Here is a 72,089-nt window from a genome sequence, read left to right as displayed (position 1 = left end):
CGCTTTACTTGCACAGGTCGGTCGACACTCAGGCTTGCCTCGCATCTCGTATTACGATTTTTTATAAGTCGTAACTAAAATACCCCATATGAAGAAAACTGGAACTCTAGCTGAGAAACTGAAAATAATTCAAGACGTCGAAAAAATCCAGGAGAAAAACGAGTTGTTTTTTTTTTTAATTGTATATCCTGCATTTATCGTTTTCCTCATTTATAGTTTTTTTTCTAGGGTCCCTTGAAAATCGTAGAATCTGGGTTTCACTGTACTTGCAAATGATCATTTTAAAATTCCTGTATCTTGAATATAACAAATTAATTTGTTATTGTGCCTTGTCAACTAAATTATATGGATAAAGTTATATTGCGTTGAGTTTATTATAAGATGTGCGAGCTCACTTACACGCTGAGGTATAAATACTTATTACCTGGCTGTTAGGTTTAAGAATGTATTTTGTATTAGCCTGATTGGATTATTTAGATTAGGTTAGTTAGTTCTAGCAACATAATAATATGTATATACGTAGAGTTACACTCACTAGATATATTATGTACGTGACAAGATAAGGCACGTACCTTCTACCTACTGAGACTGACGTATCTAATTTAGTCTTAACGTTGATTAGGTGTCACAGTGTTATTAACTTTGAAATTCTGTAAGTTACACAATCTACTTCCTTCTTCATGTCTGATGCCCTGGTTTGTCGAGTTGCCTCTAAACAGAAATAGGATATAATTTAAAATTTTAAGCCACACAGTGGGAAAAAAGTTTCTCAGCTCTAACAAGATTGTGTTATTGTAATACTATATTTGCTTAACTCGAAAATCTTTTCAAAAACGTCAAATGTCCCCTGATTTTTGTAGATAAGAACAACCTCGGTAATTTTTTTTTAAAGAGGAGGAGAGAAGGGAGTGCCTAGTAAACAATGGATTTTTTCTCATAGAAGACGATACAATACGACAGATGTTCGTAGTCAAATCACGGAAAAAATATTATATATATAATAAAACAAATTAATCTCATAGATTGTTAATGCTTCTATTCATCGAGTTTACGAGAACTGTATTTTTTGCGCCATGGCCCCCACAAAGGGGAGCTGACAGGGCTATAGCCTGGGTCCCGAGCTCAGAGGGGGCCCAGCGTGGCGGGTTGAGCAGTGAGATAAACACACAAATTTGATCTAATAGTCAAAAAATATAATATATTACGGCGCTATTATACTTAAAAAATAATAAAATTTCAAAATATGTGGCTATGCGATGCAATTTGACATAATAATATTATGATTAATATAGGTGCCTAAAAGAAGTGTAGAATTTTATTTTAGAACTATTTATGATGTATTTCCTGACTAATATAAATGGCTATGTATAGATACAATAAGGCAAAGGGTCACATGTTAGGTACTTAGCTACCACACAAGGGGGTAGCGGTCAATACAAATATAATATGATAACGAGTGCCGACATGCCAATAATTCAAGTGGATTTATTTAAAAATACAACCTACTACCCTTAATTTCATCTCACGGAATTCTAGGGTTCCGCCGAATACCACTTGCGTAACACTACTGTAGAGCATCACATTGCCTTTGATATTAGGGATAGGTTGGGGATCCGCCAAACATTTTGACCTGGGAGCCCGCTTCAGGATGTGGGGGCCATGCTGCACATCTTCAGATGATTCGATTATATTATTATCACGAAACAGACGTATTTCACTGTTAGAGGTATGAAGGTTGTACATTAAAATTAATGAGAATTACATGGTTAATTATTAGAAATCGGTATGTCCAATGTCCAATGAGTTGTATGATATGATTCGGCAGTTGTATGATAAAATAAATTATGAAAAGGCGATTTATGTAGCTTTAGCATGAGATGCCGTCATCATGGCTTACCTTCCTTCACTCTATATCAATATTAAAAAAGCGATGTAAATAGGTACTTGATACATGTTTCACGTGGTGGAAGGTGTAGGACGTGGAACCTAGTCTGGCTATTTTAAATCTTGTTCTTTCAATACTTGTCTAAAACTGGCCAAGATCTACATTTTCTACAAGACAATACACAACAAATACAGTAGTTTATATATACCACTTTTTTATATACCACGTTTTTAAATTTTCTGTTAAATCATATGAATTTGGCAATTCTATTTATTAATAAATACTTTTTTTTGTACTTGATAGAAATACTGAATAAATAAAGAATACTGAGGTGTCATTTTGACATTTCATATTGATTTCCATAGTAATGCACGTATATATTAATAATTTAGTTACTAGGACCCCTTTAGCAACCAATAATAATGTTTTACTTTTAACGAATTTTTCCGAAAAAATTCCGAGAAAATGAATTCAATTCTGCTTAAAGATGGCCAAAAGTATTAAAAAGAATGCATTGTCGTCGTGTTCTGATGTATTCTAAAAGTTTCAAATGTCTAGCTAGTCGGGAATTTAGTTGAAATTCTTCAATCATCCAATACAAATCTTGGACAAATAAGAAAACACTGGACACACAAGAAAAAATCTGTAGCGGACAAACAAGAATACGAGCTAATAAAAACGTGGTAAAATCGAACCTGCCTTTCTCGGGTATCGCACCCACGCACATATACCACTTTGATAAAGAAGTCATACTCAATTGCGACAAATTTTAACTTTTGACTTTTAATACTTACTGAGTGCTTTCCAAATTGAGCCACTATTGGCGATCGGCCTTTGTATTTTAAATCAAAGTAGGTATTAATTTAGTTACTACGTCACGGATTACTCCAAGATTTTTTATTGCAACTTACTTGAACTTGCTAATAATTTTTAATTAACTATTTTTTTTTACTCAACGAATAATTCACTTCACAAAAGATTTATTCTTCAATTTATTCAAGAACATTCTTAAATCTTGTGAATTATTCATTGAATAAAAAAATAGTTAATTAAATATTCGTTTATAAAAAATATTACTTTCAACCTTACTTGATGGAACTCAAATTTAAATTGTAATTGATTTCAATTTTGAACTATTCCACTTGAGTGAGTATGCATTTACTATTAATTAGTTAGTGCGTATAGTGTCTGAAGATGCTGAAAGGTGAAATCCGGGTCGCAAAAATGACTCAAAGCGAATAGTACAAAACTGAAATTAATTATAATTTAAATTCGTTCATATTTGTCGATACACTATTTGATACAATTTTATAAGATTTATATTTTAAGTAATTGGAAAGTCCACTTTCATACGTCGACTAAATTTTGCCATTTAGATAAATTTAGATATTAATGTTAAATCATTTCATCTCTGATCGTCAATGACGTAATTGTAATCATTTTAATATTATTTGATTAATTTTTTGTTTATATTAATGAAACACAATTTTATAGTACTTATTCCACTTTTGCAGTTCCAACATGAATTGACAGTTAATAATATAAAAGAAATCGTTTTAATAATTAATTACTTTTATATTTTACGAGCAAACATATTTTATACGACATTTTTTTAACTGACCTACAACTGACGTCCACTTCTGTAGCAAGTTTTTTAAACTAGTTTTAATATAATTAAAATTTAAAATTTAAAAACTTAAAAATGGCCTACGTCATGCGTATAATTTAAGTAAGGTGTATTTCACTAGGTAGGGTATTTCTTGTGCCATGTTATTCATCGAACAAAAGTTTTATTAAAATTTATTATTCATTATTGAGATATATTGTTCAATAATAATCATTTCATAATATAATACGATCGATATTTACACATAATCATGAGATTACAATTTTTTTTAACCTACCTCACTTCACCTTTCGGTTTCAGATATTTGATATCAGGTAAATGTACAAAGATTATATTAAAAACAAAACAATACTATACTATGTACAAAACCACTTTACAGCAAATACACAGCACAAAATCCAATAAGCTTTTCTAAGGATTTCAAGATGTGTACAATATAAATAAGCTAGTAGTTCTCTATATTATGGTATCTGAGTTATTTAGATGTTCCAGTGATTTAAAGCACGGCCTTAAATTTCTATTATCATTGTTTTAGTGTTTATATGAAATAATTTAATCTAGGAATCTATTGTTTGAAAGGAATAATATCATCTTTTATCTGTAGGTATAAATCAAATACCCATTTATTATGTGGGCACTGATAAGATTAATTACTTATCTAATATTAATTATTTACAAAATAATTTCCCAAATAATCGTGCTATTTTGATAAACTCCGCAAACATAATTATTGTTAATAAATCTTATTATTTGAAATACGTGTAAAATTCATTTTTTTTAAATTAACCAGATAGTTTTATGATCTAAATCAGATCATTTAGTTCAGTTTGTAAATTGTTAACTTTACGTAGATATTAGATTTGAGATGAATAGTTTGTATTGAAATACTTAAATGGGTATATTCCAACAAGAATATTGTATTAAAATAAAAATCGATAGCGAATTTTGGTCTTAAAATGTAGCGTATAGACAAAATCACCAACCACAGATAACTATTAATTATATCTATAAGTATTGATAGAGCCATCAAGAAAATATCTGGTGGCGCTTTTTAGTGAATTCTAGTAAGGAAAGGATAATTCTAGGGGAGGTTAAAGAGAGATTCAAGGCACTAACCTTTAATGTTGATAAAGCTAGCGCGCTGGGCTGGTACCTTGTTCCCGCACGCCTCACTAGTACTATCAATCTCGCGCGGAAACTTCTTGTTGACTCAATCTGTAGTTTATTAAATAGATGGTTGGGTAATTAATTTATGATTGTTTATGAATTATATTGATTGATGCAGCACTGAAGAAACCGTAATTCGTAATTGAATTACTTTTTTTATGATGCTGAGGTCAAACTAAGGCACGTCTTGCCGCGTTTATAGTATCGAGGTAACATAATTGTTTATAGCATGCTTGAATGCACTACGATCGTTGAGTGGGTGGTTAAGAATTTTGTCTGGGTTTACCGCTACCATAGTTATTGGGGCAAATAGTTAATTCTTTGATACGTTGGCATCAATAGTTTTCGTCCGATACTATTATAGAATACCCGGTATCCATATTTTTTTTGAGAGTACCGGAAAATTCGATAATTTCATTAGTTGGAATGTTGATTATCGATTACAATGCTTGGGCAAGGTCTGGGGTTATCGACCCTCATCGAAGTATGTCACCTTGCAGAATTTTCTGGCCGTAGACGAGGTGATGTGGGATACTTGTGTAACTCACTGATTATGGCGTTGTTGTAATTGCGGAGCATTTGCTGATACGGTCTGAAGTTATTGACCCCCACAAAATTTGAGAATTTAATATTAAATATACACAATTTCACAACATCGTATGAACTGTAAAAAATATATTTAGTTTTAAAAAAAAGTTAAATATTCCTGAGACATGATCTATCTATTTTGTTATGTAAGGTGACAGAAAGAACAATACACAATGCGTTCTGTTCGCGGACGTATATTTCCATGTCTCTTATTTTTAATATTTCTTCATTATATTATATTACCTATACCCTCAGATATACATACAATATTGTAGTTGAATCTACTAAAATGAATGTTTTATAAAGAGTAAAATTTGTTCAATCGTATGTAAATAGTAATATGATTTCTTTCCATTGATTACTTTCTTTTATTTATTTTAGTCAACAAAAATAAACGAAATAATAATATGATAATTCAAATGTCGAAACAGTAGGGAAAGGTATTCGAAAAAAACAATATAACTATCCGGTGACCCGTAAATGGGTCACCTATAGGGTTATCCGTCTCGATCATTTTTATATACGCTATACTTTAAGGAAGAGCTTCTCAAACTAAATGCCGTGAATGATTAGTAAGTTTGCCAGACATTTTATTTCGTGCAGTAAAATGAAATTATCTATTTAACTCCATTATTTCTTATATTAAGCTTGAAAAGCCAATTCAATACTAGGTTTTCTTTTGAGGCTATCGATAATTTTCAAAAAACCTTCTTTCCAAAATATGTCTTTAACACTTCTGCGATCGTAACTCGAATACCGCAGTTCAGTATAGAACCTTCACTAACACTATTCATGTAAACACATGTTTTAAATTATCCATATTTCAGCACATACTTTAATATTAATGAGTTATCCAATTATTGTTTCCAAATGGAATATTTCAAAATGGAATCTTTGAAAACACAGTGTACTATTTCTGACCCTTTTTTATTCTTACAACTTTCAATAACTCTCCAATAATAAATTATTATATTCATTACAGTTGTACCTAATATTTTTTAACTAATTTAATTTGATTTATTATGCTTTTTGTGTCCGCTTATTAATGGGACCACCACATATTACTTTTTTTTCTTAATACTTATCCTATATGATTGATTCTGTTGGGTAATATCACTTCCCTCCATTTTGGTAAGAGAATATTTCAACTGTCACTTTTATTTTTAGTTTCTGGTTTATCGTCTGCGTTTTAGGATTTGGAGGTAGATAATTGATACACCGGAATTATGATGGAAAGCGGCGAGTTTATTTACGTTAATATACTATATGGTTACATTTTTTAATAATTTTATTCTACGGAGGGCGAAATGTACTCGTTCGCGATTTTGCTGCTTGTCGCGATCTGCGCGCCATCTTGAAAAATCATTCCCAACGGTTTTTTTTTCTTGGGCGACGTTGCATATCTCCAACAGTCAAAGACAATGTTGCCGGCTCGGCTCTGTTATTATTATTTATTTTCGTAATCAGCGCTTTATTATTTGCTGGCTTCGATACCGATTCGGGCGTCTCCAGATACACAAAGACATCCCCAAATGGGGACCATACGGGGGTGTCACAAGCGCACCTCTCCGGAAAGGCCCGAATGGGGATCGGGCCAACTAAGGGCTGATTACGATAGCGTGTGTAACTGGACAGTGCGGCGGCTTAATAAGAGGGGGTTTGCATTTCTAGACGTTGAAGGATCGAAGCCCTCCCGGTACGTTGGCGGCTGGAGAGACTCGGATGCAGCACTGTAGCATAGTGGTTCGCGGTTCCCAGGCCTACCGTAAAGCTGCTGAGAGAGGAGGGCGTCGCGCCCAGCCCTCTCAACACCCTCGGACCGTCGGCAACCGGAGAGTTTCGGATGCAGCACTACGCCGCTTTGTGGGCGTAGTGGTTCGCGGCTCCCCATGTCTACCGTACGGGCGGATGCTGAGAGAGGACGTCGCACCCAGCCTTCCCAACAGCGACCGTCCGAAAATCAGTCGATCCCTCGCGAAAATGCATACCGGCGCATTACTCGACCCCCTTTTTTGCTCGCTTGCCCTGCCGCGGCTATCGAATTACACGCACTGCACTGATGTTATACTAATATAATATGCAGAAAACTTAATTTTATACTTAAAATGGCTTTAAAGTTCATAAAAATAATTTAAAAAATATATCAGGGCCCGAAATGGACCGGAATGCCATTCTGCCTCATACAACCGCTCCGGGTTGTAAAATTTTCCACTTCGAGCACTGAAATAACTTATTATACATCGCTTCCAAACACAAAACACTTTAAACTAACTAATCTATGATGCTAATGGCTGAGGATGCTGCTTGGCTGCTATCCGCTGATGGAGGCTGCTTTGCTCAGCTGGAGAAGGCCGCTTTGTAGCTCTCTTCATCCTGGTGCATCTGGGTCAGGGTTGATTGCAAGGCTCACAGACACACTGCTGTTGACGAAGAGGGCTTAAGCGGCTGATGATGCAGGGCATTTGACGCCGTTTTCCCTCGTTGGAGCCAGGGTCTTGCCCAATACACTCGTCCGTGGGCCAAGTTCGCTGGCGGATGCAGTTGGTCGGGAGTACCTACATCGGGAGCCCTGACTTCGCAATCCGGGTGTTTCTGCTCTTTTCTTCACTGGCTTGGCTTTGGCAGCATCCTCTTTCTACTGCTTTTTATTATACTTTGTTGAGCGCCACCAGAGGCAAGCCTCTGGATGTTTCTTCCTCGCCGTTTCCTATTCCGGTGTTTGGATCTCAGGGTGTGTGTCCGGGTGAAAGAAATTTCACCTGCTTCTTGATTCCAGACGATTAAAATCAAGAAGCGTAGTCCCACGTTGACTGGGGCCACTTATCACTTCCCTCCATTTTGGTGAGAGTATTTCAACTGTCACTTTTATTTTTAGTTTCTGGTTTATCGTCTGCGTTTTAGGATTTGGAGGTAGATAATTGATACACCGGAATTATGATGGAAAGCGGCGAGTTTATTTACGTTAATATACTATATGGTTACATTTTTTAATAATTTTATTCTACGGAGGGCGAAATGTATGCGTTCGCGATTTTGCTGCTTGTCGCGATCTGCGCGCCATCTTGAAAAATCATTCCCAACGGATTTTTTTTCTTGGGCGACGTTGCATATCTCCAACAGTCAAAGACAATGTTGCCGGCTCGGCTCTGTTATTATTATTTATTTTCGTAATCAGCGCTTTATTATTTGCTGGCTTCGATACCGATTCGGGCGTCTCCAGATACACAAAGACATCCCCAAATGAGGACCATACGGGGGTGTCACAGTAACCTAAATAATTAAAATACCGTAATATAAAAAAATAACCTATCAGATTCCCCACAATTTAATTCTGTCCAACATAAATTTAATGAAACCGGAAGTCAACATTCGCCCTCAGATTATCTCACTTTTATACATTCATACATTATATAAAACAAATCTAGGTAACAATTGTCCGGTAGATCGACTCTTAGACTCAATCAGACCTTGAATACTCACAGTGATCGAATGGATCCGTTTTGATCCCTTGCCTCTTTCAAATTGAGTTGCTCTAAAACCTACGACTTATTTATTGTATCTGGACGACTGCTTTTTATTGTATTTTTTTAATTGCATTTTTCTTTTCATATAATTTATTACCTATCTACATAAGTAAATACATCTTTTTTTGATTTTCTATTTTTTCCCTCCATGTTTCTTATGATTACTATTTAATATTTTTTTTATTTATTATTTTTTTCTTCAATCTTATTTAACTTGATTTATTATGTTTTTTTAAGTCCGTCTGTTATTGGAATCATCACATATTATTTTATTCTATATAATAATTATACTTATTCTCTGTGATTGATTCTGTTGGTTGACCTAAATAAATAAATAACTAAAAAAATAACATAACAATAATTAAAAACTGCATATTAGAAGTAAAAAATTGGGTGTTGGAAATTTTTACTTAGTTTTATAATAGTTAACACGTATATCTACACATCGATAAAAAATAGATGATAGGCATAATATATTAAAAATGAAAAGGTTCATTATATTATATTATAGAATCGGATGGCTTAATTTTAAAATAAACTTCTTTAGATTTAGCTATTAAACTTATTAAATATGTGGTTATAATGTCAATGGAATCAAATCATAAGTTTTTTTTTAAAAAACGTTGGTCATATTTTGTTTTTGTTAATTTGAAATTCCATCTACATACTAGTATGGCACTAGTATATTAATTATTCCGAAAAAATACTATTTTGGCAATATATAGGTACGAGTACATTGATTATTTTATATTTTTATAAGTTTGAGAGAATTCGAAATTCTTCTACAACAATATTGCAAAGTATTTCAAAATTATATTTATAATAATTACTTAGGAATCATTGCATTTGAAATGATATTATATTTTAGAAATATAATCAAAATCAAGTCATCACATTTTTTTAAACTAATTCTTGATCAGGAATCAAGAGAAGCTCTTTCATGCATCGTCCCAGATGTAAAAAAATGTATTGTTAACAAGCGGTGTTATATTATCATTAAAATACGTACCTACGTAGTTGACATCTTAATATGAGTTTTAAAAAGGCATAATTATGTGCGTAAGTATTTTTTGGTATTCTATATTTTTTTGTGATTTGTATAGTGTGCTGAAATGTGAAAAAGATTGAGAGTTACTGACTTAAGGGATATAATATATCAAGAAACCTTTTTCACTGGATCGTATTGTCTCTTTTTTAAATCTCACAGTATGGGTTGAAAGAACCCAACTTTTTTACCGTAGGTATATTTTTTCTATTTTAACCTACTGTCCGATAAATTTTACTAATTTTTTCCACTTATCTCTGTCCTTTCCGCTTTCATCCGACTTATATCTAACAAAAGACTTCCGTTCACGTAGGACTCAGTTTAGGAGGGAATTGTTTTATATTCGTTTTACTGTTAAGGATTTTGATTCCTTTAACGTTGTACGAGGGTGGGTCAATAAGTCCTTAGAAAAGCCGACAGGTGGCGCGACTAGTACTGCAAGCGGTTTGTTTTCATGCAGCGGCACTACCGATTCAGTATGCTGCGAAGTTTCAATCAGATTGGTCGGGTTGTTGTGTGTTTCTCGTACATTTAAAAAAAAATTTGCTTGTGGAAAATGGAAAAATGGAAAATGGAGAAAATTGAGTTTAGAGTTGTTATTAAACATTTTAATATAAAAGGGTTAACATCAAAGGAAATAAAAAATGAGTTGGATTTAGTTCACGGCATATCTGCTCCTTCACTTGCAACTATTTATAACTGGTTAAATGAATTTAAACGTGGTCGTACATCAACAAAGGATGAACCACGCTCAGGACGTCCTGTAGAGGTGACTACACCATAAATGATCAATAAAATCCACGATATGGTGGTTAGTGACCGAAGATTAAAGTTGAGTGAGATAAATGAGGTTACAGGGATCTCAAAAGGTAGCGTCATTTCTATTTTACATGACAAATTGGGCATGAAAAATATTTTTGCAAGATGGGTGCCGCGTTTGCTCACAGTCGACAATAAACGCAATAGGGTGGTGGCCTCTAAAGCCTTGTTGTCGCTCATGCAACGCAATCCGGATGAATTTTTTCGTCGCTTTGTGACTGTAGATGAAACATGGATACACCACTATACTCCCGAGACGAAAGAACAGTCAAAGCAGTGGATTGCGAAGGCAAACCATGTCCAAAGAAGGCGAAAACCGTCAAATCAGCTGGTAAGGTTATGGCTACTGTATTTTGGGATGCACGTGAAATTATTTTCGTTGACTATTTGGAAAAAGGAAAAACAATAACAGGGGATTATTATGCATCTTTATTGGACCAGCTAAAAAACAAAATTGAAGAAAAACGGCCTCATTTAAACAGGAAAAAAATCCTCTTTCATCAGCACAATGCCCGTGTTCACACATGTTTACGATCAATGGCTAAAATTGAAGAATTAAAGTTCGAATTGGTCGACCACCCACCGTATTCGCCAGATTTAGCCTCCAGTGACTTTTTCCTTTTCCCAAACTTAAAAAAATGGCAAAGTGGACAACGTTTTTTTCAAATGAAGAAGTCATCGATCGGACAAATGCTTATTTTGAGGACCTTCCGAAAACTTATTTTTCTGACGGTTTAAAAAAAATTGAGAAACGTCTAACCAAGTGTATTGAGCTCCAAGGAGATTATGTTGAGAAATAAAAAAAAAATACAAAAATAAAACCTGTTTTAATGCTTTTTTCTAAGGAATTATTGACCCACCCTCGTATTTAAATATCTCTAGAGATACTTCCACTTCGCCGTCCATAAAGTTAAAGGAATTCGAAAAGCCGTAATGTTCTTAATTTAGTCAGACCATCCAGTATTCGACCATATAATTTTGCGTTGACTTTCGATTGACTATCACTGAAAGTATTGTATTCAATCATATCGACCATAGAAAGGAAGAAGGGCGTAACCCACAGTTTTTTCAAAATAGGTTTTATTGGATAGTAACGTTGCACACAACTAAATTTAAAACACATTGTGTCCAGAGAATGTAAGCAGCAAATTCCGATTTATGATCTATATTAAACTAACAATTAAAAAAAGAGGAATAAGATGACTTTGTAAAAATTACTTAACCATCACTTTTGTTGGTTTTGTTTAAAATGGACTCGGTAGTTAATATCAGATTAGGAATATAAAAACCAAATTATCAATTATTATCGTGCACGCTGTTTGACCGAAAATCACAACAAAAACGTTTTTGTGCCTCCTGTAAAATTTGGTGTGTGAGAATGACGTCATTTTTTCTTCTTCCCAGCTTCGATATTATACTTGCCGGCTTCAGTCTTGGATATTTACTCATGAGATTCTCATAAAAATTACTGATGCTTCACTTGCAAATTTTAAGTAACATGATACAATTAATAAAGTTATTCCATTCTAAAACTTGCCTGAAGATGAATCTTTTTAATCCGATGCATTTAGTGTAGTTTTATTTAAAATATAATTATATAACTTATTATACCGGCATGCTTATGAACTTTTGGTTTAAAAGTAGAGACCTCATATTATATCTTGTTCAATAATGTATTATTATTAAGTTATTTTCTAGATACTTTCTACATTTATTTTGTAAACTATCCATTTATGACCCATTTGCCTTAATATTGAGTATGTGGTACCATGCACTTGCTCTCTTACGTGCATAACTCACTGCCTGGCGGAAAATTTAACGTTTTTACGAGCACATTTCGAGAAACGGTGAAGCAAGAATAATATCCATAGCAGTAAATTTATATTAACTGCCGTCAGAGCTGTGAAAATCATTTTTGGAACAAGATATGGAAAATATAGTGTCGGAAATATTGTTTTCTGGGACAATAAATTCATACGATAGCATTAAGGACCACCATAATATGATTACATATTTACATGTGCATATCAATTTTCAGTTGAATATCACTCGTTTTGAATGAACATAAATACAAAAACTGGACAAGAATTTATATAAAAATCCTAGATTTAAAATTAGAACTAATTGGGATTCAAACACACATCTTTCGCTTACTTGACATATTGTGGCTTAACCAACTACCGATTGAATTAACCATATTATAAAATACTAACTAATAAATACATTTTCATATGTTTTTAATGCCACATGCAATAATTTTATAATTCAATATTTTAATAATATATCCTAGCATTAGGTTAAACTTAATTTTAAAGTTTTTAAAATTGATTGACGGGAGGGCCTAAACCCGAATACTACAGATTCTCACTCATTAAAGTAGAAGAAACATTAAGACTAGGGTTGTCATTTATCCTAGTTTAAAGTCATTGTAAAATTTTCCTGTTACAGTTTACCCGAGATGAAATAATATTTTAAACAATTTTCAGAAATTTTTGCAAATTCTCATTTTTCGTGAAATCATTACTGAGTTTCGCAGATCAGCCGATAAAACACGATTTAAATCTCTCGGTGATATTTTTTGGTCAATATGGCAAAAAATTACGGAAAATATCCTAAAAAAATGTTGGCAACCCTAGATATGACAGTGAGTTGCATTGCTTGTATTTATTCATAGGGAGTATCAGGGCCAATTATTATTAGATGTTAGTTTTGATGTCCTTGCATTAGCAATATTATTTGTATTTAATATTTACCTTAGGTATTATATACAATATTTATTGAGAAAACGTAATTTTCTCCGTTAAAACCTTAGATTTGAATACATAACTTGGAGAAACCTCAGAAATATTGATTTTAATTTTAGTAAAATTCAATATCTACGTATGTACTGATACCGAGAAGAATGGGTGGAGAACTCACATGTACGCTGGCAGCATTCTTCACGAGTATCACCTTGATTGAGGGTTGTGTGGACACCAGGACATATAATTCAAGATAAAACCCGTCTTTGATTTGACAATTTCCCTGCACAGGGACGTTTAATTACATTAAATTTTCAAACATTGGTTGGATTACATTATTAATTACACTTACAGGAGTCTTAGATTTAGCTATCGCACTGTCACTATGTGTGAGCACGTGTTTGAATACATTAGCCAAACTGGCGCGAAGGCGTTTTATCGAGGACGAGACGCGTGGTTTTGAGGTGGTTATAGGGATTATTATTAACACAATAACGGGGAAAGAGATTCACTAATTTATCATATTGAGACAAGCGTGGCCAGGCCAAGCCAAGCGCGTGGTCCTAGACACCTACCACTCTCCCAGGAGAATTAGTACTGCCCGCAATTATCTCCGACGGATATATGGGTGATGAGACAGGAGGGAGGGGCAAAGGGATGAAACAAAATTACGGTAAATTTTTGTTTGTCTCTCGGCAAGTTACCATTTCCTAGTAGCTGGGCTTAGGTACTCGCCCTTTTTGCCGCTGTTGAAATGTACCGTGATGATGTTATTTCGTAAATCAGGGGTGGTGAACCCTAATTAGAAGGCGTTTGATTAGGGTGCGGATTTGTGATTTGAAACTGCGGGCCAGGGGTTTTTTCGTCTGGTGACAGTACATAATTCAACAGTGATCGAAATCAGTTTCGTCTACCTCAATATGAAATTCCAACTATTTACTAATACAATTTTACAGTTATCTGTTTTACTAACAAATTTAAAGACTGTTATTTATTATATTAAAGGAATTAATACATAATACCAACATAATATTATTATTAAAAATTAAATAAAATTGGGAATAGGAAAATCGCCCACAATGGTCAAATGGTTATTACTTCGGCTTGTAGTGTCGTGGATGTTGGATTTAAATCCCAGGTCTCTAATATTCACATATCATTTTCAATCTGTGTTTGGATCAAAATATTGACCTTAGGTATAAATAGGTTAAGCAAGCGGCCAACATTGATTTATCGTAAAAACAAAAATCTATTATTACAACCTTCACTTTGTGAATTAAAAATGATAAGAAAAAATTGAAACACGTTTCTAGCCGCTTTTAATTAATTGAGGCGGCCCTCGACTTTCATCTGCAATTGGTTCGTGAAATAATCTGTACGAATGTTGATTTGTTGAATTTACGAAAGTAGAACAATGTAAAAAATATCATATATTGAATATATCTATTTATCCATGGGTATTATAGTAAAGTTGAGAGACGTAATAGCAATGAGATTTTGTCTTTACAAACTTAAAAAAAAATAGTAGAATACCACCCTTATTCATTTATTTATGTGTGAGAAGAGAAGGTGACGGGGAGCAGAGGGGAGAGGAACGACAGCATGGATACGCACAGTTTTTGCACTATCAACAAAAATCTTTATCACAATTTATTATTATATAAATTTATTATTATTAAAAAATCATTAGATTTCCTATTTAAGTTCAAGGTATTTAGGTAAGGTATTTTTTACTTTTTTGTGAATTGCTAAAGAACTACTGTATTCTAAGATTTCTGCATTATCCAAATGTGGGACTTATTCATTTTAAATATTCTATAATCGAAATAATATTATAAACTTTCACCTTTGTGACTATGTACTTGAGAAAACAAAAAAGCTATTTTTCTCCTATTCATCCATTATAGACTTGGCTGATTTTGAAATTTAGCGACACAAATATACGAAATAGCAAATTGTACGAAAGTCGAGTACGCCTGTAATTAGTTACTGATTGAAATTCTCCGGTCTGTTTTTTATGTGTGTATTTGGATCCATTATTGTCATAATACACTAAGGAATATGTTAGATAATGACATAATAAATACTATAATCTCAGAAGAAAGCCAAGATCCACGACGACTTGTAGACATAATGAAAAAAAATCGTATTATTTTTGTCACACATTTTTCTAATCTAACTGTATTCTTGCATTATTATTTCCGTGTTCATTTCCAAAACCTTATTAAAAGTTTATTGTGAAATAATAACAGTGTGTTTGTGGAAAAAATTACATGTTACATTAGTAAACAGGTAAGTGGGTATGGTATTTGAATGGATATCCAATTTCGCCATCGATTATTTTTTCGAAGTTTCAATTAGCCCTTACCTGTATTGATTGACCCGATTCCACATAAGCTGCGTAGTCTATTCAGTCCAGGTTTTATTGTGATACTAACAACGTTATATTTTAAAAATATGCCAAAATATTATATACCTATTTATAATAATAATGTTAATATCTTATTTTTCCTCAAAATTGTGGGTTATTTCTCAATAGGTACGGGCTGCATCCAAGTTATTATTTTGCTACGAATCTCTAAGTAATGTTCTATGCATTCACACGTTTTGATTTTTATTTTTAGAAAATGACCAATTGTTGGCTCCTCTATCTATTTCATCAATGTAAAAGTATGCCATAGTCAGAAATCACCAACTATTTCATATTGTTTACTTTTATGAAGTGCACTATTTTTTTAAGTTAACTAGCTAGCTCCACGTGCTTACATATAAGATAAATTTATCATCATCATGATTTATTTTGATTTTTGGAACGGCACAGGTTTGAGGTTATGTTCATTATTACATTGCCAGGTTGATAAGTTTATATTGCTCGATTAATAATAATACACAGGAACCAGTTATACTTAGTTAAACAGTCATTCTCAAGAAAAACGACCATTTAATACTTCTATAAGAAAAGATTTTTGAAAAACACCCAGAATCTAGGTATTTAGCTTCCAAAAAAGACTAATAGAGAAGGCCAAGAGTGATGTAAATAGGCTCAGAATTACCATAATTAATTAAATTGCTTCGGATATTGATAAATTCCACTTGTGTTAATGTGAATTTAGGTGGACGTTGTTTTATATGTTTTTAAGATAGGGTTTATCAACCTCGTTTACTCTGTGTGCTTCCATCTACTTTTATTTTTCTTATTTTATTTTTGTATTATTTACTCACATAACCCTGTTTTTTATTTGAAAACTATTAAAACTTACTTTATGTGATGTTGTAAACGCTTTGAATTTATAATTTATCATGTTAATTATAAATAAATTTAAAATTTGAACTAGAGAGAAATAACTCAGGTCAGAAATATAATAATATGAAGGATGGTTGCGTAGTTGGCCGAGGGTTTGAATAAATTGACAAAAATGATAGCTCCAACGAGTTTTGCAGCACTTTGACTAAGTAGCCAAATAGAAAAATCATACTATGGAGAGGCTGGACATCAACAGTAGTATAGAGCAGAGATCGGCAACGCGGCGCCCTCGGAGATTATTTGATGCGCCCTCAAAATACTATAGATATAGATGTTGAAAATTTGAAACTTTGTTTATTGTTTAACTTATTTAGTATTTGTATTTTTTTATTTTAAAGGTTGAAATATATTAGTTAATTTTTTGTGATTGCTATTGATTCTAGTCGATTTATGTCGATATGTAATATGTATCTTCGCTTAAATAAATATGAATTGATTGATTAACATTGTGTTTAATGTATAGAACTCCATATTATTAATAATGCACATTTCTGTGATTTTCAGGGTTATATCAAGATTTTTTATTGGGATTTTTTACAGTTATTAGCTTTAAAAAAAGTATATAAGTATATATTATATGTATATATTATGCGCCCCCGGCTGAGTTCAATAGTTGTATTGCGCCTTTCGTGGCAACAAAGTTGCCGACCCCTGGCATAGAGGATAGATCCGGAAAAAAGATTTCACTTTGACGATGGTCTTACAAAGTGTAGGAATTCAATGGTCTCTCAATACCCTCAAAACGCACTGATATTGGAGAAACATAATAAGAAAAATTTAAATGAGTCACAGTTTTTAACCACGAGGAACACAAGAAATTATGTCTATTTTTTTGGAAATTATTGAAGATATCTCAACGTAGGTAATTCTTCACCATTAATTTATTATGACTACAGAAACCATATAATAAACCATAGAATAATTAGGTATTCAAGTAATTCATTATATATTTGATAAGGGTTCTAAAAAGTATTTTTCCTGGAAGATTACCTTCAAATCTTAATTAAGGTTATCGTGTTTAGACGTAATAGATCTTTATACGGCTAAAATCAGTTAACAACAATTAATTGAACTTGGCTCTGAACAAAACTTGAAATACGTTTATTTAACATTTTTCTTGTTCAATATTATTTAAAACTTTATTATTTTTTCTTTTAAGAAAAACCATATTAAATTAATTTCACTTGAATTCAGCATTATATATATTTATATTAATATAATGCCTGCGTTTAACTTCACAATGACTTTTTTAGCTACTTTCCGTTTACCTAACGACATGAAATTTGGTACAAAAATGCCAATGTAGTACAAAAATATTATTTAAATTTGGCGAATAATTTAAAAACTACCACAAAAATACATATTATTTTTACTATTTCAAACAAAATATGACGTATAAATAATTTTAATTTGTAATCATGCCATTCAGTGGCAAGGGCTGAAGGTAGGATGTTATTATTCAACATAAATAGTGCACAGTAAACTTTGTCAGTCGTACTAATTATTTGTTTTCATTTAACTAAGAATATAATTAACAGAAGATGCTGGTTAGTTTTTAAAATTCAGTCAATTAAATTAAACCTAGTTTAAACCAAACCATTATAGTTTAGGTATAATATATAGGTGAGCCGACACAATTAGCCGACACAATTAAGAATACATAATATTTTATTACGTACATAGTGTTGGTAATTTTTTTAAATTCATTAAGCCCTGCCTTACTAAACCGTAATCAATTAAAAATATTCTTCTGTACATAAAATATCTAAAATTATGTATGGCTTAATGGCATAATTTTAAATATTTTTTTTTTATTTTTTTTTATATACTATACACTACATATAATATATTTTTATATACTACATAATATAATATATTTTTATTTAAGCCTTTGCTGACGATGTGTTAATATTGATAGCAGCAAAAGACACCGACGAACTGGAATTAAAAACCAATAGCGTGCTTCAAAAAGTAAACTCGTGGGGTGAAGACGTAAAACTAACCATCTCAGATATTAAGACAAATATAATGTTTATCAACAAAAGGAAAATACGAACACCAGAAATCCAGTGGAAAGAAAAACTGAAAGAGTAGGTCGATTTCTTTAAAATTCTTGGCATAATACTAGACAGGCACATCAATTGGGCGAAACACGTCGACTACATATGTAAGAAAGCAGCTCAAATGGGAAAATTCTTTTTAAAAACAGCAAGAACCACTTAGGGGGCAAGTTTTAAAAATTATATATCATGGAGCTGTGGCTGTGGTCTGGAATAAAGCAACTCACAGAAAGTCGATCCAAAAAAAAACTGAATTCCGCGCAAAGACCTTTCGCAATATCAATTTGCAAGGGGTATCGCACAATATCGCTAACGTCAGCACAAGTCCTGGCAGGAATAGCGCCAATGGATATAAAAATACAAGAACTTACAGGAATATACCAAGTTAAAACAAGTCACATACTTCCCCGACACTTACCTAAGACAGAACATACGGAAACAAAATACACTACACACAACTTCCACATCCTGGTAACAGACATCTAGAAAATATAGAACACATAGGAACAGTTGACAAAGACACTAAAACGAAATACCACATCACAGGATTGGAGATCTACACAGATGGCAGTCTAATCGATAACAAAGTAGGGGCAGCTTTTGTAGCCTACGAAAATGGAACATTAATAACCCCCCGAAAATTTAAGCTCGAAAGCTAATGCACTGTTTTTCAAGCAGAAATATTTGCTATCAGAGAATCTCTCGAGTGGACACTCAAAAGATTATAGTTCCACAGACACGACTATGTAAACATATTCTCAGATAGCCAATCCAGTCTGGTAGCTCTCCAAAACCCATCATCGACACACTCACTTGTAAGAGACACTGTCAACAAAGCTTCGAATGATAGGAACAAGCCCCAGATACTTCTGGATAAGAAAACACACAGGGATAGCCGAAAACGAGGAATCTGATAAATACGCTAAACAAGCCACAACAGACAAAAGACCTTTAACCTATACACACTTCCCACTCGCAAAACAAAAACTAAACGAAGATACCATAGAGCTATGGAACCACAGATACACAACATTCGCCACAGGATCAATAACGCAGAAATTTATTCCAAACATAAATTGTGGCATCACTCTTGCCAGGAACTTAAAAATATTACACGAACTCACACAGATACTAACAGGCCACGGAGCGGTGCGAGCTTATCTAAAAAGATTTAAATTGAGGGATGACGACTGTTGTCCATGTGACGGCAACACATCTCAAACTGTGTGGCATGTCATCAATGACTGCCCTATACTAAAAAGGGAGCGATGGACTCTCAGGACTCGATATAGACAACATAATCACGAAATGGACCTCCAAAAGCCTCACGAAGCACTAAGCAATAGAAAAACACAAGAACACTACACAACATATTTAATCCTGGCCATAAAGAAAATTTAAGATATAAATGGAGGCACCTAATTAGCCCCACATCAATGCAACTAACCCACCCAACCACCTTGTACGAAAAAGCAAGGGTATGGTTATTATTAAAAACTATATATATATATATATTTTATAGATATACGAATATTTTCAATTATTATATTCTACTCCAGGTTGGATTATTCAGGGTTTATTGAATTTTAAAAACTAACAAACATTCTCTACACATTGTAGTCTTCGTTCAATGAAAACAAATATGTTTAACTGACAAAGTTTAGTATGTACTATTTATGTTAGATCTTAACAGCCTATCTCCATCTTTCGTCATTGATGACATTCACCTAAGACCTTCAGCAATGGATTCATTTTACTTAGTACATAGTAGTAAAAAAACGAGTATTCAAATCACATTTAAACTACAAAATTATTTATACGATTAATTTAATATGTATATTACAAAGTTTTTCCAACTTATATATTATATATTTTTAACCAGGATTGCTACAATATATTATTTTATAATGGTTAATTTTGAATGATAAATAATTAATTAAATTCAGAATAATATATATATATTTTTATTTAAAATACGTATTTATTTGTTACTTATTTCAATATCAAATTAGAAAAAACAATATTGGTTTGTACTGTTGCCATGAATCTAAATAGTCTGCTTTTTTATTCAACTTAAATAAATAACAAAAACTATGTTTATTTAAAAAAAAACTACGATTCGTTACGTTTTCAATATGATTTGAAGTAAAATCGATGGCAAAATAACACAGTGCTTTTTACGTGCCTACATACATGCTTTTTCATAAACGTATTTTTAGAATGAGAAAGTAATTACAGTGTCTAAGTAAAGTTAAGTCAAAACGTAAAAATCAATATTATTTCTCAAACAACTTACCATTTCATATTTGTCGGTTTGTATCAATATTTCATATCACTATTGAGTTTAAATTTCCTCGGCTTTCGTAGTATTCGTTGTATGAAATTCCTAGCTGAATTTTTCATTATAATTACCGAACTCTTTTTCAATTTATTGTGTCGAAAGTTGAGCTAAATATATCCTCTAATAATTACGCAATTAATAGTAAAAGCTGGCATATCCATAACCCTATCGCACTCAAATTCTCGATAATCAACATAATATTATATATTAATTAAAAAATAATGAGTTATTTTTTAAACTAGTCAATTCCAAACTCAATTTCTCGAGGAGTCTTTTGTATATTTTTCTTATTATTTTTTAGCCATATCCACCTATTGTTGAAGTACATATATAGACGCCACGAGGCACCTCCAAGAATCCATGCCGCTTGCCAGTCTTCTTGCATTGTTCCGGGTCATACCAGCATCCTGTAGCTTTATTTATTTATTTAAGAATACAAAACATTGTGGACATAACAAATCTAAATTCAAGACGTACACAACATGAGATTTACATTATAAGTCAAATAAAACCCTCACAATAGAGAAGAAGAGAATATAGAAAAAAATATAATAACAATAATAATAAAAAAAAACATACTTAAGTACAATTTAATACAGAAAAATATAATTTTTGAAAATAAAATAACATACAATTTTATACAGAAATATACAGTTTCAAAAGCAAAATGCAAAGTACATCATTGAAAATATCTATGTCTTTAGGGAGCGCATTAACTAACCTTGCAACCCTCGCTAATGGTGCCTGATTGGCTTGATACGAGGAAACGGTTCCAATCCAGAATAAATCATGGCTGCGACCACGTAGAATTGATAGGCGCATGTAAATTCAAATTCATTAGGACACCAGAATTAGAAACCATCCCTCGCGATAACAGGCAAAAGTGTTTCAAGAGCAGAAGAGACCGACGAGATTCAAGAGAGTGAAAAGTAAGCATGCCTTGTAGAAAGGCAGTCGGAAAATAATTATCTGACGAATTATCGAAAGTAAAATAGTTTAATCTCTAAAAATAAAGACATCGAAGAAATTTCTTCTGGACGCGTTCTAAAATAATCTTATAGGAAATTTCTTATAGGAAAAAGCTTTGCCGTATACATTCGCTAGATAGTATTTAACGATCTTCTAGGACGCCGGAATCCAGTTGGCTTGAGAATAGACAAACCAGCTTGAGGTTTTCTTTTGGCATCCGCAACACATGGCTAAGCCAGGTCCAACGTCGCCTCTTCACTCTCAGCGTGATAAAAGTTAGCTTCGCACGTTATCTTATCTTCTCGTTACACCTACTATTCATCGCAAACATCTGTTTATGAAGTTCGGTATACGGTATCTATAAACTTTTTACGGCATCGCAAAAATACTAATAATTAGTGTAATGGAAGCGCCCGTCCATTTCTACTCAATTATTCAAATAGGTATAGGATGCAGTTACTTCCAGTGACATACAAGTGTCACTCTTTAGAATACATCATAAGTGCCCTTCAAAACGTATATATCATTAAAGCCACATACGAAAAATGGTCAGCTACACAGATTCTACTAGACAATCTTATTATTTTTGTACACCTTCTTTATATTTCTTGGCGCCACGCAAAACATGACATCATAACCATAATATGAGACATCAACAAAAATACCTTAATATTATATTATAATCAATCTCTTTGTAGACAGTTCTTACCAATGTTTTTCTTGCTAGATCTAGAATTTTGGAATAAGCATCTAGCCTTTGAAAATTGTATCTGGCATTCAGCACTTTAAGTTAAAATTTGTCATAATTAGTATGTCACCTTGTAGCATAGTGGACAATGCGCACAGGGCGTAAACTCAAGGGATGCAGGTTCGGTTTCTGCCGGATGCCTTCCTTTTTTTTAAAGATTTTTTCTATTGATTATAATATATTTTCTCAGTGTTTTTCAAAATTATGTATGTTCCATATTATTTTATATTATCATGATCAACAAGTCATGTTAAAATATCTGAAACTTATTTTTTTACTATCCACGTGACCGCGTTGTACGGTTTGAATATGAATATATTATAAATACGGTAATCCAGTTTAAATTAATTTAAAAAAAAATATTGACATTCATAATTTTAGTGCTATTACTAACTTGCCGTAAATAAAAAAGTAGATTTCTAAATAGTAATTGCTTATTACAAATATGTTTTATTGTATTGTTTTCTTTTTAGTAACTATTATAATATTTCGATCAATTAATTGTCACACAAAAATCTAACAAAGACTTAATAAGTGACTCAACTAAAATAATAAAATACACTAAAATCTATCCGTTACTATTTATTTGATCACACTTCAATAATTCCGCCGCATAGAATATTGATATTATAACAGGTTCACTGCGTACTGTATCCACTAAGAAAATCTAAAAAAAACTCTCTCTGGTAAATCGTATTTATAGAAAAAGGAAGATGTACGTACCGTAATTTGGACAGCATCCTTCTATAGAAGGTGATACCCCAGGAATAATAAGTGACGTTGTGCCCGGTATCCACTTGTTTCAAATCCGCAGATCGTAACATCATTGCGATGCAGTCTGACCTAAAAACCCAAATATGTTGCTAGGCAAAGTATGAAACTATTAAGATAGGTAAGTAAATGCGTTCAAACAAGCATTTCGTCAGCTTTCTATCGTATCTATTCAGGGTATTTTACGTCATAATATAATAATTATTGTAATAGTTATCAAATGGATGACCCAATACTCTCCTAAGTTAATGTGGACGATCAGAAATTATTATCAGCAAGCGTTTCACAATAATAAATTATAATATATTTGTCACAAATTTATCTATATATTATATTATGTTGCTCTGCCTGTAACGCATACGATGTCTCTATATATTATGATGTACGCATGCGTCTTTGTACGCGATCGCATAATTTTATTAGAACAAACACATTGCTTCCTATCATGCGCGATGCACACGTCATGTTATACGTATTTCGCTCACATGCGTTCGTATTCAAATCGATGCTTTCTTTAGCAATCGATATTGTTACCCTATATTAATTTTCTTATAATATGAAAAATTAAATTATTGTTAGCTTAATAGCCCGTTTACGCGTGCATGTATTTACTGCTGACAGTTCGTATTATCGCGGCCATAACAAGAAAATGCACGTGTAAACACGTGTAGTATCGTACATGTTGCAAGATTGCATGCATGAAACAAAAACGTTCAGCGGCTTCTGAATTTCCACATGACAGTTGTAACTTGAGCGATATCTGCACCTGCGCAGTAGAACGAGAATAACAAGCCTGCCGGAAAAAATGCGACATACACTGAGTAGAGCATTTTGATATTTAGCAATTTTCACAACCTATCAAATTTAATAGTTTACGCTTCAAGAATGACATTGGCGAGACAGTTAGCACTTTGGGTGTAAACAGTTATTATCGTGATAGTTTAATTTACATACCGTGCTAGTAAATCTATGTACAGGCGTTATAATAGGATTATTGAACGGATTAATAAGAATTTTGACAGGTGGCACTACCTCCTGGTATGTTTATCTAATTGTCACTGCAAAAAATATCACAATAATATTATATGTATTATTATATTCAACAACTTCTATTAATCTATTGTCTCTGTTTTGCTATACATAATATTATATAAGTAGGTAGTAATAGATCAAAACACATGATCCCATTACACCGTATCATATCACTGAATGATACGATACACGTATATTCAACAAGTGTATACTTGCCTTTATAACTTTACTCGTATACTCTCGTTCAATAATAATCAACTAAACCAAGGTGGCATAATATTATAAAAGTCGAAAAACGTATCAGCCGTAAACTATCAAAAACGTCCTAAGTAGAGCCAATCGATACACATGATAATTATTTATAAACATAGTGTAAGCAGTGACAGTTATGGCATGTATTTCTTTATTTATGACTGGTGTATATCGGTCAATTTACATGTCGATAGGAATTAACGACGGCAATATCGCATGTTGTGTCTTTCAATCGATTGCTTTAGTTTAGATAGAGCATTTGCACGACACCTACGTACAGTTTATTTTATCACCGTATTTTGTATCGTGGAATAAATTTTCTCTCCTATTTTCATTAACTATTTTAGTACCAGGTCAAAATTTGATGGCTGTTAGTCGTAAATCAGTCAAAACAAAAGACATTATTTTAAAATACAAATTATAAACAACATTTTTGATACTTTTTAATTATGGGTAATGAGAATGGAAACGAAAAAATATACTTAGTATATTACTTTTGTACATTTAAAAAAATAATAATATCTATAACAGACAAAAAGGTCAGATGACAGTAGTGTAAGTAATTAGTAATATAAGTGAACTGTAGGTTTGAGGAAATCACATATTATTATGAGCTCACTGGGATGAAAGGCTAGTATCTTCTTATATACTGCACCACGGGTACACTAACTAAATTTTAGATTTGAGCATCAGGACTGGTTTCTAACACTCTCTTATCCGTGAATTAGCTATATTATAGTTATTCATGTTAAAATTTATGATTATGATTATCAAACTAAGCTGTAAGATTGCAACAAAAATTGAACACTGAAGTCTTAGTTCTATGAAAACAAATACGTTTGACTGAGAAAGTTTAGTGTGCACTATTTATATCGGGTCTTAACAGTCTAACTTAAACTTTTGCCACTGGTGTAAACAATTAGTAATATAAGTGAATTCAAGGTTTGAGGAAATCACCTACCATTATGACCTTACCAGGTATCAAACCCGGAGCCCCCGGATGAAAGACTAGCGTCTTAACCACTGAACTACGAAGATACTAAATATTAGATCTGATCATCAGAACCTGCTGCTAACACTCTTTTACTCATAGATTAGCTTAAATATAGTCTATTATGTTAAAACTTATGTTTACGTATTTCAAACTAAGCAATAATATAATAACAAACATTTTACCTGAAGTGCTACTTGGCCAAATTCCGAGTAGACAAGTTGTAGGTATATAGTCGTGCTACCATATGGTGTACCTAGAACAGCGAATAATCATCAATCGGACTTCGTAATTTCCTTTGGTGGGTCCCTTGAGTCTCTTGGGAGTTGTGACTCTTAAAGATTTTCATTGATACTATAACTAAATTATTGTTTTACGCAGTAATTCTATTTATCAAATAATAATACTTATCTAATTAAAATTTAAAAATCAATATTTTGTTTGTAGTTTATAAAATAACGTAATTATCTCGAACCGTTGAGATCTCAGGTGCTTATGTACATAAAATGGCTGCCGGAATGCAGTTATCGATGTCAATTTTCTCCCACCCGACACGATGATCTTAAGAGTCTGAGCGGTAAAAACCTGATATCTGGCGTACTCTGCTGTTACTACTTCTAGTAACTTACTGTTTTGCAATGTTTATTTTTTCAGACATTAAAATCGATTTCCTATAACACATTTTGGATACAAGAAACGAGCTCTACGTCAAAAAATGTCCATAAATGCGTCAATTAGAGTTATTATAAAAACTATAAGGAATTTGAAAAGTACCTTAAGTAGATTTTAACTGAGACGCAAGAAATAAAATTATTCTGGCCGTCCTTCAAGTCGTGAATAAATAGGTCGCTGGGTACCCACCATATTTATTCAAGACTTGTTAGTACGCTCTTGTGGTTTGGATAAGTAAGTTCTAGTGGTCTTATTCACAGCCCACTGACTAGTGGATTCGTCTACCCTACCTATAAGCAAGATATACGTTAGGTCGACTTAGTAGTCACAATATTTTAATCTTGTTATTCAATGTCTGTTCATGACATATTATGAAATTGATTTATAATGTGTGATTTCATTACTGTTAACTTTGATAACTACGTTTATGGAAAGTCCATGATAGGTTTTGTAAATTTATATTGTAACACTATTATATAATAAGTACTTCCATGATATGTGACCCTTATATACCATAGTTAATAATGAATATATTATTTTTTATAAATAAAATGAGAAACCTATATCAATAAGAGTGGATAGTTATTAACTCATTAGTGGCACAGGTGTCCATATGGACACAGAAATTTTGTAGTCGGTGTGACATGAATTTTTATTTGTTTTAAAAATTATTTCTTTACATTTTTTGTGTATCAGTAATATAACAGGATATTAATACTAAAAATAAAATGTGCAAATTATTGCCAAGTTCTGAGAAAACAGCCGTGTCCATATGGACACGCGTGACACTTATGTTATCATATTTTTTTTGATTCTATGGTTTATTAGTAGAATTATTATAAAGTATGATAGTTTTCAATACACATTACACACAAGCTAATATTGCATTTTCTTCACTGCGTTCTGATTTCAGATGTTTCTTTTTCTTTTAAAAAAATCGGTCACAGCGTCGATTTTTTATATTTTTTTGAATAAAATAATTTAAACAATTAAATCGTATATCTGCTAGAACCATTGATTTTGATGTACATAGTTTTGAATATCCATCCTATCAAGATCCATCAGCGTTCTTGTTTTCCACATTTTTCCCGTAAAATTGATATTTTGTGCAGCTAGGTGTAATTGCGTGTAGAATCTCCAGTTGCAGTATAAAATATCTAAAATAAATAAATATTGGTCAATCTATGTTCTTGCATTCCTAGATTTCACTTGTGTATCTGCTTTTAATCGTCTATGATGTAAATTATCGATTGTTCCACCACCATCCTCATCTACAGGATTTGGTCGGTGTTGAGATATATAATAATATTATATTCGTCGACATTATCATCATCATTAGCTTCATAAAGTGCATCCAATGCATTGTTTATCAGCATTTCTCTTTCTTCAATCTTGGACATATCCCAGAAACTAAATAATTTGACAAAATGAGAATAATATATTTTATAAAAAATATAGTGATAACAAATCATAATTTATATTTGTAGTGTTAAGTGGCACGCGTGTCCATATGGACACGAATTAATTGATTATGCAATAACACCACATAAACAAAATTAGTTCCATTTCTAATTACATATAATGAAACTGCACACGTTTATAATGCATTCAATGACAGAAATATTATTCTTTGAAACAATATAATCAGAAAACCACGGTTACCTTTAACATAAGTCCATCTTTTTGTGATTGTAAAATAAATGGCCACTTTGACACTTGATATTTATTTTATTATGTCAGCCAGATTATTCAAATGACGAACAATTGAAGCAGTGTACTTATTTCAACTGACTAACGTTTATAAACCAAATTGTTATTTTAAAATAACAATTAGGCAAAGTAAACTGTACTACAATAATTGCGTGTCTATATGGACACGGGTGACACTAACGTGAGCAATTGGGTCTGGCACTAAAGAGTTAACATTGTAATATTTTAGTCGAGTCATTTAGAATTAAAATTTATACCATGCAATATTTTTTGGTATTGATGTTATAACTATTTATAGTGAAACAACTTAAAACTTAGAAATTGCGCAGATTGCGATTTTTTCTACTGCGCATGAGTTACAGAGGGTAAATTTAAATATTGTTACTATTATTATTTTTGACTGCTCTTACATGAAGTTTATTGCATCGTTTTCTCTTGCACGACATTGCTTTAACTACGTCATATTTTCGGTCAAAGGTACGGAACTTCACGCTTATGAGGTATATTTAAAACTGAAATATAAATTGTTTTTAGTAATATTTTTAACAGTATATTTTATCTAAATTTCGCATTTATTGGTAAACTTTATTTATGTCAAAAACATTTTTTATCAATCTCTTCTTCTTAATTGTTGCCTCGTGGATCGTGACCACTTGAAAGTTCGTCATCTTCTAAGCAACCGGGACTTTCTACTCCTCTCAATACCCTGCTTCTCCCAGGGTAGAGGATTGAGACTCTTATCAATATTAATCACTTAATCTTAAAAGATTCAATTTTCATTGATATATCTAAAATATTTATCGATAGTTTTACATTTATTGTACACAACTTATGTAGTAAGTACGCTTGAAATTAATTATTTAATTCTAGTCTTTGAAAATACGTAATAATATATACGCTTAATATCGAATATAATATAAAATGTTATTGACTTTTGTTAGGTTCATTTTAATTGTATTGAACTACCGACCTAAGCCATAAAGCTGGAGCTTTCAAAATGTCGTATCTTTCAAAAATTGTACCACAATTGAACAGGTACTCAAAACCTTCTGAATGATTGCTTTCCGGTATTCCTTCAACATAACAACCAGTTTTACACAAGATTGATCTCATTCTTTGAGGGAATTGAGTGATTGTAATACCAAAAAGCGTTTTCTCTCAGGGAATTTGTCTTTGAAAAGTACCTACTGTAAGATAAAAGAAAACCGTTTGAAGTTATTTCAATATTGTACAAATAAAAATATTGCCGATTATTGATTTTGTGGCAATCTTCATTGTCTTTCGTATAATAATACTGTACAAAATGGAATTATTAGGTTTAATACTTTATTTTAGTATTTTTAACTGTGATTAATTTACTTTTATTTAAAACTTAGTGCAAATAAAAAATAATATCATTGTTATGGAAGTTACGCGACTAAAAATTGATTATTTTAAATTATAAATAAATACCTAAAAACACTCAAAAGGAAAATATTTTATATTAAAAGTCGTAATAAAATTAACAATTTAGTATAAAATAAATGTTAAAATATGAGATTTTGTTATCTCGTCTAATTATTACGTATTATAATTATATGGTCATGTTTACTCAATTTTAATTTTAGTTTTCTCCAGTATATTGAATAGATTCTTGACTTATTCATAGTTTGAATGTTTTTATATTTAATTAAAAAAAAAATCGACTCTTATGATAATTATAAATTATGTAAATTGTAAATCCTATTTATTTATATCAGATTTTAGGCATGCTTGCAATTAACCAGATGACAGAGTATTCATTTTTAAGACCACAGTGTCTGAAATATTTAAGTTTATTTTATACAGAAAACTCGTCACTTAATATTATAATTATTATATAAGGAAAATTATTTCTTGTAATGTCATCTTCTTTAACTTGTTTCATTTTATATCGGAAGTTACATACTATCACCCTGATAATAAATCTATCGTTTTTATTCTAAATATTTCTATGGAACTGCACTCATTCCAAATGGTGCTTTCGTTTCGTACGTATAAATACCGTTGATATATCCTTTAAAATGGGGAATTCCACAAATATTGTGTTTTCATTAATGTGGGTATAGTATTATATCTATCTAATTATGATGCTAAGAAGAATTTATATAATATGACTCCATTAGTTTGAGGATATTTATCACCCTATCAGTACTCGGAGTTTTGAGAATACATCTACACAAAAAACTAGGTGTGTAGTTTGAGTCCATCTTAATGTCATATTAATTTATCAATTGCCCTAAATTTTTGCATTTCCATAATTTGACACTGCCATATATTTAATTATATTGTCGTATGTTTGAAATTAATATTAAACTAAGAAATTTAATAGTACTATACTATTAAGTAAGCAATACAGTTATGGGCTGTTTCAGTAAAGAAACTCATTTTCATGTATAATCACGTTTGAAGGTATAATCACGCTAACTACTGTTCAATTATCATACTGAATATTATAATATAGTTTATTATTGACAGTTTCACGTTATAAATAACTTTACTATCACAGCAGTCGTTCTCCAGCTTTTTATGTCGTGGAATTCTTTATTTACATTCGAATTATTACGTCCCATTATATAAAACATTAGATACCGGTGAATAGAAACGTTTTCTGATTTAAAAGCTAAATTTACTTACAAATTTTGTGTTTGCAATAAATTCAGCAGTATGATTTGGTGAACGAAAATACTCATTATTCACTTGCCATTATTTTTTTTCCAAAATTATCGTCTGTTTCTATTTACCAGTGAAACGGGGTTAATAGGAACTGGAAAGGAAAACTACAAATTTTAATATGATTAACGCTTTCGCTGCTGAATAGATAATGAGATTTTAATTGCCCCCTTTAAAATGCACGTTAATTACATCGATCGGCCGCCTGGTCATTACGCACCGTGTGCGTCTTCCGCGTCCAAAGTATTAAATAAATAATTATTAATTATTTAGAAAATACAAACTGTATTATTTCGTTAATAAGTGGATTAGCTGGATCCAAATTAGTTACCTATTTATTTGCGTTGAGTTCATTCATGGCCTAGACATAATATTAGACAAAGTTTTATCAGATATGCAAAACATGCGAATCGCAAAAAACTTTTTCTCTACTGATGAATAACAAACGGTCAAATTTCCTGTCCTATTGGAGTTTCCATAAGGCAGAAAAATAGATTATCTGCCAAATAACGTACATAATGGAATGCAAAGAGTAGCATTTTGGCAATTGTAATAACATGTACTCTGAATCTTTTCCCCGGGAACTGTTCCTATTCACTACGTTATTCCTATTCACTCTCTTTAACGGTGCATCCTTCTATCGCAGTATTTTATTATTTTTACCGGATACCTACACATAAAAATTTGATTAATTTTGATATATGCATAAATACACAATATACTTATACATTAAGCGCCGCCGCCAAAAAAGTGGTCAATTTGACGGTAAAAGTTGTGTTATTATTTATAACATCTGATTAATACAAAAGACGTCACTGCAGCTTACATCGTGAGGTTATATTGGAGGTCAAAAAGCGATGCAATGAGAGACTGAGTATCACTGTGATCACGCGTCAGTATTATTCATCGAATTGAAATTGTTTGGAATTATTATTCAAATTTTCAAACTTCTTATGGCTCCTCTGGGTATTGGTCATGACGCACAGTTGCCACTGTATCACATACTTTATTTTTATTATCATATGACCAGTTTTTTCAACAACACAAAAGGCTGTTTGTCACCCCACAGTTAAGAGCAGATGTAATCCCAATACAGTCGTGACATTTAATTTATCTGCAGCTACCTGTTACAACATAGTCGTTGATATATTGTCGCGTAGCCTATTTGCTACTGAACTATCTTGATAGTAAACCTGGTAGGTACTTACCTGTTCCCTAAAGATTATACCTGAATGGCCTATTGAAAACTGAATGAAGTAATTTATTAGGTCAGTAGTAGTAAAGGCATATGGTTTTCTTCACATCTCAAATATATATAACTACCTAAGTCAAATATAATATTAAATACAATTGTCAAAGCACATAATAATAATATTACATTTATATTTATAAAACAATAAATTTAAAATATAATAGAAAACAGGTACAATAATAGAGCACTTAAAATTATGAAATAAAGTTGAATAGGAAGACACTAAAAAAGCCTTTGTTTGAAATACTATTAGAAAATGAATTCTTGGTATGTAAGTATAATTATTAGAGAAGTTAGCTGAAACGTATATCGTTTTCTTTTAAAAAAGATGGAGGCTAATAATAGTATATTTTATTAGTATTAAAGTGAAGGTAACAACTGATTATTAAAACATTCTTTCCTTTAAAATTCGAAATGTGAATACTTCATAGCGTTTTTTTGCAAGCCATTTTTTAAATGAAAAAACATGGCTTGTTTTGCATTTTTCTAAACTAGTTTTTGATATTATAAAACGGGTTTTACATGACCGTCCATTCTATCATATTATAGCGTAATATACTGTGATTTGTAAAAACATGTTTTTCAGATTTTGAAGGCGCAACGAAGATTAGCATTAAAAAGCAAAAATAAGTTATTTAAAGAAAAGTATAAAGTAAATTTTCCATTTTTTTATTCATTTGTAGTAAAATAAGATCATTTTACAATAATTGAAATATTCATCGCTCTGGATTTTAGTGAAGGTGAAAGATAAAAACTAGAATATATTTTATGTTCAAAGGATGAATAATAATAGTTACAAAAGTGGCGTCGACTAAAATGGTCAGTCTCGGGACAAGGTTAATAAGTTTAGATTCAAAAAGCATGGCATTATAATCATATTTTATAAGAAATGAAAAAATCTAAATATCATCGGAGAATGGAGAACCATGTTTGTAGGTACTCATCTGTTGTTCTCCAAATAGTGAATCTATCTGAATACTTTAACTATAATAAGTAGGATTTTAGTATTAATACTGTTTTCAAAATTGTCGATTCAAAATATAACTTCCTATAATAAATATTATTATGTGATTAAAATAGAAGAATAAATTAATTATTCTTTTGTATTTATTTTAAATGTCGAATACAATAAAATGTAAAACAACAACGCTAAATAAGATTTAATTGGTTTTCAACTACAGACTTTATCTTTTCACGTAAAATATATTATGTTTGAACTTTTCTATTACAATTTTTTTTCAAGTTATCAAAATTTTACTCAATCTGAATGACTATTATTTACTCCTTATTGAAGCTAAAAGTACTTACTATTAAATTATGCCTACTGAATCGATTAAAATTAATTATTTTATTTAATTAGTTATATTATTTACCTGTAATATTATATACTGAGAGTAGTTTTTCATTTAACTGGCGTTATAAGTTCAGGTAAAAAACAATAGTAAAATCAATATAAATAATAATATATACACAAAATATGATAATAGTAGGATAATGAAATTTTGACCAAGCGGAGATTATATTTTGATATTTGGATCTTTTCTGCTTGTTCCATAAAATATTATATTTGAGTAAAATCTCGTAACTTATGAAAGTCATTAATTATTAATTATGTATTTAATCTAAGGGTTAATTATTATTGGTTTGTATTTTATACTTGTTATAGTCAAAAATGTAATACCTATATACCAAAAGATGAAAACCCTCTGTGCATTTCTGTTTTAGTTTTGTTAAATAGCTATTAATGTAACCCTTGGCTAGATAACTTTGAACGCCCTAAAAAAATATTGGATCATAATATTATAATATAATTCGAACACAAAACTGTGCTTGCCGGAGAGAACTCTTATAAATAAAATACATGGTTTCAAAGTTGTTAAGTATTTATCATATTATAACATCATCTAAAGAAAAGAATACCCAATAATATATCTATTTAGCTATTTTTAAAACCCCTAGAGTTTAAAAGACGCCATACCCGTAGGTAAAGGTTAAAGGTGATTGACCTCGTAAAATTATTTTTAAAAATGTGACCAAAATTACAAATTTAAATTTAATTTTTATATCCAAATATTCTATAGTTAATGTTAAAATTACACGATTATTTAGAGTGTGAGGTAAATGTCGTTATCTGATTTGGAATGAATATATTATTAAAAATAATATCATCATTAAATCTATAGCAGAGATAAAGTAGGGTAAGTCCAAATTTGGTAAAAATGAGTTTTTGCCATGTTAAATTGCATGTTTTGTCATGTCTAATAGGTATTAGAATAAATAACAGTTGGTCAGATTTAAATCCTGGGTCTGGAAAGTACACATATTGTTTTTTAAATTTGTGTATGAGTCGTATGGAGCTAATAGATTGATCAAGTGGCTGCAATTCATTTCTCATAAAAACAAAATCTATTAATACAAACCTTCACTCTATGGAGGCCCATATGAACTTTTTAGGATCGGACATGGCCGAAAAAAAAAAATTATCATACTACTGACAAATTCCAAAAGTAATGCCGGTCTAGTCGATGGTGTCTAAAGTAAGGCTTATTGTAAATCACTGTATTTTATAATGGTTGATAGATACTCATTTCCTGAGTAAACTTGTCCTGATAACTATCTGAGAAGTTGAGAACACCAGTGGTGTGATATTCCAAAGTGAAGAACAAACCAATAACATTGTTTAGTCGAATCGCTTTGGTTTTATTGCTTTATATTCCGCTTGAATTGGTACATGTAAAGATCTTGTTTAGATGGTTGTTTTATAAATTATAAACTTGTGTACTAGACACTTAATATAATACTAGATGTACTTCCTTGTATTAATAGATAATTTAAATATGTATTTTTATTTATTTATTAAATTATGAAGTCTCAACCGAGGCTTATCTATTTTAGCTGTATATTTATTTATACACCGTTTTTACATTTAAACAAGATTAATGATTATAAAAAAAATGAAAACATAGGTAACTTACCTATTATTCATAATTTATAGTGCATGCAATTATTCATTTATTTATAAAAAAACGCATTGCGCACATAAATATATTAATTCAAGATGTTCATAAAAATATGACATTTCGAATAAAAAGTACAGGTAAATCAATTTAGTTAGAGTAAAAAACAAAGCAAAATAGAATTTTAAAAACAAAATCGCTAAAAATGTCAACATATCTAAAGCTTAGCTTTATATAATTTATAATTTTAGGTGACATCATGTTCTTTTAAATTTGAAGATACAAAAAGGTAATGATGTTTGGCTGAGCTATAAACTTAAAATATACGTCTGTGACCATCACAAAGCAAATATTGACAAAGAACATAGTTTATAATATTATAATATATTTGTTGCTACCGCATTATCTTTGACATTTTGTATTATTTTTGATGGAAAAGAAATGGAAAAATCTCACCTCTCACAGAAAGACAAATCTCCCAAGAGTTATTGAAATTCCCAAAGACCGACCAACTTAATCGATGAGACAATCAAGTTTAACGGGCCTAGAATAGTGGTGTGTTCACCTAGCAGTTCTCATCTAGACGAACTGAAATCTCCATTATAGCTGATATATTATTTCACAATTTTTATTGAATTAGGGACGTTATTTTCTTTATAAAAAGTTTTATTACGTTTACTAAATTATTATGAACATTTAAAATCTGTTTTTTGTTAATAATATTATCTTTACTCGTGTTTATTAATAGAATAAATTTTGAATAAAATTAGTGTACTTAAATCTAACTTGGATCTAAGATCCAAATTATCTTAGATCTAATAAAATTAAAGTACCTACGTACATAATATATCATCATCATCATCAGCCTGAATATTACCACTGCTGGATGAAGGCCTCTTCAAGCTGCTTCCACTTCTCTCAGTCCTGTGGATTGCGCTGCCACGTATTTCCGCAGAACTTTATCATTTCATCAATCCAGCGGCCTCTAAGTCTACCTTGCGGACGTTTTGTACTTCTTGAATACCACTGGATGACTAGATTTGTCCAACGATTATCTCTTCATCGAGCTATGTGTCCAGCCTATCTCCATTTAAGGCTTTTAATAAACTCTATTACATCGCAAACCTTTGTCTGCTTCCTTATCCACTCATTCCTCTTCTTGTCCTTTCGAGTTATGCTCAGCATGCACCTCTCCATACCACGTTGTAACACAGTTTCTGGATCTCTCTTTTACTAAGGGTCCATGCTTCACACGCATATGTGATCACAGGAAGCACACACAGGTTGAACACTTTGCGCTTTAGGCACAGTGGAAGGTCACTTTTGAAGACATTATTCAGGCGGCCAAAAGCACTCCAGCCTAGCTTTACTCTGCGAACAATTTCATCAAATATACATCCATCTATAGACACTTGCTGTCCCAGATGGATGTAGCTTTTCACCTGTTCGAGCTGAGTGCCATTGACGAGGATCTCTTTTTGGCCCGCAAAGCAGTTGAACATGACTTTCGTCTTTGTTACATTTATTTTCAAACCTACTTTGTACATAATATACACCTAAATTTTATTTTCTAATAATTAGTAAAAAGAAAATTACATAATTAAGTCACCTCACTGTAAAAATAAATTAGTTCAAATTAATATGTGTTTTTTTGTGTTGTACATTTTAAAATTATGTGCATTATCATGTTGAAACCACGTACATAATATTTTCTATTCCAATTTTGTCAATTTTGAAAACAAAATGTTTTGAGTGATATTTCTTTAGAATATAGCATTCACTACAGGATTTTTGTTTTTACAAAAATACGTGCCAAACACCTTTATTGCGTTAATGGCGTCGTCAAATTATATCTTAGGCTTTCATTCTATCAATATAGGCTGTTTTGTTAACTTACATATTGTACTTAACACCAAGATAAAAAAAAAACAAATTTCCCAAGATATTATTTTATACTATGTATATTTACTCGTTGAATTGTTAGGTATGATTATGAAGCTAAAATAAGGCAAAAGTTAAATATAAATTTAGGTTGATAGTCAAATTTGGTTTAAAAAATATAACATATTAAATATGTGGTAAATATCAAGGGAATGAACTAATGTTTTAAAATATTTAACAAAAAATGTAGTGAATTTATATTACTTCATTCAATTAGAATTTATTCTGGCTAATGCAAACGTTTATTTTACATTCATACATAAGTAACAGTATTGTTAGGAAAACTTCATTTTGCTTCAAGAATAAATCAATAAGCTTTTACATTTTATGAATCAGAAACAAAAGTTCTTGATTGAATTTGCTTTCACTCTAAAATCTGCCAAAGTTTTAACGACGACGATGGGATCAAAGGTTTAAATAATTGATAGGAAATACTAATAATAATTATAAAATCAGATTTCGAAATAATTTGGTTCGTTTAAAACAATATTTTAATATTGTGGCGCGTGTAATATTATCGTTGTATAATTAAATATAACAATTAAAATGTTATGAACATCTTGGGGATAGTATTACTAGGTAATTGGTAAGGATAATTATTACTGGGGAAATTTAAATGATGGGGTATATTATTATTATCATGCGATATGCTATTTATTACAAATTTATTAATACGTATAAGGATTTACAATCTCACTCAATTTGCTTATTTCAAAGTCCTGATATTCTGGTATTTTTAATTGAAGTAGCTTCCAAATTCATCTTTTTATGCTGGAATGAAATGCCCAATCAAAATGGCATATTTCAAAAAAATACTACCTTATTCTTAGGTCAAGAATTATCATAAAAAATCATTATTCGTAGGTTGTTTTACCACATTTGAATGGTCAAAGACATAGCTTATAATAAAAATCTTTAAAAATATCTTTAAATGTGTTACTCATGCCCATTTTTTGAATAATAAAATGCCTAATTCTTGTCAAATTTGGTATCACAGAGATTATAAATGTAATTTGTTATCGTAAATATTTCACTTTATTATAATGTTAACATAAATTTTACTAATGGTTTTATAAATGTGTTTAAAAATTAATAAATCTAAAAAATCTTATCACCACTGCACATGGATGTACTGAAATATGACTAAATTCTAAAACTTTAGATCTAGAGGTTTAAAAGAATACTATTTTATGCAACAAGAATACTTTATGCACTCATAAAATGATTAAAATAAATATAAAGGATAATATAGCTTCAAAATTATATAAATAGATTATCTACAACGTTTAAGGAGTGTCCAGGCCTATGCTCTGAAAATACCATAACATTTCCATTTTGACCTACGTGGAGCATGTAAGCTTTTTTTGCGTAACGGTAATGTGATGTACATATTATCTTATTCATTATTGTATACCACTTAAATTTATTATTTGTCATGTTAAGTAAAAAATTTAAGTAGGAATCATGTTTGCTCATAAATGAACCATAATAACAATGTCACTCCACATTATGTTATTATCATCCACGCTTAAAAAACGAACGTTATTTTGATCCAATACAAGAAACTAATATTGTGACCTTAAATTAAGTCGATCTTTTGAGCTTCGTATCTGCTGAAGTACGACTTTATGGCAAATCGAGTTAAAAATAAATTTAAACGCGTATTTTTTTGACCGTGGTGTAAATAAAAATTCTGCCATTCTCGGTAGTATTGACCTATGTGTCCGTAAACATCGTAACAAGTAAAATCAAAGTAATCGGGAGCATCAATTTTTTGTTCTTATAAGGTGCAGAAATAATCTGCTATTGATCATGCTAATTGAGAGGGCAATAACTTTGTTGGATAAAATCGGTTCTGGTATTAATTTATTCCGCCTATTTGAGGATAAGTATTTATAGATGTGCGTTGTCTGATAAATTCTTAGAATAGGGTCAACTCCGCTCATTCGGCGTACTTCCATATACTAATACCGGGAAGAAGAAGAGGGCTCACATATATGTCGGTGGTAGAACCTCCTCCAGTATCATATCGGTTAGAGGGATGTGTGTGACGTCATTACTGACGGGGTGAATTATAACACAGAAACTTTTTGATCCAATAGCCCTGCGCAGGCTCGGTTTATTTACACTAAATTATACAGGTTAGGAATACAAGGGTTTAGCATGACTGAGATAAAGTAACATTTAAATAACAGGGACCACGCGGAGTATGTCGGTAGCCAGCGGGCACGCGGCGTTCGAATAGACAACACTTCACTTTGCATTCTTTTTCACATGGACGCGTTTGCACATTATTTAATTTCGCGGGCACTTTGATATTCATCACAATGTCTATTGATAATTAAAAATTGGTTTGGTAATTGGCTAGAAGCATGGTTGATCACGCCATTGCACGGCTGATACCGCCGCCGGCGTGACGCTGGTTTTATGTCATCACTTCGTTGTAGGTAGATTCGAACTGTCCTTATTTCAAAAATCATCTTTTAATTTTTGGCGGGGTCCATCCTACGGAGGGGAAGAGAAAGGGCAGGTCACTGACTAACGGGACAAACATTTCGGACGGGCCGCTACGGGCCGCTTCTACCCTCGAGCCGGGTAATAAAAATGCATCTTTGTGAATGACCGTTTACGAAATGTTATTTGTAATATTTTCGTGTAAGCCAGAGGTTCTAAACATTCTACAGGGAAGTCGGATATATTTTTTTGTTAAATTGCTGATCTAGAATTTGAAACTGTCGCGCCGGGGTCTTTTCTTTTTTTTTCTGGTGACAATACCTATTTATTTATTTATTGTAAATTTTCGTATGTACTATAATAATTATTCTTTATATATTTTTTAACTGTTTTTATATTGCGTCGTCGATTTATTTTAAATAATTGTATTTCCATGTCATTTATATTTTAAACCTTCTAAAGTTGTAACAAGCCTTGATGCGATCGTTGTCGTAAGTAACTCAAAGTTCTTCAATCACAGTTGATTGATCCCGTAACTAAGTTGCGCCTGGACTTGTGACAATAACTTTGGATTATAGGTAGGAAGGAAATATTGGGATGAGGGCGACCGCAATTGGCCAAACTAGTTTTATATGTAAATAAATAAATTTAAATTATATTAGGTACATATTAGTCGTACACATTTTTTCTATATTATGTATGCGATATAAATAAATTTGATAATGAAATTCCATTTTCCTGGTAGCTAATAAAAAAATATTTTTAAAAACAACTGACTAGTTTTTCAATTTTCATTATAAAAATGAATGAAAAATTCTTACGTCACAGATATACAATCGTTTTCGCATTATTTATGAGGAAATTATACTCACTTATTCATATTGTTCCCTTTCATTATAATTTAATAGTGATGAGTGATGACAGTTGAAAAAAGGTTCAAAAATAGATCATTGTTTTTAGATTTTCATTTGATATTAAATTTTACATGATGTTCAGGATTGAAAAAAATACTAAAGGTGAAATATTTACACGGATATTTTTAGGTAAATTTCATTATATATTTTTAAAGTTCTGGAATCATACTATTGAGATTCGTTTATTAGCCATGTGTTCTACGATCCTATATATTATTATGTTATCTCCCTACACCTATGAATCGTGTATTTTTGTAGTTCTCTTTGTCTGATGTGTTATTTTGTGTTATTTTGGTCAAAAGTAATAAGTAATACAAGTATGAGGTACTGTAACCCTGAGGCAGGGGGTGGAAGTTGACTGTTAATATTCTACATCAGTGCTCCGCAACCAGTGAGCCGTGAGACGATGCTAAGTGTGCCGCGGCGCGTTGCTTAAAAAAACACAAATAATTTTGTAAATTACACAATACTTACGTAATAGCCAAATTTGCGTACATAGCTGGTAATATATTTGAGCACCTGTATGAACTTAAAAAAACAATGAAAGGTCAGAATGAAAATATATTGACTTGCTCTGATAAATTAGAAGGATTAAAATTTAAGCTCGAACTTTGGCAGAAGTAGTTTAGACAAGGATCTCTACAAAATGTACTAAAGGACCTACCAGACCACCATTACACTGCAATTAGTTTTGGATCCGTCTCAAAAACATTAAACTTTGCTGCAAAGGAAATTTCATCATTACTTTCATACAATCAACACGACTGGATTCGAAACTCTTTTGCAACCAATGCTGAAAATTCTGCAGAAGCGCTTTTCCTATAAATTCGAGAGGAATTTGTTGAATTGATAAAAAATGGGCGGCTAAAACTGAACTTCGCCGATGTTCCATTGGCTATTTTCTGGATTTCGATTAATAAAGAATATTCTCGGATTTTTAACAAGGCTACCGCAGTTCAGCTCCCATTTTCTACAACGTTCTTAGTGAGCAAAGTTTTTCATCTCAAGTTATAATTAATAATAATAAGCAGTCTCTTTCAAATATCAAGTCAAAATAAATAAAACTTTTACGTTCATTGAAACAAGCTCAGGTATCACATTAATAAGTTATTATATAGATAATGTAAATACATAGAAATAAGTACATTTAGTTCTTTTTCATGTGTTATGTACATTTAATTACCTATTTATCAAATAAAACAAACATAAAATAATGTCATTTCGGTGCATGGCCCCCACAAGGGGGGGGGGGGTCTGACAGGGCTCTAATCTGGGGGCCCAGGCTCAGGGAGGGGCCCAGCGTACCAACCAGATAAGTGAGATAAACAAAAACCGCAAATTTGCTTTAATAGTAAAAAAAGTTGCCTGCGGCGCTATTTTACTACGCTAGTAATAATATTTTTAAATATGCGATTTTAGAATACAATTTATTATTATTGTGTCAATACTCGACAAATAATTATTCTTAACCCGTAGACCCGTTAACAACTAACAATAATTCATGTGGATATATTAATAAAAATAAAAAAAAATCGATCAACACACAATCAATACCATTAATTTTACCTCGAGCACCGTTAACGCCGTTACGTAACGCGTTCGCGTCTAAAACGCTATTTTAGAGTACCACAATATCTTTTAACCTTATCGATAAGTAGGGGAGGCCGCCAAAGATCCTGGCCTGGGGATGTGGTGACTATGTTTTGGTGTATAAATTGTTTTACGTGTGGTGTGCCGCGGAATTCTGGGAAGACCCTTGGTGTGCCGTGGGTGAGAAAAGGTTGCGGAGCTTTGTTCTACATAATTAGTGCACACTAAACCTTGTCAGTCTCACTTATTTGTTTCTATTGAACTAAGAATGCAATCTGCAGATGTTGCAGGTTAGTTTTTAAAATTCAATTAGGCCCTGCCTAACCAAACCATAATAGTTTACGTATGATTATGGATGACCCGACAAAATTATTGCAGACTTTTTTCAGTCATACTTATTTGTTTTTGTTAAATTAGGAATATAATAAATTAATTACGGTGTTAGTTAGGTTTTTAATATTCATTAAATCCTGCCTTAGCTACACCATAATCGATAAAACATAATATTATTCTTTTATTTACAAAATATCAAAAATTATGTATGGTTTAATGGCATAATTTTAGATATTTTATAGATTAACTATTTTGATGTTTATCTACTATGACTTGGATTAGGCAGAGTTTAATTTAATTTTAAAAACTAACAAACACTGTCTACACATTATATTGTATAGTCTTAGTTCAATGAAAAAAAATAAGTTTGACTGACAAAGATTAATATGCACTATTTATGTCGGATCTTAACGGCGTACCTCCACCCTTCGCCACAGCTGTAACCTCAGTTCAGACAGTTGACGATCGAGTAAGATTTTTAGAATGGTCTTCAAGTATTCAATAGCTTAATTTTACACGAGGTCATATTTTTAGTATAATTATTTAAAATGAAGTAATTCACATTAGGCATTTAACGCTCCAAATATAATTTTAGACACAGTCCCATAATATTATATCACTACAAAATAGGCGATTTTTTTTTAAATATGAATTACTGTTATCCAATTCAATTCAATTTATTATTTTAATATAATACTGTGGACATTACAAAGTATAAGTTTAAAACGTTTACAACATGACATGAACCATTATTATAATGAAGAAAAAAATGTAATAAAAGCGATAAAAATGAAAATATAAAAAGAGAACATAATTTAAATATACAGAGGCAGTGAAAATACGATTATTCATATATAGAAGTTCTGAAGTACAGCAAGTTTGCTAAGGAGATTCTATTTTAAGAATTTATAAAATAGCGCCCACCTAAACTCACCCTCAAGAAAGTGGAATATATCAACACCCGAAGCAATTTGGTTGGACATAGTTATCACCTTCCTAATTGGCATTGCCAGTGGCAGGTTGGTTCTGCACCTTGGGAGAATAAACAACTGATGCTCTCTATTTCTAAGATAGTTAAAGGGATACACAGGTCAACGCTGCCCAGAACGGCAGAGTTTTCATTTGTACTTCGTATAAGTTAAAAAAAATATGTAGCTAAATAAAGATCTTTTTTTAATTGCTGACTGCAGTATGTAAGCATACCTAAGATTATTATGGCAGATTATAATAATATAACATGTTTACACACGCTTCCTTCTTGACAGTGTTTTTAAAAACTTCTCATTCGTATAGCATTCACGTCCAGGCAACTAGTAACACTTTTAATGGTATTGGTATTCTTATGAATTTTGTCACGAAAGGAAAATTAGAAATACATAATAAATTTAAAATTTTATTTTTATTTATTATATTAATTTCATTAAAAATAAGCGAACCATTCATTTAACTTGAAAAAGCTAATGGTATCAGTAAAAATATATTTAATGACCCTCTAAGAAGTAGGTACTTAATTTGTTTTGCAAACAATTTCAATGATATAGGGCAAACAATAAACCACTTTGTTTGATTAAAATATTATCAAGAGATCCCTAGATGATCATTAGCGATATAAAAACGTTAACAATGGTCATGTTCCTTTGACATGGAAACAGAATAAAGGTTTCCTTGAGCAGAATAGCTCTACGGGTAAAAATACGAAATATTTTGACATAGGTACCTAAGGTTTAAAAAAGGTTCTGCTATTTTATATGAGACAGGTAAATTTATAAAGATGGTTTACTTATCTAAATAGAGTAATAAATATAGTTTTCTTGAATACGTAATTTGATTTTTAAAAATACTAGGAAAAATAGGGAAAATAAAATTAATACTACGAGTATGTTCAGTAATCCGCTAAAACCTCCATTAGTGGATACTTAAGTGATCTTAAGTAAAACAAAGTTATCAATAAGTGAAAGATAAGTCCCAGTAGCTTTTATTCTACATCATAGTCATTCTCGGTAAAAAAAAAAGGTTTTTATAGCCATGTATTATAATATGTGTTTAATATTATATAAGATCTATAATTTTTTTTTTACCATGTATGATTCTAATGGGATCATATTATTATGGACCTCCACAGAATTAATAGAATGTTGTTTTAATGAGAAATGGATTACTTGCTCAACCTATTAGGTCCATAGTCAGGGTCCAAACACAAATTTTAAAAAGAATATGTGTATTTGCCAGACCCAGGACTCCAACCTGGCACCCACGACATTATAAGCCGAGGCACAAGCCTCTCAACCATTGTGGACAGTATTACACCGAGTAGGTATATATAATTCGTAGTACAGTAAACCATAATAATTATTATATTTTCTTCATCTTGGTAACATTAATCGTTGCATCTTTATCTTCGTATACGTACTGTATACCATTAAATCGAACTTCCTGTCTCGAAGTCTGCTTTCCATATTTTAGGAGATCTGCAGGGAAGTCGATAAAAAGCGGATCATCCGTGCAACACTCGTTTATAATAAAATTGTCTTCGTTTACTTCTCTATCTGATAATATCCTCAAATCTCTGAGAGTTTTTTCCTACGGTGTAGCTGAATGTTTTCGATTTTATGATTTCTTAGGTAAATTTAGTATTGCTTGACCCCTCATACATGCCATCTTCAATCCTCATAGTAAGGTTTTGTTAATTCCTATTTCTCTGTATATTCAAATATTTATCCTAAACAATGCCATATCTGGTGTCGCTGAAACTGGGTGTACTTATCATTAGGTTTACTATAAATAATTTGACAACCAAGTATATCTACTCTGATAATATTGAAAATGTTTCGGGTGTTCTATTTATACTAGATACATCTTTATTATGTATTTCCTATAAGGTAAAATTTGTGCAGAGCTCAGCGTAATAATATAAAAAGAGTGAGTTATTTGGCAAAATGAAGCCATATTTCCTCGAACCTTAACCTCAATTGTATTCTTTTTTACTTGTCGATCATGTTGCTTGTCGGTACGGCCACCAAATTTAAACATAGTTAACTATATTTATTACTAAAATAACTGAAAATAATTACCACTAACTATATATTATTTAACACAAAAATAATAAATTTCAGTAATGCGTGCTCACAATTTTTGAATGAATAGAGCCTATCAAACCAATATTTACCAAGACAAAATATGTTTAATTCAGCCGTTGAAAATCTATTTTACTCTAACGCATATTGCGGAGATATAAGCGTGCCAAATGTTTTCTCACTCGTACTTATGGTTAGTTTTTGATCAGGCCTTGGTGCAGAGCAAAGACTATAGATACATCGTGCAGAGTTATTTTCATATATTTTTTTTATTTCGCTATAATTATAGCATCGTTTGCATAGTATAAAATAATTATGTTAAGAGTTTATTTGGCTTTGCCACACAATCTCATTTTGTAACGTATTCTAAGCATTATAAATCCATCGCTTCGTTTCTCTAACAAAAGTTTGAAGAGAAATGGGGTTAGATTGTTTGACTCTCGTAGTCGTTTATATTATAGTTAGAGTTCATTATTTACCGTCACGTTGATATTGCTACTTTTATTTATTTCCACGGTTTTCTTACAATTTTCTATTACTATGTCTACAAACTCATCTTGCAGCTGGATTCTTTGCTTTGTGATACATATTGTATAATAACACATTTTTACTTATTTTTATGTGTTTTTTTATTTGTGACACAAAATTATGTATGTTTATTCATTTTCTGTGTCATTTAACATAACATTATGCCTGATTATTTAATTAACTTTACACCTGCAAAAATACTTTTTCCTGTTAAAATACTCAGTATAAAATGAAATAATTACGTGAAAATCCCAAAAGCTTTTATTAAGCTATAATTAAGACAGGTAGTAAGGAAGTACTTGTGAATTTTGCTTCCGTCGCATTTTTAAAATTAGTCTACGGACCTTTTAAAGGGAAATCTTGAAACATCAAACATAAAGCTCAAGTTGAAATTTCCTTTTAAAATATGGGCATGAAATAGCTAGGTTGTGTAAAATATGCAGTTTTATGTTGGTATCGGTATAAATATCTTAGATTTCTCCCTCTTCGTCTTTCACCATAACCGCTTAAAATTTCGAGCAAATGGACATCACACGTTGCCACCAAGAATAATAAATTGTCACTCGCCAGTATGTTTGCATCTCCCCAAGTCATTTAAGCATCCTATAGCTTGTGCGGAATATATTCTGAAATACATATATATATATATATATATTAAAGTTATAATTTGAAAAAATCTAGCTCTAGGTGGTACTTGGTAACCTGAAGTTTAATCCTCCACTCTGCTTATGTCTTCGCTTTCTTTATTCAGTCAATCACACACTCAGTTTTCATTTAAAACCATTAAAAAAGCAAATGCTCTGTCATTCCTCTATTTATACTGCCACATAGCTTTGATATTGTTTTGATAAATTAGACGGCATCACACGTCATCATAGAATTATGGGATTGGCTTGTTAGGCTGCCAGTGAAACACGTGTAAGTGTTTTGGGTTGATTATATACGATATTAATTTATTTACTTATAAGTCATAATACAAGACTACGTTGTATAAATTGTAAATGTACGTATTGCCTGTGCCAAGGCTTGCAGCGGACTGCCTGAGTCGATGCCACCACACACCTATATTTTTTTCATGATTTCGCGATTATGGTAGTTACTATTCTCTACTAGGTAGATTTCACTACTAGGTAGTTACTATTCTCGCAGATTAAACTAAAAAACTTTCACACGATGCTACGCTCACACTAGCTCATGCTAGACCTTTGAACTGAATATATAAATAGACACCTAAAAATATATCCGTCCAATAAATTAATAGATAGTCATATTGATAATGGTGAAGTCACTCGGGTGATGAGATGGATTATAAAAAATCTCATAAAAAAATGCATTCGTTTAGCGTACGATGTTACTGGAATAATAATAAATAATATATATATATATAATAATATATATAAACATTCATAAATCGATTATTGGAAATACATATTATCTGACGTAATAATCACATTTACATACGTTATACTCAGGTATATATTCTGTTTTAAAGCGATTCGAATATTCTAATTATAAATATTTGTTAACAATTTTAGTATTAAAATACTTCATGGCGATGGCATAGATAACGTTAATAGTGTGGTTGAATAATATTTATTGGTAGCCATAGAAATATTGATATGTAGATTATCGCATTGAAAGCTTTTTTATGTCAGTGCTGCCCTAACAAATGAATCTTAGACAATCGGGTGATTTTTGTACTACAGATGAATCTAAAATACAAAATTGCGTACCTACATCGTATTTAATCCCTAATTTTTTATTTATTTTAAGATATTTTATACTCAAGTTTGCGAGTAAACCAGCGCATTTATAGATAGGCCAAAAATCTCTCTAAATATCCAATGATTAAAGACTAAGTAGAATATTAAGTAAAATGCACTAATTATAAACTATTGTTTTTTATATTCTATTTAAAAATTGCATACATAATAGATGACATTTTTACAAATCATAACTCTCACTACGTTATCATTTTATTAACAAAATATAACAAATTTCATTATGCAATTTCTGCATTGTTAAACATTGTTACATATAAGAAAATCGACGAATCTGTCTGTGATTTCAAAATTGTTGACATTTAAAAGAATCTTTCACTGTTTTCTATCGCTTCCGTTATAACTCAAAATCTACTCAACCAATATTAATGAAATTTGTACAAACCATGGCATTAATTAATTATTAGTAACAATTTTGTTTAGTTGAAAACATAAAAAAATATACATTTACAATTTAATTCACCACGATTGATTAAATAGTTCGATAAAGTAATGGAATAAATTATTTTATTTATGAGTAATGAGATGCAAGGCAACATCCAACCGTTGTTTAAAAAAATAAAAAACATTACATTCCTTCTTATGTCTTTCATTTTTACAACGTTTTTCTTAGTTCGTATTCTTATTTGTCCGGTGGTTCTTTGTCCGGTACAAATCTTGCAATCGATTTTTAACTAATTTCCCGACTAGCTTTAAGTCATCTTTAAGTAGAATTGAATTCATTTTCAGTTAATTCTGTTTTGTATGAAAAGTTATTTCGACACCATTATTGGTTGCTAGGGGTCTGGGGTCCTAGCAACTAAATTATTAATATATACGTGCGTTACTATGGAAATCAATATGACATATCAAAATGACATTTCAGTATTATTTCTATCAAGTACAATTTTTTTTGATCGTTTAAGCTAGTCAAGTCAAGTTTATATGATTCAACAGAAAATTTCAAACGTTGTGTATAAAAAGTTCGTTTTTATCTTTTTACTAATTATTTGTATTTAATGTCAGTTGCGCATTATCGCAAGTAAAATAATCAAATAACCTACAACATATTTAAGTATCCTCACTCCTTCAAATATAACTGCTTTAAAATATCGCATGATTTCGCTAATTTTCCTTGTAAGGGTTCAGTGGCATTTAAAATTTAAATCGCCTTCCGATGAACGTCTCCAAGGATCTATACGGAAAATTGCGTGAGAAGGATTTTACTAAATTATTCATCAAACGAAAGGGTCACATAAGCCTACGGTTGTTTGTGATTTCTTAATTCAGTACAAATACAAGCCACCCTTGAGAAAATCGGTGATGATTTTTATTGGAATTATTTACATTACCCTATAAGCTTATAAATTTATATTATAAATTTAAATAGCAACATTAAAACGATATTAAATTTTAGGTAACTCCAAATACCATAAAAATTCGGTTAATGATGTTAGTAGTTTTTGTATTATAAAGGAAATAATGGTTATTGCATAATAATGCAATTATAACCTAAGTAATCGATAAAATTATTCATTGGAGCGACACAAAACCTTCCATTTACAATTTGGACTATCAATGAACTGAAAAGTCATTGAGAAACCCGCAAAGTGAGTTTTCCTACAACAAACTCATAAACTAGGTTCCAACAGTGTTTTTCTCTACAGTTGATTACACATTTTGATACTGAAGCCTTTGAACTGTTTCGTAATAGATCATATGGATGGCCGATCAAGGAAAATAAATTAAAAGTTAAAACTCAGCCCATATGTTTTTCTTTTTTTGAACAATGTTTTTATTATTTTTTTATACTTCATTATCTCTCATCGCTATAAAGTAAATGGCAGATAGAAACAACAATGGGATACGTAATAAGATATTATAATTACCTATATAAATAAGCCTATATTATTAATCTCCTAAATATGAACTACAGAATAATTATTATGTTATACAAATATTTTAAATGTATAAAATTATTTTTAATGTATTAAACATTATCGACAATCACACGGAGAATTAATAAATAGATAAAAAAATAATAAACATATTAATATAATTATTTATAAAAGAATAAACTAAACATTATGAAACTATTACCAGGTTCCTGAGGGATTTTGCCTAGTATATTATAAAATATCTTATCCAGTTCCTTAGATACCTCAAGAGTACTCAAAATGAGTGACTAATTTATATCTTTGGATGTACAATAATGCTTATTTGATCTCTCAAGTACTCAGTTGAATGACACTCAACTGTTCAGTCAAGCGATGATCGATCTCAGTAACTGTATTTAAATCAAACAATCCCCACGGTCCAAATGTCTCAATACCCAGGAAAGAGACGATATAATTTAGCTACAGTCATATATTGTTGAAATGATTTCTTTTTCAATTTTTTATGCACTATAGGAAAAATCTTTTAATTTTAGCGCTATTTCATTACCTTACTTTGAAAAGGGTTCTACTGACATGTTGGCCCAAAATGATGAGAAAAGGTTGTATTGGCCATATTCTATCATATACGTTCATTTCATAGTCATCAATTTTGTAGATTTGTTACGATACATTGCCGGAATGACACAATATTAAATACAGAAAAAGCATCTGTTTATGTACGGATTATTACAGCCTTTGAACTTATAAATATACTACACAACGTTTTTGTACATGTATATAACATTGTGACAAAATATTACACTTTATTATAAATATTTTTCTTTCTTTCAACCATTTCCGATCCTAATAGGATCATATTTTATGGGATTAATAGGTTTGTATAAATAGATTTTGTTTTTACGAGAAATAGATGTCAGCCACTTGCTCAACCTATTATTTCCATACTCTAACTCATACACAAACTAAAAAAAACTATACGACGTGGTGTTTTGACCCATGACGCTATAGTCCCGCGGCCTCTGGTTATTTAATTTAACATAAATATTGTATTTTAATTAATGTAGGTTTTACACAAAGGCCTTATAAGGAGTATTCCACACTAGAACAATGTATAATGTATGTATATTATTATCTTTTTCTTGTAATATAATAAAATTTAATACGTTTTCAATAAATTTGAATGAGTTTGTCATTAATTAAATTCAATGAATACGTATAAAAAATATAAGGAAATATCTTAATTTAAAATTTACTTAAATCCAAGCATTTTACTTAAGCAGGTGGGGTTGTGTCACTAAATGGACATTTCTCCAATTTATTTTTTCATGCTGTGGCGCCTCGTAAAAAATAATTTTTAATTTAACGAGAATGCTTAATACGCAAAAAAACGCAAAATCTTGACAAGTGATATATTGTAAACCTTGAAAGAGAGACAGGTCATTTAGAAAGATGTCTACTCCGGTATAAGAAGTTCATTTAGATGCATGACACCGTGGAAATTTTGTCGTTTAATTTTTACTTATTCTCACAGCTTACTTCGTACTAAATTTTCGGTAAAATACGAGGGTGGGTCAATAAGTCCTTAGAAAAGCCGACAGGTGGCGCGACTAGTACTGTAAGCGGTTTGTTTTCATGCAGCGGCACTACCGATTCAGTATGCTGCGAAGTTTCAATCAGATTGGTCGGGTTGTTGTTTTTTATTTTCGTACATTTAAAAAAAAAAATTGCTTGTTTACAAAAATGGAGAAAATTGAGTTTAGAGCTGTTATTAAACATTTTAATATAAAAGGGTTAACAGCAAAGGAAATAAAAAATGAGTTGGATTTAGTTCACGGCATATCTGCTCCTCCACTTGCAACTATTTATAACTGGTTAAATGAATTTAAACGTGGTCGTACATCAACAAAGGATGAACCACGCTCAGGACGTCCTGTAGAGGTGACTACACCAGAAATGATCAATAAAATCCACGATATGGTGTTAAGTGACCGAAGATTAAAGTTGAGTGAGATAATTGAGGTTACAGGGATCTCAAAAGGTAGCGTCATTTCTATTTTACATGACAAATTGGGCATGAAAAAAGTTTCTGCAAGATGGGTGCCGCGTTTGCTCACAGTCGACAATAAACGCAATAGGGTGGTGGCCTCTAAAGCCCTGTTGTCGCTCATGCAACGCAATCCGGATGAATTTTTTCGTCGCTTTGTGACTGTACATGAAACATGGATACACCACTATACTCCCGAGACGAAAGATCAGTCAAAGCAGTGGATTGCGAAAGGCGAACCATGTCCAAAGAAGGCGAAAACCGTAAAATCAGCTGGTAAGGTTATGGCTACTGTATTTTGGGATGCACGTGGAATTATTTTCGTTGACTATTTGGAAAAAGGAAAAACAATAACAGAGGATTATTATGCATCTTTATTGGACCAGCTAAAAAACGAAATTGAAGAAAAACGGCCTCATTTAAACAGGAAAAAAATCCTCTTTCATCAGGACAATGCCCGTGTTCATACATGTTTACGATCAATGGCTAAAATTGAAGAATTGAAGTTCGAATTGGTCGACCACCCACCGTATTCGCCAGATTTAGCCCCCAGTGACTTTTTCCTTTTCCCAAACTTAAAAAAATGGCTAAGTGGACAACGTTTTTTTTTCAAATGAAGAAGTCATCGATCGGACAAATGCTTATTTTGAAGACCTTCCGAAAACTTATTTTTCTGACGGTTTAAAAAAAATTGAGAAACGTCTAACCAAGTGTATTGAGCTCCAAGGAGATTATGTTGAGAAATAAAAAAAAAATACAAAAATAAAAACTGTTTTAATGCTTTTTTCTAAGGAATTATTGACCCACCCTCGTATAACGAATGAGTGGGGATTTAACGTAGACTATGGAAATAATTTTTCATAATTATTCGCCGCTTGATAGACCATAAACAAAAATGTGGTGAAAATTTGTATTTAAATATGTGCTGTCTACGACTTTTATGTATTTATATTGGATCGTGCATTTGAAAATGTTCCTTTGAGATATTATTTCGATCGTTGTGCGGCTGATTTTGACATAATTAAGTCGGAAAAACTTGATAGTAAACGTGTGATATTTAGTAGTGTATATACGCGTTATATACCTACATTTTTTTTAAATATTAATAATAATGCCCTTGCTCTTTCATACAAGGTGGTTGGGTAGGTTAGTTGCATTGTTGTGGGACTAATTAGGCTCTTCCATTTATATGTTCAATTTTCTTTATGACCAGGATTAAATATTTTGTGTAGTGTCCTTGTGTTGTTCTATTGCTTAGTACTTCGTGAGGCTTTTGGAGGTCAATTTCATGATTATGCTGTCTACATCGAGTCCGGAGAGTCCATCGCTCCCTTTCTAGTATAGGGCAGTCGTTGATGACATGCCACACAGTTTGAGATGTGTTGCCGTCACATGGACAACAGTCATCATCCCTCAATTTAAATCTTTTTAGGTAAGCTCGCACCGCTTCGTGGCCTGTTAGTATCTGTGTGAGTTCGTGTGATATTTTTATATTCCTGGCAAGAGTGATGGCAGAGTTTATATTTGGAATAAATTTCTGCGTTATTATTCCTGTGGCGGATGTTGTGTATCTATGGTTCCATAACTCTATTGTGTCTTCGTTTAGTTTTTGTTTTACGTCACTCACGTTACGAGGGAAGTGTGTGTAGGTTGAAGGTCTTTTATCTGTTATGGCTTGTTTAGCGTATTTATTAGTTTACTCGTTTCCGGCTTTCCCTGAGTGACTTCTTATCTAGAAAAATCTAGGATTTGGTTCCTATCATTCGACGCTGTGTTGATAGTGTTAAAATTTCCCTTACTAGTGGGTGTGTGGATGATGGGTTTTGGAGAGCTACCAGACTGGATTGGCTATCGGAGAATATGTTAAGATAATTGTATCTGTGGAACTTTAATCTTTTCGGTGTCCACTAGAGAGGTTCTCTGATAACCAATAGTTATGCACATTGAAGCAGTGTGAATTGTTTTTTGTTAACTTTTGTTGACTTTTGTCTAAATAATTGCACGATTAAGGGGGATAAAACTTTTTTAAGAGGTTAACAAACTTAGCATACATACATCATGTCTACACCCACCGTCAACGTTTATGAAAAGGATCCACCTGAAATTCATAGCCCTTACAAACTTGCAGCTATCCTCTCCCTCCTCTAAATTATAAATTAACTATCAATTATAATTTGTGTTTTTGAATTTAAAAAATACTCTTAACCGCTGTTAGAAGTCAATAGGACGAGATATCCAATACGGCAACAAAAATAACCGCGATATAATATTAAATTTATCGTTTGATTGTGCATTGTATTATAATTTTTTTGGCTGACGTGTAAAAGCATTCAAACATTTTTTTATAATTTAAAATAAGGGTTTTATTCATGAACTTTGTTGATGGAGCCCCTGAAATATTTTTTTTTAAATTCTGATGGACATCCTATTTGGCTCGCACTTCATCTGGTGCACATTCATAATGCACTTCATTATACTGTATCTCTAAAACGTCCTCTCTGTGAGTTTAAAATATCAGGAAAAGAAGTAGGAATAAAATACTGTGGCATGCCAAATTTTTTTGAAATTCCAATTCCAAATGACAGTTATCAACTGTGAACGTGCAATATACCTAACTGTACTTATATACAAACTATATTTAAAATATCGTACACTTAACTATAATAATATATTGCCGATAAAATGTGTTTAGATTTTCCCTGACAATAATATTATCATATACTAAACTTTTACATCATTTAGCACTCGCCTCTCTTTATAGAGACATGCAAAAAAGCTTCTACTGTGCTTTTAGTAGTTTGACTTTTACTAAGAGCTTACCACGGCGTCAACTACTTGGTTAGTAAGAGCTACGTGACAGCTCAATTTTTATTAATGGTCATTCCATTGTACTAAATTTAAAAAACAGCTAATGGGTTTCCGTGAATATTAAAATTATAGTTCTAATGACCATCCTGCTTGGTAGTAATTTTGACGGTATAACACAGTTAATTGCTTTTAAAAAAAGATCATTTAATTATATGAAATTTTGGTTTGTTAACACGTTTCAGCCCTTACAGACTCAAGCCTTTAATATTTTTGTACGCAATAATAATATTATCTAATACTGGCTTAGAGAAAATATTTTTCATTCTTAATTAAATTAATCTTATTGATCTTCACAATCACGAGGGTTGGGTCTCATATTAGTTGAAATGTTATATAACAATTAAAAAACTATTAATGCAAGAAACATGATTCCAAATGTAAATACTTTGTATAAAAAAATATTGGTACATAAAAAAAATATTTCTAACAATAAAGTATCTCTCATTAATATATTATAGGTACTTACAGTATATAAAATTTTGTTTTTATTTTCATAATAACCGTATTTAATTTTAATGTTTTGCCTTTACATATTTTTCTTAAAATACTAAATACATTTTCAATAACAAATAAACATCAATATTTATTTCTTGGAACAGTAATGGTGAATCATTTTTGAAAATAAGATTATTTATATTATCATTATCATTTACAAAAATGTTGGCAACAGCTGTGTATATTTTATAATTTCATTTTTAACTTAGAAAATCCTTGTGTCTTCAATTACTCGTATCATTTATGATTTACGATAATAATAAAATTATTACTCATATTTATTGATTTTTTGCATGATTTGTTCTTGCAATTAACCACTTAGTAGTTTAAATTATGCTTATAATGTTTATATGATTAATTACGAGGTCGAGTGACTTCTTTTGTAATATTACAATATTCTGTGCTTCTTGAGCATTTAAAACTAGCAGGTAGATCAGTCATGTAGCATCACCGTTATTGTTGAATTCTTTAAAACATTAAATTGAGTAAGTGTACATTTTGGTAAATTAAGTTTTATTTATTCTTATCATTTAATTCAGATTTCAAAGATTCCCGTCTTGCTTATGCTTTAAATTCAAAGCAAAAGCACTAACTTGTTAACAAGTTAATGCAAATTCATTTGCTCTATCAACATGTTTTAAAAAGAAAAACTGTAAATGACAGTCTAAAATAACTGGTAGCAATAACAAAAATAATTTAATAAACTTTTTATATTTTTCTTTCAAGGTTTTGATATTTGTTATACCGTATTATAATATTTTTCAAAAAGCTTTCTAAAACACTGTTTAATATACTTAGTAGATTTTTCAACAATTTTCTAATAATTCAAAATAATATATGACATAAAAAATCTTTTATTATTTATTATTTGTAGCGATATATTATTAGTAATTAAATAAACAGTAGGTTAGTAAAATATAATCCTTGCATAGTAAGCATTATTCGTTAATACGTTTGTCTTTAACTAGTTGGGTTATTTTTTAGGCCTGTAACCTGGATACATGGTGTATCTTCCTCATTGTGAAGATAACAAATACATTTTTCAAATCATAATAATTTTGTATCGATAGACTGTTAAATATGTCAAGGAATAATTTTTTGTAGGTATTTCTAATATATTAATGTCTCTAAAATTATTTTTATTATTTAAATTGGTATGCAAGTAATTTAATCAAGATCGAAATATTAACATCGCTACCTACATAATATTATTTCAGTTTAAATATACATTGCTTAAATCATTTTATATATTATTACTTATATTTATGATGTTAACTCTTTTGTATGCCTCACGATATTACTATGGCAGTATCAGACAGGCCACGGATTTTTAACGATACACGTTGAATGTAGAGTAAAGCTCTTACTACAATCGATGTAATATCGATAATTTTTGGCTTAGTATTTCATAATTAGTGGCTAGTAATTAGAGCTTAAATTCGGACGAGATAACTTGCAAAATGAGTATGAGCGGCCTGTCGATAATGGCCTCATAGAGCGAGATAACTCGCTGAATGTATATAATGGGTGAGGGATATCAATCGATATTTTTAACCAATAGTTCCATACTTTGGTGTTAATACCTATACTCTATCGGCTGTTTTATAACAGGGTATAATAGGATAAACTTAACCACGTGTAAAATAATAGGTATATTATTTTCAAATTTCATTATTCATTAGAAAATCATTAATATATACGTGGCTAGTGCCCAGACGTCTGGTATACTTAAGTTAGTAATTTCATTTACCTTAATTGATCACAAAGCAAATTGCCGCTGATTGACGAAATTTGAAGAACCTCAGTTTAAACGTAAATATAAAACATATATAATTTTGAAAAAACACTTTCTGAGAGAGTATAATATTATAACCAATAGAAAAAATCTTTTTTTTTTTTTTTAATTAATTCACCCCGACGGGGAATCGAACCCCGTATCTACCGGGTTTACATCCCATCCGTCGCATTTAACCAATATGCTATGGCGTGACATACTAATTGCGACAAATTTTAACTATTGGTCAATTTTAATACCTACTTTAATACTACTTTACTACTAAATCAAGCTACTTTGACAATCGATTTTTGTTTCTTAAATCAAAGTAGGTAACTATTAAATACTATTACTTTGATTACTAACCGACGTCGTGGAATTTCTCCAATATTTTTTTATTGTATGTAACTACTTGCACTTGCTAATAACTTATAATTAACGTAAAATTCTTTTATTCAACGAATAATTCACAAGATTTAAGAATAAATCATTCTGATTATTGAACATGTATAATTTTGAAAAAAAACTTTCTGAGAGATCAAGAGAAAAATCTTTCTTTTTTTTTTGAAAAAATAATAATTCAGACCAAAACACTTACACAGAAAGTAAAAGACGTGAGTTTGAGTCCCACTCAGCCGTCTTTTTTGCTAGAATTTTCTCGGTTTTTCAAAATGATGTAATTTATCTTATTTTCAATTGTTGTCTGTCTCATAAACATACTGCACATTCAATACGTACAGACAGCTGATTCACTTTGTGATTTAAAATTGCTACCATATCTCGTATGGTAAACCAGTTCCCATTAATTTTATGTTAATTCGAAACCCACCCTCTCCAAAAAAAATCTAACTCGATCATCTGCTATGTTTTATAGTAGTTTATAATTCATATTTTAAGGTATCAGGCAGATTATAAACGATTAATTGGCTATTACTGTTTTCTACTACGTTATAGAATTTACGAAGTGAATTGAATTTATATGTCAATTTTAGATGTTAACCAAAATGTGTGTAATGTATAACGATTCGAATAACAGTCTCATAATAGGTTATGTTAAAATTTAATAATAATGAAAACTTAACATTTTGCTCGAAATGTAGCTAAATGTTATACCGCGCTACCGAGTATAATAATATAATATTATGTAAATTGGTTTATCCAAACACGATGAACAGAAATAAACACGTGACAAGTAAGCGATGTTCAAAACCAAAGCACGAAAAAGAGAAGTTCTCGCCTAAATGCATCTTCATCGTATAGGAGTTTATTTTAAGAGCAACACGAACCGCTAATAATATTTTCTCTCACACATTTTGTTAGACTTCCGAAATGTGAAAAAGCTATAAAAATTCTCTTGGGCTATTATTTTATTTTACGACTAATATTATATTATAATATTAATGATATAAATCGTAAATAATTATTTGTCATTTTGTAATATATTGTGAAGGAATATCACAATTTTGGACAACTACAAGAGGCCCAGATAGAAATAGTGTTTATTTTAAATACTCTGAAAGATTGTCGATGTATATAAATATGTTGATCAGTAATCAACAACATATGGCCCGAGGGTTGTGCACAGGTCTAGTGTTATATAATATATTAACATATATAATATATAACATATATTATATATTACATATAACAATAATAAGATTGTATTTTGTATCGATGGTTGAGCAGTTACTCAGATCTATACTGGCCTGCTAAGTGAAATGACGATGTTTTTAGTTTTATTGAAATGAGAACCCAAGTTTTAAGCTACATTTTCTCTTATATTTATTATCTAAAATTATTGGAGATTGCGTTTAGATGTCAAAACAATCTAATAATTTCACATAATATTGGAGAAACGGTTATTTAAAATTTAAGTTCTCATTCCACTAAAACCAAAAACACCTATCTTTCTACTTAGTAGGGCAGTATAATGTCAAATTTCTTCAAAGTTCTTGACAAATTCACATGTTTTTTTTTTCAATATGTTTTTGGATCAAGAGTATTATAGACCTAAAACATTGTAAAGCTGGTGGCTATTATCCATATCTCGTCAAAAAAATCTGTTAAGACAACACCTGTACTCTGTTGAAGCCCATACGCATTTGACATGGTTTGAAAATAACATACATATTATGTTTTTGCTATTTAATTCAGCTCTTATGAAAATAAAGGCTGTTGATTAATGATATAGATAGATAACTATATTTACTTAGGTATCCATATTATTATATTGCATACTTTCTCATATAGTTAGTTTACAGTACATATTATAATATTTTTGATCTTTTTTTCATCCCTTATGTAAACATAATTACATAATAAACTTTTACCTTATAATATTATAATAAAGCCAAAAGCTTTCTGTACTATTCCTGAGTACTGATCAACTATTGATATTATATATTATGTAATATACTATAACTGAATATAATGCAGCTATGTCATCATAATCATTAACTTATAATCTAGCTGCTTATATCAACCTATAATCAATCTACTGCTGGATAATAGCTCCTCCAAGCTACTCCTATTACGTAGTATCATTTGTATTGCTCTGCCATATATGCCCTTCCGCAGAACACTACTTGGTATTTAAAGCTTTTTTCTCTGCTTATTGGAAATTAATTATGTCATCCAATTAAACAACGGGGGGGGGGATACTCGGTTATCGATTGTTTAAGAATAACTGAAAGGTTAAGATTTTTTTAATACATTGCATGTATAATGTTTTTCAAATAAATAATAACGTCAAGAAATATCGTATATTATTACATATAAAATCATTATTAAGGACTTATTACATAATTACATTTTTATATAATTAAAATGAATTTCATGGCAAGCATGACGTATTTAAACTATGAAAATAATAAACTATTTCTTTTTATTCAATGAATAAGATATCTTCAAGATTCGAGAATGTAACATTGTATATATTGAATATACATAAATATTAGCAAGTCCAAGAACGTATAAAAAGTAAATAATGGAGTAATCCACGACGTAGGTTAGTAATTAAGGAATTAATTATTGATACCATGTACCTTAATTTAATATACCAAAACCGATAGCCAAGATTATAACGCAATTCGATAAGCATGACACGTAAAAAATCGTCGTAATTTAATAATTATTGATTAATTTAATAAAAAGCAAAAATGTGTAGTACCTACTTATTCCACTTTTAATGAACTAATTAAATTAATTAATAATAAAATGCAGTTCCATCATGAATTGATAGTTAACACAATAAAAGTAATTTTATAAGATACTCGTAGCTTAATTGGAAAAGCATACTGGCGTAAATCCAGCAGATACAGGTTCAAGTCCCATCGGGTGTCAGGATTTTTTCTAGTATGTATATGCATGAGATGTTTTCAAATTATGTAAATTAAGGATTTATATAATATTATACTCTATCTATATGCAAGCAAAAAGAAATAAAAGCATATCAAAGACTCGTCTGCCTTAGTATTTTTTCTAAAATGGTTTTATTCAAAAACGTTTTTTAAAATAGGAACATTTATAGATGTCCGCTTGTTTTCTTTTCAATATTTTATGTTGACAGTGAAGTCAATACGAATACACCAAACAAAATATTTTCGTTAAGGGTATTAAAGCTTTTTGATCTTCGTTCACAACATATAATATTATATAAGAGATATTTTTTATACTAAATAAAAAAGAAGGGGCTTTTTTAACAAATGAATAAAGCTTTCGTTTAATTTAGTTTTAAAATTATAATTTTGTAAAATTACGACTTATTGAAATTGAAGAAAATATGATTTTTTAAATTCTTCATTTAGTTTCGTAAATAATGAATAATGGTTAATAATAATTTTAATAACTTTCACATTATTCATAATTAATATTTATAGATAACGTATTTCCTATACCGTCTCATATTTTATAAACAATAATTAATTTAAATCTAAAGTGACAATAGACATTCTAAGGTTTTAATATTAACTTAAAAAACCTTCTTTCAAAACATGCATAATTATTGTAATATTATCGAGGTTGGAATACCAAAAAGGTAGGTATATAATGCGTTTTAGTAAAAATGGTATTTTAAAGTGTTTTGGATGTCATTTTTAGTATCTTACAAGTACCAATAAATGCATATTATTTTAAATATCAAGCTCTTGTGTAACAATATTGATATACTTATTTTATTTTCTTAACAATGGTTGATTTAGAATAAATAAAATAATAATATTTTGTACGACTAGAAATACGAACCTAGCCTATCACTCGCTTTAATGCCAGTGTTAAATTTGGCTTAAAAAGAAAACAAAAGGTAAAGCTTCCGTCGGCGCCATGTGGCCTATCCCAGACGACAGTTTTTGCAGCAAGACGGATATACATCCAAGTGAAAGCGGTTTGTAACTTTGGTAGTGACAATTTTAATCAAGGTCGTTATTTTAAAAGTTCACGAATTGAGCTTATATATATTATTAACTATTATTGTGATCGAACTGTAACTGTTATTATATTGTATACCGTAAAAAATATCGAGTCCAGAAATTAGTATATAATATGCAATTCGCCGTATCACACTTCACCGTGAAATTTTGTATCGGAAATATATGGCCGAATATCCGTAAGACCGTTTAAGCTCTTTGGGTCATATTGTACTGAGGTAAAATAAAGTCTAAATAAAACAGGGTTCTTGTCGGTTTACAGAAAGCCGGCGGCAAAGAAATTTTTAAAATAGCCCATTATATGTTAGGTTAGATTAGGTTTTCATTCTTGAATTCATGAATTTTGCCAAAATCGGCTATAAAAATAGAGATGACCGTATAGTATACCGTATAGTATACCGTATATCAGATTCTGTTTTGGATAAGAAAGCTCACGGTGAACTGTGCTACGGTGAAATGTAATACGCACAATTTACATGTACACAAAAAAATTATCACATTGCCCAATAGAAAACGACAGAAAAATAATATCATATAGGAATATTATTATTATCGCAATCATCTGAAATATTAGCAAGCTACTGAAAAAATTTAAATTGTAAACTTTCATCATCAACCTGAATCTCAAAGTGATATCATATAGGTAGGTTGAGCACACTTTATGTAGCATACTGGTGTTCCTATCACATTGGGTTAAACACTTTCATATTTCACAATAATGTAATATGCCTTATCAATAGCATGTTAGAATAATATTTATAATAAATTACTTTGGGAATTATAAATTAAGTTGTTAATATTTATATTTATTATTAAGTATATACATATACCATTTTAGCAAGGCACCTATTAATACACCAGTAAGCAATTAAGGTTATATTATGTATGTGCATAAGATTATTATATTATTATTTAATAATACGTTCTAAACCTGTATGTGATACCTGTCAAAATAAGTTTAACATACTTACAGAAAAATTTTAAAACTTTACTGACGTGTTTATCATTTTAAAAGCGTAGAATGTCTCAATTAAAACTTTTATATTGCCTATTTGAAAATCGTCTACCGTGTAAAAAGAAATCCAGATTAACCGGTCTGCCAAAACAAATTTTTCCAGTATTTCTGATTTATTTTTTTAAAATCAATTAACTTTTTATATAATATAATTTATTTACTTACATCACAGTTTTTCAAGCTTTTTTAACACCATGGGGTGAAATGAAAAATAAAATAATACATGTTAATAATAAGATAATCTCTATATATATAAAAATCTCGTGTCACGATGTTTGTGGTCGCACTCCTCCGAAATGGCTCGACCGATTTTTATGATTTTTTTATTTATATTTGTTAGGTATGAGAATAAAGCAACAAGTATATTTCATACCGCTAGGTGATTAGGGTATCTCTATCCAGAAAAAATTTTCTTTTATTTTTTTGAAAATTTCTTTTTCTATTTTTTTTATTATTTGACATCAAAAAATACTTACAACCCCAAATTTTCACCTTCCTACCCCCAACCTCCCATTTTTAATCGCGATTTTATTATTTTTGTACGAACAAATTTAACCGTCGTTCGTATTTCAAACAGAACGAAATTATTTATGTTGTTGAATGACAGATGGCGCTACGTCCGAGAAGAATTCAAAAGAAGCGTCACGTCATTTTGACATTTCATTCGGCATATCACAACGCAGTGCGTGCAAAATTTTGTACGATTTATTTTAATTTATCTATTTTCGTGTGCGTGTATTGTGCACAATGCCAGCAAGACCCAAGGGGGGCCATTTGGGCCGTCGAACGAATAAAGCAACAAACATGTAAAATAGTAGAGCAGAAAAAACAGACGAACAAATCCAACAAGATAACAAAAACGTGCGTGTGAGCATGTCGCAATTACGTGCATCTCAATCACAAGAGGCACGAGCTGAACGAAATCAACAATGAGAATTGGAACGGAGCCAAGCGCGTCGGTTCGTAGTTAACACACGCAGAGCAAATGACCAACAACGCCAACAAGTACATCGAGCATTTACATCCGCTTCGTCACTTAGTCTCGCATTCGAGTACGAGCCAGATATTGAATATTCCGCTCATCCGAAAGTGTTGATTGGTGATTGGACAAAAAATGTCTTCATTTTCATGCGCTCAAATTCAAATATGAATCAGCCGGGATGTGTTGCACATCAGGAAAAGTTCAACTACTAGAAATTGAGATACCACCAGAACTATTGGACGGCTTGCTCATCGGCACGGTTCCAGATTCAAACCTGTTCCTGAAGTCCATTCGCACATCCAATTCATGCTTCCAAATGACTTCGTTCGGAGCAACAGAAATAGTTCACAATACTGCGGCAAATGGTCAACAATTCCATTCTACGTTCAAAATCAAAGGCCAAGTATACCACGAAGTAGGCTCATTGCTGCCAATGCCAAACGAACCACATATTTTTTTACAAATCTACTTCATGGGCGTTGAGGACATCAATCGTGTGGATGCACGTTGCGGCTACAATAACCTTAATTCGCCTAATGCCAGGCGCATTGTCGGCAAACTGGACGCCCTATTGAATGAGCACAATGAATTATTGAAATTCTTCAAAGCACACATGCACGAATTGCAAAGTGACAATCACGCTATTGTCATCAATCCTGATAAAACACCAGCTGGAGAGCACGTGCGTCGATTCAATGCGCCTGTTGTTGACGACATTGCTGGAATCATGGTTGGCGACCGCACATCGACGCGAGAAATTGTGATTCGAAGAAGTACAATAATATGGAGTTCATCGCTGACACACACCGTTGAAGGGACGGGAAGGGAAGGGGTTGGAAGGGACAAGACGTTTATCGCATAAACATTAAGCAACGAGATCCTGTCACAGGTAATTCATTCATTATGAACATTATTACTCATTTTGAATTGAAAAAATGAATGGTATGTGTTTTTTTGTTTTTATTGGCGGTCATCGTCTACAACGCTCCATTCCTTTTTCTGTCATAGATCTCATCCCCACACACTTACGATACATTCGTTATTTTTTATTTAACAACCAAAATATTCACTAGAAATAATATATATGGCAGAACAACGTTTGCCGGGTCAGCTAGTAATATATAATAAAATACAATATTACATACATTGATATTATTGGCATATTGATTTTGTATTGTGGAAAGTAGTAAAAGGAGTCAGATAAGATAGAGAAACTTTTGACCACAGCTGAATATGAAATTTGATAAAATTGTTAATAATATTGACTATGTCAATATTTAAAAAGACTGTAATTTGGGTATAGATGAGTAGGTTGGACCAAGTCACGCACACATTGCTAAGTATATGATTTTATCACGATTCACTCGCGCGCGGGTCACCTTGTAGTATCGGTGTTTATTGGTTTTATTGAAATTTGATTATTTACTGTTATCTTTATGGCCTTATACGTGCCCCTGATTACAATGCATCTGGAAGATATTATAGACTGGAAACTTTCAATATTATAATATAATTATTGTGAAGCTGAAAAAGCTTATTAGGATTAATATTCCAATTTTCTGAAATTTATTTTGCATGATAGATTTCTTTGTATCATACTATTAAATTACCATAATCGGTAAAAAAAAAACATAGGCATTTGCACACTCACCACCAGCACATAAAAACATGATTTTTTTTATAAACGGGTGGTTTTCTTGTATTAATTAATAAGTACATTGACCAATTTAAATATGATCAACTTGAATGAAAACTTAAATATTCATATACAATTTACCAGTAAACAAAAACAGTTAGTATAAATTATAACATTATGTATTGTTGAATTCTTGTCATGGCAAATACACCAAATCACAATTTTATTGAATTTATGTAGATTAACTATCACAACAATAGTATAATATGCTGAAACATCACAACACATTTCAAAGATAGTGGCCGTAAACTACATTTTCAACAATATTAACTCTTTAGTGCCAGACCCAATTGCTCACGTTAGTGTCACCCGTGTCCATATGGACACGCAATTATTGTAGTACAGTTTACCTTGGCTAATTGTTATTTTAAAATAATAATCTGGTTTATAAACGTTAATCAGTTGAAATAAGTACACTGCTTAAATTGTTCGTCATTTGAATGATCTAGCTGACATAATAAAATTAATATCAAGTGTCAAAGTGGCCATTCATTTTATAATCACAAAAAGATGGACTTATGTTAAAGGTAACCGTGGTTTTCTGATTATATTGTTTCAAAGAATAATATTTCTGTCATTGAATGCATTATAAACGTGTGCAGTTTCATTATACGTAATTACGAAATGGAATTATTTTTGTTTATGTGGTGTTATTGAATAATGAATTAATGCGTGTCCATATGGACACGCGTGCCACTTAACACTACAAATTTAAATTATGATTTGTTATCAGTGTTATCACTATATTTTTTATAAAATATATTATTCACATTTTGTCAAAGTATTTAGTTTCTGGGATATGTCTAAGATTGAAGAAAGAGAAATGCTGGTAAATAATGCATTGCATGCACTTTATGAAGCTAGTGATGATGATAATGTCGACGAATATAATAGTATTATTTATCTCACCACCGACCAGATCCTGCGATTTTAACAGATGAGAATGGTGGTGGAACAATCGATAATTTAAATCATAGACAATTAAAAGCAGATGCACAAGTAAAATCTAGGAATGCAAGAACATATATAGACCAACCTGATATTTTATACTATAACTGGAGATTCTACACGCAATTACACCTAGCTGCACAAAATATCAATTTTACGGGGAAAATGTGGAAAACAAGAACGCTGATGGATCTTGATAGGATGGATATTCAAAACTATGTACATCAAAATCAATGGTTCTAGCAGATATACGATTTAATGGGTTAAATTATTTTATTCAAAAAAATAGAAAAAATCGACGCTGTGACTGATTTTTGAGAGAAAAAGAAACATCTGAAATCAGAACGCAGTGAAGAAAATGCAATATTAGCTTGTGTGTAATGTGTATTGAAAACTATCATACTTTATAATAATTCTACTAATAAACCATACAATCCAAAAAAAAAATGATAACATAAATGTCACGGGTGTCCATATGGACACGGCTATTATCTCAAAACTTAAAAACGATATGAAAATTTTATTTTCACTATTCATTCTCTGTTATATTACAGATACATAAAAAATGTAAATAAACAATTTTTAAAACTCATGTCACACCATCAACAAAATTGATGTGTCCATATGAACACTTGTGCCACTAATGAGTTAACTGCGTCAATAATGTCGATATCAATGCGTTATTTTTGCTAAGTGTCCTAATTAAATTACATCAAAGATGTTAAAATCTTGCCATATAATACTAAAAGGTCATAAGATTCTATGTAGATATTGTCCCAATAAGTACTTATAAACTAGTAGGTAAACCATTTTTTTAATAAAAAAAAAACTTATAAGTGCCATTAGATGTCGTAACATTTCGGAAAGTACGTAGTCTAATGCAGTAAGAATGATTTTACAATAATGTTGCTTCGATGTTATGATAAAATCGGATTTTATGACATCATTTTTGAAACGGACGCATAAAAATGCGGAAAGGAAACTGCGTGGAAAAGAGATATAATGGTATTACACATTTCGTACATACGCTTTATTCGAGAGTTTGGTAAGAATTTAACCTCGATACAATATGTCGTGAACAACCAACAGTAACATGTAGAGGGTCTGCTGAACGACAACGACTTTATAATATCAACTGTAGTTCATAATAATTGCGTCAGTAAGAGCTACTATAATATATTTCATGACAAAGTAATACTATTTCATATAATATAATAATTTTATGTGAAATTTAAAAATACATGACGAAAATCATAAATGTCTCTTTTCAAAATATACGAAACGCGAAAGTCAAAATGTTGAGATTGGAATAGGAATCGAGAATATTATCAAACTAACCTACTTCTTCTGATACTTCAGTATATTTTTTTATGACTGGGAATATCTCAAGAGTAGCTATCCAAAACTAAGGTCGCTACGTAGGTACTCAAGTATTATATGAGTTTAAAACAACATTGACATTATATCTGCTCATGGGAAAGAGAAACACGATGAACAGATAAACATTAAACATTAAAAAGACTAATATAAAACTGCTCGAACATTTGAAAAAATAGATTTTCACGTTTCCAATATGACGTTGAAATTTTTTAAATACAAAGAATGGCCTCTGTGACGACTTGGTTAAACGGCCTAATAGACAAAAATAGACAGAAATACTTACATAATGAAAAAAAAAAGATTGTATCAATCAGATATAAAAAGGGTGCATCTAAACGTGTAGCTTGCTGCGCTTAACTTACCACACCACCATAACTTAGAAACCTTTCAAGATATCGGAGCAACTAAACAGATGAGGTAAGATTTAGGCAGTTTATAAGCTGTATAAATTTTATAAAAAAATATTTACTTTCATACATAATTTAGAAACACCTATATTTTCCAGATTTTAAAAATAGTTTCTGCAAATAATATACTTAGGTATTATATTTATGTATATTTAATAAAGAATGTCACATTGATAAATCTTGTGAATTATTCATTGAATAAATAAAGAGTACTTATATTAATTATATTCAGTACCTATATATTTAAGTTATAATGGAATAATTGACAGAGAAAAAGAAAATAATTTAAAAAAAAAACTATATTATTATGGTATCATGCAATTTGTCAAAACGCCGGTTAAAATTCAAGTATTTAGAAATTATCAACTACAGTATTTATTGCTTAACTGTAAGTAAAGTTTATAACTGTCACTTATACTATTTTAGCCTAACAGCTTCGATGTATACAATGGACAGTTGCGTGTAGAAAAGTTAAAGAGATACAAATAGTCACGTCTGCAAAACCCATGCGGTTGTAACTTATGGCAAACGTCATCATGGGCCTTTCTCTGTTTTGGTAGCCTTCATTTTTGATTAATAGTAATACCATTTCAAGGGCTCTGAGTGTATTTGGATAGACTTCCGGTTGGTTATTTTAAATATTCATTTTAATAATACGTACCTACATAAATCTATTTATATGTTTTTTCTCATTACTATGGATGGTAATTACTAATATTACGAGCAATACCAATAATCTTCGTCCATCTAAAACAATACTGTGTTCACATTGTTGCTTTAATTAATGTTAATTTAGTCACAATCTTGATAGTGTTACTCTATTTGGGAGGCGCACGCCATCGCAACCTCTTCACTACGTGGCCGAATAAATTAGAGAACCCGTCTTCTACAGTTAGCCAAAATAGTTTAAACGCTTCCAAGTTCATCCAGTACCTGCAGAGATATTTTACGCCTAGCCATCCATGGAATGCGGAGCATCCTTCGCTAGTACCACATCAACGCATCAATTCAAAATATCGGATTCTCTGAAAGTCCAAGTTTCAACAACATTCTATTATTAACGAGACTATTAACGTTTTAATGGGTATTTTTTAGTAGTTTTTCTGATGCTGCAATTTTTCCATATCTTGATAAGATGGCTCATAGCGTTCTTGAATATTGCAGATCTCTGCACAATTTCTTTCTCGCAACTACTGGAGAATTTGAGACTTAAGTTGAGGTATATAAAATTGGTCACACGTTACAAGTATTTTGGTCTACCAGTAAGGACACAAGCTTGTCAGTTCAATCATTAACTTCGCCTTAAAATTCGGCACTTGCTTCCAATCCAATCTAATCCGTTATAGTTAGAATTAAAGTAGTATCATCTGTATATCGGAGGTAAGAGCATATTGTATTACCTACAATCGAGAAATCTCCTTCCCAATCATCTAGGGTTCCATGGATGATATTATATTCTCCATAGATGTTGAAAAGTATCAGCGACTCTTACAAATGGTACATATCGGTACTGATTAATACTAGCTATATTTTTTGAAAATCTATAATATTAACGATGCTTCCCACCGTTTAATAAATGATGGCGCGCTGTTTTGTGGTAGAATTTGTTCAATAGCAGGTTTTAATCATGTTTGTTAGCTATAATTATTTACATACTAATATCTATTTTCAATGACTTTTGACAAGTAAAGTACAATATATAATACGGAATAAATACAAAATTTATAACGAGTAGCATTTTATATTCTTCTTTATATTATAATATGTGTAACTATGATAGAACTATGAAGATTAACAAAACTCTTGATATCCACATAAAATCATATTATTATCAGATGTTGAATATGAGTAGATACTTATCTTAGTTTTCATTTAATATACCTAATGTGGTTTAGTTTTAATATTTTGGCAATTTACAGTCTCACTTGCTTGCTGTAAATCAATCCATTCTAATAGGCCGGTAGTTCATTGGCTACATACTGCCTAAAACCCAATTGCATTCATTGCAAAGTTGTTTTTATAATATTTGGTCATTTTCATATTCAATATCACCTTGACATTCTTTGACTTTCTTTTTTCACCTGATACGGATTATGCGTCTGACACTCACATTTAAAAAACTTATAGTTATCTGAGCTTTATTTCAATAAGTGCTCATGCCTCCTTCCATAATATAATATTAAAAATGAAAAGACATATCATCTTACCATTTTCATCCCAGGTTTAGGTTGTAACTATATAATTATAATCTCGGTCGCGTAAAAGTAAACCTGGTATTTTCGACTTTGTACTTCAGATCAAGCACATATTTAAGAAAGGTTTAGTAAATGTTTCGATTAATCCCTAATTTCAATTCTACCTAATTTAATAATTAACTAAGTTATTAGGCTCAGTTTAATACAATATATTTTATCCCACAGTTCAATATCATTCACTGTTTTTAGATTGTGTTAACAATGGTAAATAACGTGTTGAAGACTAAATGAATCATGCTTAGTTAATTGAATTTATAATTAATTAAATATTCGATTGTAAATAAATTTTACTTCTGTTTTGAATATTACACAAATGAAATATTGTTATGTAATAGTCCGTTTTTACTATTCCATGGGAGAATGGAGATGTCATTTTTATGTTGTGTATTCATCCTTTTTAGTGTGTAAACTAGGACAAATCAGACCAAATTCTTGACATTATAATATACGTTGCTAAATTGACAATTCTACAAATAAGATAATAATAATCCAATGATAAATACTTTAATCTATTATACACAGCAATTAATATGTTTGCAACGTGTGAAAAATACGTAAGGGTTTAGTAGTTTCAATTTTAAATTGATCGAACTTTTATTAAAATTTGAGACCATAAAAGCTTCCAAAATTTTCCGTTTCGTGCCGCATACATTTAGATCATCTTTAATCTTTTTTATCCAAAGTTGACATAAAGCATATGTCGTGAGCTTTCAAAGATGATTGATTTTGTTTGCGGTAGTTTAAAAAGGTCGCCATAAATCTGTCAAGAATAAATAAAAAATAGCAAATATCTATTTAAAACGATTGGTTTCAAAAATTTTAGAATATTTTAACATTCTTATACCTACACGTATCTTCATTTTTTCCGCACTTTGTGACAGCTGTTCTCGCAATAAGTACACGTTGTTGTTAAGTACTTATGACTTTGAAATACACGAACATGCCAGTTTTGATATTATCATTAGTTATAGTTTCACAACCTTCGTATAAAATAATAAAATATATCGATTCACTATAGAATAAGTGGTAATACAAACTTTTTGTTTCATTAATGATTTATGGCGATTCCGAAACGTATTTAGAATAGGTAATAAACCAACTAGGTTCCTACTATACGTCAATATTATTAATATTCTCTACATTTGTAGCATTGAATGGATTTTCATTACTTTTTTTTCATTTGCTCTACTTCATTTTCCAGACCCGGAATTCATGCCATATAATCTTCTTTCGACCATATCCGATCCTAATAGGATCATATGGGCCTCCGCAAAGTATAGGTTTGTATTAACAGATTTTGTTTTTTTACGAGAAATGGATATCAGCCACTTGCTTAACCTATTAGGTCCATACCATGACAGACACAAATTGAAAAACAATATCGGTAGTTGCCAGACGCAGGATTCGAACCTGGGACCCACGGCGTTATGGTCCAACGGTTAAGCTGCGCGGCCACCGTGGGTGTATTCTTTATATCAGTCATATAACCACAAGTTCGTTATTTACAGATACAACACCACTCGTCTATATTGCGGGCATATTTGGTACTAGCATACAATTTATGTGAATAATGCAAATATAATATTACATGTCAAGACGGTCTTATTGAGGCTATACTTTAGCTGAGGCATGGTCTAAAAAGATTGTGACTACGCGACGCGCAGACTGTGAAAACGACGCGTGCGGAACAAAACATAATTTGTCATAAAAATTCAACATGCGTCCATTTAATGTTAAGTTTATTGTTATTTGGCTTGGAGATTAAATAAGAAACAAGCAGAGTAGGTTGGTTTGACTCCCAAATGAATAACTCAAAATTTGGTGCGTGAATAAAATGAACCCTGGTTATATTATCTCCATCCAAATAAATATTGATTTAATTATTACAGATAATTTTACATATTATAATTTAGAAGTGTGAAATCACGAGTATGCATTCTGATGAATTGCGAAGTTCGACCGAGCAAAGCTAAACGATAACCTTATGGTTAAATCTTTGAGAACTGAATGAATTCTTATACTGAGTGTTATATAGTGATTCAATACAATAGAAAATGCTGCTATCAACTGGGCACTTGAATATTTTTGATAATCATGCTTATGAGTTTTATTATGCAATGCATGATTGTTTCGTAAATTATAAACAATTGATTTTAATTTGAA

The 72,089-nt window shown here is 31.1% G+C and overlaps 1 pseudogene; it reads left to right on the top strand.

The window, feature by feature from the left end:
• Positions 1–63,005: 63,005 nt before the first annotated feature.
• Positions 63,006–64,179, top strand: LOC147072760 (uncharacterized; annotated as a pseudogene).
• Positions 64,180–72,089: the final 7,910 nt, after the last annotated feature.

This window comes from Rhyacophila brunnea, unplaced genomic scaffold (assembly GCF_057557595.1).
Source record: "Rhyacophila brunnea isolate RB1 unplaced genomic scaffold, BYU_Rbru_1.0 scaffold_19, whole genome shotgun sequence".
NCBI classification, from domain to species: domain Eukaryota; kingdom Metazoa; phylum Arthropoda; class Insecta; order Trichoptera; family Rhyacophilidae; genus Rhyacophila; species Rhyacophila brunnea.
Note: the sequence above shows the minus strand (reverse complement) of the source record. Positions and strands in the feature narration are given on the sequence as shown.